The sequence below is a fragment of the Drosophila novamexicana genome, unplaced genomic scaffold, assembly GCF_003285875.2.
Source record: "Drosophila novamexicana strain 15010-1031.04,08,12 unplaced genomic scaffold, DnovRS2.1 tig00000960-arrow-arrow-pilon, whole genome shotgun sequence".
Taxonomy (NCBI): domain Eukaryota; kingdom Metazoa; phylum Arthropoda; class Insecta; order Diptera; family Drosophilidae; genus Drosophila; species Drosophila novamexicana.
The window spans coordinates 321,649-393,737 of NW_020824833.1; the positions used below are offsets into that span (position 1 = coordinate 321,649).

A 72,089-nucleotide genomic window follows, 5' to 3' on the forward strand; every position below is an offset into this window, starting at 1 on the left:
TTACTTATTCCCAATTATGTCTAGCGGATATTGGGGTTTGCAGACCTTTATATTTTGCGTACAGTCCCAAAGCCGTGTACTACTCCAAAGCTTTAATGACGTGGCAATCTGCCCCAGGTAGCTCATGGAATTAGAGACGAATGTCCGGTCGGCGACGGCCTAACGCGCCCACTCTCGTCAGAATACAGTAAGCGGACCGCAGGGCCAGTGGGGCCAGAGGTAGGCGCATAATGCTTGGTGATTTGCATTGTTTTTTTTTTTTTTTGCATATTGTCCCTGGAGCTTGTGTGGCGGAGCGCTATTAAAGCATTCAACTGAAAATTTCACAACGCACAGCGCGCGACCTACGGTCAACCGGAAGGTTGCCTGGCAAATTTGCGTGATGGTTTTGGTGAGTTGAATTTTATATACTTTTGAGTTTTGAAGCCGCTTATGTCTTACTCAGTACGAGGTTTTGGTCTTACATATATAACCTTGCATAGGGTATTATAATGTTGTCGCGAAGTGGGTAACACACTTTATACTTAAAATACGAGTCGATAAAACAATTCCCGTCTGTCTGTATATATGTATGCAAATTAAACATTAGGCGACTTAAGGTTGCATTTTCTCAAACGTATCGTTCATTAAAATCGTTTAAGATTATCCCTAATTAACCACTATATTTACTCCAATCTTGACTAATTCATTTTGCAATTTACTTCCTTGCAAGAAACTGTTATTTTAAGCCTACATCAATGGGTTGCACAGTCCTTGTTGTTTAGGACGGAAAGCGCTATTATATGAACAGCATTGTGGTGAGAACCTCTAGCTTAACTAACTACTTGGAGCCGATACGCAAGGTTGTGCCTGCCACCCCTCTTATGTCAAGTGAAAGCTTCACATCATATGCTGACGAAGTTGATGTCGGCTTTTCGATTGAGCGAAGGCTTGAAATGCCAATCACGTACTATCAATAGAGGAAGCAGGGCAAAGCAGGTGAAATTCATATCCTAGTTAGAGCAATGGTTAAGCTCCTTGCACTGTATGTTCCATAGCACAGCGATTTAGAGGACACCTGCCAAACGGACAAATTAGATGGTAGGCACTCATGCAGCACAACTCTAGCTCCCTCTATAGAAGCTGCCGCGATAAGGAATAGGAAAATATAGTGTGGCATCTTTATTGTATTTATCTAGTTCCATGCAACAAAAGATTCTGTCACCTTAGATCCGTCCAATCCTTTTAAGGGGTTATTATATTCTAGAATTTTATATTTCTAGATTCCCTAAATCGTTCCACAGGTTCTCCGAAATAGCCGGGAAGAGTTTCTGAATTGTTTAACTTTCGTGAACCTTCGCGCCTTAAACGCAATTATACCAAAATTACATCTTTCAAGTTGGCCTCACTATTAACTACTATAATTTACAATCAATTAGGTTACATTTTTTACAAGCATCTTAAAAATGCATTGTTTAGGAAATCACTAGGGGCCATATGCACAACAGAGGAGTCGAAAACAAACGACAAACGGCGTTAAATACATTATTTTTGTTACAATTTCATCTTCCATTATAATTTCATTCAACAGTACATATTTTTTGGCCTTCAGAGTGTCATAAGATCCTAAGTAAAGACCCAACATTACATATTTCAAATGTTATCTATGCCATGGAGTGGAACTTAACTCTCAGTTCTCAAATAGTTAGGGCTCAGGGGATAACGAAAGGTGGACCAGCTTACTGTGACACCGCAGCCACTAATAGCCAATGTTTGGCTATCACTTTAACCAAGTTTAAAATGCATACAATGTATTACGCAGTCGGTTTCAGTCGACTGCAATGATTTTACTCTTTTTTACTGTTCAAATGTAAATTGTATGTATTAAATCTCAATATAGCGTAAATACTATCATTCGATAGTTAAATAATTTCAGAAATATAACCAACCTACACGGTCAGGTGCTAATTTGTGATTTTTAAGCAAGGTAATTTATATTATTTGCTGCTATTTAAATACAGTGCGAAACAGCTCTGTACGCATTGGCTTAAATATATTCAAATAAATTTAATGCTAATGCCTGAAAAATTCTCACAATCACACCGGTTAGCATCTGCAAAGTGTGGTTATGCGTGCATGTGTGTGTTTGTTTTCACTTGTGTGTTTACGTGAGTGTGCGTATAATTAATGTGGTTGTTTTTGCTAGACGCTTACCCACCATGGAGGGCTCTCTATGCGGCTGGCCGTTTGCCTTTGGTTACACTTTATTTCAAATTATTTGCAGCTTTAACGCGCTTCCTCGATAACCACAACAACAAAGATAACAACGAAAACAGGGAAAAACGAGTTTGTCGACTGTAGCCAACTACGCAATACTCTTTTCATGGCTCAATAATAAGCTTAATACAATGGGAAAAATCTTTGTATTTGTACTTCTGACTTGAAAAAAACTTTGTGTTACATTTTTATACTTTCCTTTCGTTTAACTATCTGAAATATTTATTTATGGGATATGTAGACTTTACTGGATTGCCTGCCTCCTAATAGGCGTTGCCACATAATTTTAATATTTTGTCGACGTTGACGACTTGCTTCAAAAGTAAAAAATTTAATTTTCATGAACAGATGGTCGGACATTGCGAAAAACCAATATACGCTTTTTCACTTTGTGAGCAGAGAAACATAAAAACACCAACATTATTTTCACATCATTTAATTTAATGTGTAGCTAGAGGCTGGCTAAAGGCCAACCTGTTTGTTTTCTTTGTTTTATATATATTATTTCACTTGAGCTGCGACAGCGGCTACGACACCAAACATAAATTCCAAAGCAACGCAACGGTCGCTCTAAAAATTTGTATGCAGGAAAAATAGGGTCTTCGCACGGCAGGCGCGAACTAAGTTTAAAAACCGTAATTATTTTAAGGGATTTTTATACTAAATAGTATGGCTGACATACGATTATATAGGCACACACACATACCCACGAGTACATACTTACCTTGCTAATTCACTGGCCCAGCAAAAAACTCAAAATGAAACGACTTCACATTGTGCTAAGGTGCAAGAGGATTGTGGGTGTTTTGGCTGCGGGAAGCCCGCTAGTCATGTGCGAAGTGGAAACGGCCTAGCATAAATAATTACATTTTAATAGAGTGTCCGCTAAAATAAGCTTAAAAAATTTTATAGCACAGTTGTCCACATTAAAGCAAGAGAGAACTGCTACCCACTGACTGGTGACTGTTCCTAATGGAGCCCTATGGTATAGTAGTCGGATATGGTGTACATATTTTAGGGAATAGCGAAATTGGTTAGTTTTGTCAAGATATAAAATAAGTCGATAACTTTCCCAACGATCAGTATGAAGCCGTATACGGAGATATATTTCTTTCCGCGCGCAGAGTGTCCCTCGCTCTCTCTCTCTCACTTGTGTGCATCTCATTCTCCCTTCATAGCTATTCAAAAAACCTCGAGATCTGCGCACCTATAGATCACGGCGTTTGTCGCGACCCAGAAATTTTTCTTCGATGGGTTGCTGCTTTCGGTTTTTTTGTAGACCCTTTTGTGTCTGCGGAAGCAAAACGTACACACATTCAAATGCTCTATTATGTGTTTTTTCGTCTAGTTAGGCATTTGATAAGCATCACAAGCCGAGTCGATCTAGCCATGTCCGCCAGTCTATCCGTCCATTCGTATGTATGAACGCAAAGATCTCTGAACCTATAAGAGCTAGACACTAGAAATTTTGAAGGTAGGTTGGCCTGTTGCCCGCGCAGTACGAGTACAGAATATAACACGTAAGTACGGGAAGTCGGGATTGCTTTACAACAAAATGCTCCGTACCCCTCTGTCAAGTTTACGAGCATGCTTTGTTTTTTTAAAATCATAAAATATAGCTCAAGTTGAATCTCAGAGTGCTTATGCAGGTACTAGAGATAAATATATACGCAGTTGTAAAGTTTTTTCTTCCGATTGGGCCCCAGATTAATGTTGAATAACTTCCATGTTTGTTAAATGTGAAGGGATTAAATATGTCACTTAAATGTGTACATATGCCGGAGCTCTGGGCTCTGGCTCTTGGCAAAACATCACCTGAGCCAACTGTGTTGTTATAAAAATGTATGCTATTTTCGATCCAATACAATAAACATTTATAAAAAAAAATAATAATTAATTCCTCATCTTTGTGTGCATGCCAATTTTAGTGTATAAGCCAAGTTGTTCTTTTTAATATTTAAGAAATGTAATTTAGAAATAGAAATTTAATTAAATTTCATATATATACATATATGTAAAATAAATGTATATATGTATATATATATATATATATATATATATATATATATAATTAAATTTCAAGCATCCAGCTCTTGTGGTTTCCCAAATCGACGCGTTAATTTAGACTGACACAGACAGATAGATCGACCCTGCTCGGAGATGTTTTCTTCTATTACCCACATTTCAACAGAAATTTCATTTCAATGAATACAGTGCATAAAAGTGGCAAGTGGGTTATTATTATAGAACGTTTTACATTAATACAAATAGATGGTGTTGGCAGCTTTGCACATGTATAATATCGCCGCGATTTGCATAAAAAATAATTAATTTGGCCAAGGCAAAGCCGAGTTTCTTATAGTCAGATATATGTTACCAAGATAATGAATACTTCGATACACCGAGATGGCTAAACAGAAAGAAATTTCTTGTTAAGCTTGTCGTAGCGTCTTATGAGTTTGTATGGGTGTTTTTATTGGCCATAAAGTTGTTGGCCGAAAAGAGTTGCTGTAACTACCGTTAGTTAGACATAAAGTTGTGTTGTGTTCGTTATCGTCAAGAAAATACTTTTGTTAAAGCCGGTGGCTAAGTCGGGCAAGATGTGCGGTGTGTACGAGTATAATAATAAATTTCATCAAGTCACCAAGTTTCGCAATATGCCACACGTACGTCATTAATCTTCAGTTTTGAGCTAAATTTGATGAATTAGTGGCCAATGCGTGGCCGAGCGAACCAACAAACAAACAAAAAGACAGACGGATGGATGGACGGACGTATAGTTGGACTGCCGGAGGCATTAAGTTTGCTGAGGGCTGCTTGGCCGGTAAATGACGAACTTGGCAGCTACCGACAGCAATTCTCTGGCAGGATATCAATAAAGCCAAGCAGACAGGCTAAAGGCCTCACACCCATGCACCCAAACATATATACACAGGGCAGATTTACTGTGCATGCCAACGTTTGATTTGGGCTTAGATGTGCGAGCCGTGAGATTGAGGGGAACCGAAAGAAGTTTAACTAAAATAATAAAAGTCAAATAGTGTACAAACAGCTTTGGACTTGTGTAAGTCCCACGGAGCGATGGCAAACATTTATTTAGAAGTACAGAAAATTTGGGACCGTTTACTTGTTTACTTTAATTGATATTGTCCAACAAAAATCTTTGATGGTTTGGATTGGCCGTGACTTTGGATTTCCACTTTTATAAAATAGGGTTTCGATTCGGACAAGCAAGAAAAGCTTTCAGTGGCACACAGTAGATTAAATACATAAGGCTTCAAAAGGTTTATATAGAATAAGTTTTAAAAAAAAGTTCCCTTGGCAGTGTTCGAGCGCGTAACTGACCGCATTACTTGCTGCCGACTCTACTCAATAGCCACACCAGCCAAAAAAAAAATAAAAATATAGTTTCCCCGGTACTCGCGACATAACGCACCACTTGCCACTGCCTCTACTTAACCACACCAATAATTGAGTCTTATTAAGAAAAAAAAACCAATTACAATAGCAGCACAGAAAACAAGCGCAATTGCAATGCTGTTGATAGAATTCGGAGCAGACGCGCATGAATGTATGTGTGTACATGTATACAGAAATTCTTGGAATTTGCGCCAGCTGCCGCAAACACGTGGGCAGTCAAACAACATAATTTCTGTCTGTTTCTTAACCGCTCTTATGAAATTTTCTGCAGTATATCTTATTGTACCATAGAATATTTGTGTATTCTCAAAAAGTCAATTGGTAGCGGGGAGGTGGCGATAGGTATAAAATGAAAGATACTTGACTAGATTGACTCGGCTATTGATGCTGATCAAGAATATATATACTTTATGGGGTCAGAGATGCTTTGTTCTGCCTGTTTCATACATTTACACCAATACATTATACCCTTTTTATACATTTTCTATGGGTTCAAGGTATAAAAAATTATATTACAGCTTAAGCAAACAAGCTATTAGCGCAAGCTGCATTGGGTGTTGGTAAAAGAGAGTTTAGGGTATCCCCTAGTCCGGAATTTCCGACTAGAGCATCTAACATGTTTAAGTTATTTCTGCTTATGCTGAACCAAAGGAGCGCGAGCTCCTGTCGTTGGTAGAAGACGATTAAGGATATCCCCTAGTTGAAAACGCCCGGTTGCCCTTTTGTTGTCCTTGTTGTGGTTGCTGTAGAGCGCTGGCGAGAAAGTTAGTGAGCTTTCGTTGTTCAGGCGTCTGATAGACTATGAACCAACCAGTTTTCGCTCACGCCTCTTGGCGCAGTTTTGAGGTTTCTGTGGAGGGTGGTGTTACGGGCAAGCCAGGGAAATCCAGTAATATAGCGGCTATGAAACTTTTCTTCTGCTGGACCTTTAAGCAGTTCCACAGACTTGCATACCGTAGCGCTAGATTGGTGATTGTGGTAATTACGGTACGTCTGCTCTCAAGGGGAACTTGAGTCTACTATACAGAGCCGGTAAATCTTTCGGTCCGTCAGCATCTTGGCTTGGATGTGGGTCTTGACAAGGAGACTCGTTTCCGCAATGAGGCCGACGTACAGTGTTCCAGGAAGATGCAGTAAATTTTCTAAATAGGTGTTGCTGCAGACGGACGATGAAACACGCGCTGCAGCTTTTCCTGGCGTTGAGCTTGATGTTCCCACTGTAAGGCGCCTCAGCGAGAACATTTATGTAATGTAATACGAGATATTCGCCGCCACCAGGCATTATTTTGCAGCGTTCATCATGCATATGTCGTCCGCTCATGACGTCAAGAATAGGGATATTGTTGTAGCTCCAAACGGTACATCATCAAAACGGAGTATCTCTGCTGGGAATAAGCTGAAAAGGACGTTTGTGGCACTCGCCCAGAAATTGATTTTGAAAGAACGGCCTTCCAAGTATCAGCGCAAAGTAGGGTGAGGGCAGTCCCTAATTGACCATTTGCAGAAGGCCGAGGTGCCAAGCTCGGTCAAATGCCTGTTCGATGTTCACAAAGTTTTCGGTGCTGTACTCTCGTTGCACGAAATCCTGCAATATTTAGTCACCGACCATGGTCAAAGCGGACGCCAAACTGATAGTACGGGGTCAGGCTCTGGGACTCCGCAATGACTGCAAACCTAGCAGTAACCAGTGTCTCCTAAAAGCTTTGAAATCGATGGCAGGCGACTGATCGGCCAGTTAGACCCAGTGTCCTTCTCCGATTTGTTTGCGAATCATTGCGACGACTGGCAGCTCCCAAGATGTCGGGACTTTATCGGACTTCAGTTGTTTGTCTGCAGTTTCGGGCTAAAATTCATTTACATTTGAGGCGTGTTTCACACGTATCGCTGATTTAAAGCTTCCTAGGTGGAAAATGCGATTCTTACATTTTTTGAGCGAAGTCTAGGTTTTGTAAGGGCGAAGCTTAGAGTTCTGTCTGATCGGTCCCAAGCTTTTTTTAAAATCACTACAATAAGACGTAAGAAGCGAAAATTTTACAACTGTTTTGCCATCCGATTAGCTGAAAAATCCATTTTCAAAGATTTTTGTGAAAATTTATTTGATACATTGTTTTTCATCGCTCTTGGACGGAAGTGTGGGTCAAAGTCCTAATGAACGAAAGTCTTTTTTTTTTCTTCAAGATTTTCACCACCATATAAATACAGGGGGAAATGTTGATATCAATTATTTTCAATTAGATTTAAATTGAAGCACAAAACTTGCCATAAGCAATGCCGGGAAATGGCCGTTAGTATAATGTAAAATAAACAGCGAACACAGCTGTTGTTTGTGTTTTATTATTTCTTTGTGAAATGAAAAATTGATAGGGTTATTCGGGAGGGGTAGAGCGAAGCTCGTGAAAAGGCACGCGGACAAAGTCGCGACGCGATATGCTAGAATGTAATAATTACGAATGAATGTTTCGGAGCTGGGTATCTCCTAGTCGCGTACTCTCGGCAGGCCCACTTTTAGTTGCTATGCTCTGCACCCATCAAAAGTGGGTAATGAAAGGTATATTTGTTTTTGCAAATGTATGTAACAGGCAGAGCAAGACATGTCCGACCGCATTCAGTGTATATATATTCTTGATGAGGATGCTAATCTTAGTCGATTTAGCCTCGATCTTCACAACTACAAAACAAACACTTTAACTTCGAAATATATACTCCTATACCATAATCAAAACTTGTTTATAAAATCGATCAAATTATGTTTTAAGCATAACTTCAAAAACTGGAAGAGCTTGCCACAAAATTTGGAATGTAACCTCTCGGATAGTATACACAGTTACGAATACTTCACTTATTGGATACCTCCGCCATTCTCCGCGATAATGAAAAACGTATATATTATTATATAAACAGCGCTTAAGCCTACTGATTTGGTATATACACACATAAATGCTTTATTTATTCAGTTAAAATTGCATGAAGGCCACTAACAATGAAATTAAAATACATATACAGAAAATGTACAAAAGTTTCGCACAGGCTTAAGAAGCAGCCCTGACAATTCGCAAGTTTCGTAGTTGGCGCCGCACGAGCTTGTTGTTGCGCATAAAATTATCCTTAAATTACGGCACGGGAATTTTGGAGTCTATAATGGGCTATTGTTTTTATTTTTAAGAATTCATATATAAGCTAAGACAATATATTGGCTGAGGAGTACAGGGGATTTTGTAGTCGACAACAGCCGACGACAGCCTTTCTTACTTGTTTTTAATTAATTTTTATGCACGTAATTAAAAATGCCAGCGGCTCGCATTGTAGTGGCTAGTTTTTGTTTTGAATCTTTTTGTTATGCAGTGGTAAAAGCAAGAAGCGGGAAATTAATTACGTGCCCTCGTTGCGAATGCATAATTCCTATATTTATACAGATAATCATGGTAATACCCTGTAGCCAATTTATTACTTATTAATTTAAAAATCTCGGGTGAATATAAAAACAAGTAAGAGGGTCTAGTCGGGACCTCCCGACTTGGGGATACCCTGAACGCTCTTTTTTAACATCAAATGCATATATATATTCTATTTTAGAAGCTATATGTCAAGTTTGGTGACTCTAGCTCTTGTTATTGACTAAAATTGCCCAAAAAACAGGATATCGATATCGATTGCTTGGAAACGGAGTAAGTTATCGATTATACCAAAAGCAACTATATATATAAAAAGTACAAATATATATTTTATACTATATATAATTTGCGCGTAGTGTTCTACTTAGTGTAATACTTATATTAGGGTTTTCACTTCTTGGATATCTTCCCTCTTCAAACCAAAAATTAAAATAAATTAAATTTGTACTTGCTATATAAAAACATTTGGGTATTATAGTTAAAACCGAAACAAATTCATAAAAGTTGAGCTATAAGCACAAAAGTGATTCAGATGGAATGCACCAATCAAAAAACACTAGGTCTAATTCGCCATTTTTCAGATCTTCCAGACTAAAATGTATTAGTGCCATTTATTGGATTTTGTGTTCATTATATTCAATTTTTGGTGGTTATCGACAATGATTATCAGCAAAAATGCTCCCCTAGGCCAATTATGATTTTCTGTTGATTACATAAGTGTCAACCTTATTTTCATTTGCTTAGAACTGTTGCTTCTTTTGCTGGATCAAGTGAATTTTATCAGTCGTGTGTACATTCTGATCTGAATTGCTTAACTGAGTTTTTTACATTCAGACCTGTCGAAATCACAGCTGAAAGCTTAATCCCTGTAAATATAGTTATAGTCTAGAGCTTGGAAAGAAGGAGCACAGCTGCTTAAAAAGTTCAACGAAATGTTTTTTAATTCCAATTTTGGCTTAAGGTTAATGTGTACAGGAATAGTTAATATAAGCACCAAAGAGCACAATAATTGGTTCTACTTTGAGTCTTTTTTTTTTCATGTGCGAATGAGAGGAACAAAGGATCTATTTCCTTTTCACACTCAGTATGAGAAGATATTGGAGTCTTAATCTGCCATTTGCCAAGGGATAATATATATATATTCATCCTTGTAGTGGCTGCTTTGCACTCCCCAAACGAATCTGCTTGTTGATCAGCTGCTCTAGTTTAGTTACTGCTTTACCGACCGCGCTGGAAGCCAATTCTTCGTTTATTGCACAGCTGAGGGCATGCGCAACCGAATAGGGCGAATAGAGAGGAAAAAGGTGATAAGATCAGGCCATAGTACCGTTTTAAAATATAATCGCGTGATGTAGAGCTTTTGAAAGCTTCCTTATTTTTTTTGTCGTTGGGAAGTAGTAAAGGTTAAAAGTACAGCTCAGCATGTCAGATATATTTGAAGCGCGTGCGAGTTAAGTTCATAACATTTTTTCTTTCTTTGCAAATAATTTTTTTGCAAAGACATCAACGACCAAGGCTGCAATTGTAGTACAGTTTGGAAGTGTTCTTTTGGTACGCTAATAGAAACCAAAAACCTTCATAACAACTCGACCCACTAACCTAATTGTGATTCGGGGTGACCCTTAAAGAAAAGGTATTTATATGTGCTAGTGTTGAGACTTGGAACTAATTAAGGCTTCCACAGTTTCCGTGCCTGCTCAGTTGACTAGATTTAGACGTACTAGTCGGCACTACCAGAGGGGGAGATCGGACCAGACAAGGGCAACACCAAGAGCACGTGTCGCACTTAGCAACCCAGCAGAACCAATTTTGTTGCTATTTTACTTATCAGCCGCTGTCTTGCGAAGAACAACATCTGGCATAGCCTCGGAAAACGGCGTCAAGCGGGTGAAACGCTTACTATTTATGCAGCACCATCGGGACCGCATGCACTAAGCATATAGTGTAACCTGCAGAGAGTAACAAAGGAGCCGAGTCTGTATTACTTTTGGTGTACCCCTTTCGCTTGCTTAGCAGCATTGCCATATAATTCCATTAATTGTTTAACGTTGCCAAGATGGACGGCTAATAGATCCTTAGTTTTAATTTTTATTTCCTTTAATTTTTTTTTCTTTTACTAATTTCTTTAAAACAAAATGTGCAATGAATATGCCTAAATAAGTTAAAGCGAGAGGAAATTCCTACACCTCCGACCTTGACCGTTGCTCCTATATATATATATATATATATATATATATACATGTGTTTATATACTTATAAATTTCTTTTGTAATATTTAGCAACAGCGATCATAATCGTCGTATACATTGGGCCCAACGTCTGCTTCGAAGGATATCGAGTGAGTAAGAGTTTAAACCAATGCCTATAGATATATGTAATTATATACACACATGAACATTTAAATGCAGTTAATTTAGCAAGACGGTAAATTAATTACTATCCGTCAAGTCTCAAGATAATGTTGGTGAATTTCTCCTTCCCCTTAATTTCTTTATGGGATTTAAACTAGTTATTGCACATTCATCATATTAACTTTAGATTCAAATTTTGTTTGGAAACTGTATATTTTTTTTGTAAATAGAGTTATACTCACCTTGCTATTAATTGGCAACAAAATTGAACAATGCGTGAATAAACGAATTATATTAGCTTATATGATATGATATCCTAATTCCATAATTAATTGTTTTATCTGTCAAGTACCCATGTTAGCCGCTTGCAATTTATAGTGATGGTTTAAGAACCTGAAATAGGGACAAGCATCCACATTCCATTTTTTTTTTGCTTGTCAAGGTAGGGAGGGTAAAGAGAAAGAGAGACGATCAACACCTTAGTTCTCTCACTTACGCGAAATTGAATAGTTTGAATTTGGGTGTTCGGTCGGGACACATTAATGGTACCCATACTAGAATCCGGTTTTTTTTTGTTTCAATGGATTTACTTAAATCAATAAGTTTTTTTTTTTTTATTTTTTTTTGATCGCACTTAAACTATGTGTTTATGGTAAGTGCAAAAGGGAAAGGAAAAAACCCCGACCAGTCCGACGAGCTATTGTCCGAGTATTAGCAAGAAGTGCGAACCTCCAATCCCTATGCACCCGGTTAGGCAACAGCCACGGCCGTTTGTTTTTATTTTTGGTAGATGGCCAAACGAAAGGCAAAAACTGAACCCGAACCATCCCCACCATCACATATATGGCGCCCAACACGTGGGACCCTAGCAAGAACGTAAAACTTTTACTTCTTGCGTAAGCACGACTAACACCTAGTGCACAACAATCCCCAATCGAAACTCGAAGTTATACCATATCAATTACTACCTATTATTTTTTAATTACCTGTTAGGCCCCTTTCTCGGGAAAATACGTTGTGTTCAGACAGTAGTTAGTTGTAGGAATTTGCGATTGTAATTCAGGCATTGCTGGATTAGTCGACCACAATTAATTACTAGTACTTTAAGCAGCGGGTAAGATCGGAAAAGAGGGAATAATAATCAAATTTGGGTTAATTGTTTCAAGGACTATTTGGAATTACAACAAACTGGAAATATTTCGGATGTTGTCTAGTAGTCCATGAGCAGTAAAAATCCAAATCAGAAATAGACTCCAGTAAAATAAATAGCACAAATTCAACTACTCAGGTTTGCTTAAGGATTGTAAGCAATAACGTGTGGGAAAAAGACAGATAGAATAAATAACCAAGACTTAATAATACAAGTCCTATTTAGTTTTCCTTTTGTTGTTTGGAAACAAGCGAAAGTTTGCATTCATTATGGCAGTGAGACGAAGCACAGAGAGCATAGTTGCAGCGATTAACGCGCAAGATCCATTTTGTGGCATTTGCCATGAGCAATTGCAAGCAGAACAGCTATCTGCGACTACTCCTTGTCAACACCGTTTTCACGACGTTTGCATAAGCAATACACTAAAGACAACCCCAAAATGTCCAGTATGTGAGGCAGATTGCAACCCAGGGCAACTAATATTTATGAACAATACACTGGCAGCGGAGTTACACTCAGCTGGTAATGCTGAAACAGACGAAACTCTATCGCGAAATACTCTACCTTGCCAAGATGGTTCGACTACTACAGGTATCAGGAGAGGTCAGCGATTCGGAAAAGGGCGAGGAGCCACGCCCAAGCGAAGTATGCAAACTAGGTCTATGAATCGAAATCATAGAGAATATTTAGGTAGTTGCATGTCTTTAGGCAGCAACGGAAATAAGTCAGTGGACAATGGTCCAAATGTAGAGACAATTACCTATATCAACGAAGCTCTACAATCTCAGCAAAGGACTTTAATAGCAGAACTCAAAAACGTTATTAAAGCTTCTGTTGAACAATCACTGCAAGAGAAGTTAGCAACATTAAATGTACGAAGTGAGCAAGCTGAATCAACACGCTCTAGATTAGTTCAGTCTCCAAGGGGATTAGGTGCTGATACTCTCCCTAATAGTGCCCAGAACTCTGACATACCCCTTGACTGCGGACCATACAGCCCCAGAGGTAGCAATCGATCAAACTCAAGTTTGAGTTCAGAAAAAGCAGCTAGCATTATGCAAACCTGGCGACTTAAATTTGACGGTTCGAAAGACTCTATGCAGATAGATGAATTCTTGTATCGAATTCGTTCATTAACGGCTCAAAATTTGAACGGCGACTATAGGCTGCTTTGTGACAATCTTCATTTACTTTTCTTCGGGAAAGCCAATGATTGGTTTTGGAGCTTCCACAAGAAAAACCCACAGTATACCTGGTTGGCTTTCTGTACGGATTTCCGACTTAGATTCGAGGACGTTAAAGACGACTTTGACTTGTGGGAACTAATTAGGAAAAGACGCCAGAAAGATCAGGAGACATTTGATGATTTTCAATCAGCGATTGAAGGCCTGGTTAGCCAATTATCTAACGAAATAAGCGAAGACAAGCTTGTTGACCTATTAAAACGCAATGCGAGAACAGCGCTCAGGTACGAACTATTGCATTTGAAGATTAGAACTCGAGCAGAATTAAGAGAGGAAGTTAAGAAACATGAAAGTTTCTGTAGAGAAACTGGCTCGTTTCCCAATCGAACCAAATACGGTAGAGGTAATGTCTCTGAGTTACTGGAAAATAATGATATAGAAGATAATATTTCAGAAATACAGAACAAGAAAATAGTGTGCTGGAATTGCGATAAAGTGGGACACCGATTCGATGACTGCATGGGAGAAAGGCGTATATTCTGCTACGGTTGCGGTGCTAAAAATACTTTTAAACCCAATTGTAGCAAATGCAATCTTTTGGGAAACCGGAAGCGGGATGCGCAGACCAACACCAGTTTGACGCATCCCACAAAAGAATAAAGTCCTTGCCAGAAATACAGTCATATGGTAGTTTGGAGCAATCAACTCCAAATACTATATTTACAACTTATATGGCAAATACATGTTCAGTCGCCGAGACTGCAACTCAAACTGATATTGAAAATAAGTACGTACCGTACCATATTAGAGTAAAACACTATCTTGACACACGAAGACGAATTTTTAGCAGCATAGAACCCATCGAATTTCTCAGTCGGCCAAAACGCTCTACTGTTCGACTTAGGAAATTCTGGAAAAATATTAAAAGTCTTCGTAAGAAGCTCGTTCAATCAGTGTTTATGAGCTCAGATAACCGCTTGTACACTGAGTTAAGCCTAGAGGGAGAAAAATATGTAGCATTATTAGATTCCGGAGCGACGATTAGTTGCCTCGGTAATGTTGCAGCTAAGTCACTGTTGTCACATCCCAAAGCGCGCAAATGCTCTGGATCAATCCGAACAGCTAACAACGCTATTTGCCCAGTGGTAGGCAAACTGACACTTAAAGTTGAATTTCGAAAACAAGTGCATAATGTTGATTTTTATGTTATACCCGATTTGAAACAAGATGTTTACTTAGGCATAAATTTTTGGCAGGACTTTGGACTGTTAACGAATTTAATTCGTCCTGATGAGTCCGTAAATGAATTAGACAACAGTAACGAACAGGATATCCAGGAAACAGCGAAAATGCATCAGCTAACCGCTGAAGAAAAGTCACGATTAAATTCGATCATTTCTAATTTCTATTCTTATGAAAAGGAAGGATTAGGACGCACTGAGTTAATCGAACATCGCATTGAAATAGATAATGTGACCCCCGTCAAACAAAGACATTGGCCTATTTCGCCAGCCGTTGAAAAGCTAATGTTTGACGAGATCGAGAAAATGCTAGCTTTAGATATAATAGAGGTATCGCATAGCCCCTGGAGCAGCAACTGCGTCCTTGTGCAAAGAAAGGATAAAAACAGGCTGTGTCTAGATTCTCGAGTCATAAATAAGTACACTCGTAAAGATGCGTACCCTCTACCCCATATCGACGGAATTCTTAGTCGTCTGCCGCCGGCTAAATATATAACGGGCCTCGATATGAAGCACGCATTCTGGCAGATACCCCTAGAAGAAAAATCACGTCAGTATACCGCTTTTACAGTCCCTAATCGTCCATTATTTCAATACAAAGTAATGCCGTTTGGATTGTGTAACGCTCCTCAAACGCTTTGTAGACTAATGGAACGCGTGATACCAGCCCATTTGCGGACCCGCGTATTTGTCTACTTAGATGATTTACTTCTGCTATCAGAGGACTTCGATTCGCATATGTTGCTTTTGCAGGAAGTAGCGCTGCACTTGCGTAAAGCGAACTTGACAATCAACATCGCAAAATCAAAATTTTGTATGCGGGAAATTAAATATTTGGGCTTTATAATTGGGTATGGTCAACTAAAGACGGACCCTAGCAAAATACAAGCTATTAACGAATTCCCTGTACCAAAAAGTGTAAAACAACTGAGACGTTTTCTTGGACTCGCTGGATGGTACAGACGTTTCGTTAATCATTATGCAACAGTTAGCTTTCCGCTTACAGAGTTGCTAAAGAAATCGAAAGTATTGAAATGGAACACTGATGCTGATTCCGCTTTCAACACCTTAAAAACACTTTTAACTTCTGCACCTGTATTGGCTACACCCGACTTCTCAAAACCTTTTAGATTAGTTTGCGATGCTAGCACAACTGGTTTAGGATGCGTTCTAGCTCAACTAAATGAACAGGAAGAGGAGGCTCCAATAGCATACATGTCAGAGAAACTGTCAAAGGCCCAACGGAATTATAGTGTGACCGATCTGGAATGCTTAGCCGTAATAAGAGGTATTTTTAAATTTAGAGCGTATATAGAAGGACAGGACTTCGAAGTAATAACTGATCATGCTTCCTTACAATGGCTCATGAGACAGAAGGATCTCAGAGGACGTCAAGGTAGATGGGTGATCAAATTACAGGGCTTCAAGTTTAAAGTCTCGCATCGTAGCGGTACACAAAATGTTGTCGCTGATGCGCTATCGCGTCAAAATGAGACAGAGCTTGCGGAATTCGAGGAGCAAGGTCCCATAGTTGACCTGTCTTCACCCGAATTCAAATCGCCAAACTATCTGGATCTGATAGACAGTATTTCTTCTAACCAATCCAGATTACCGGATTTACAGATAATCGACGGTTTTATATATAAACGTACTGAGCCAGCGACGGGATATAGCATTCAGGAGAAACAATCCTGGAAACTCTGGATACCTTCGTCTCTCACCCTACAAGTGATAGAGAGAGCCCACAATCCCCCTAACGCTGCACACAGTGGCATCGGAAAAACAATAGAGAAACTCAAGAGATACTTGTTTTGGCCAAAAATGTCGGCCCAAATTCATGAATATATAGTCAATTGTAAAGTTTGTCGGCAAACGAAAAGCCCCAATGTAGTGTTGAGACCTCCAATGGGCAAGCCTATGACGTCAGAACGGCCATTTCAGAAGCTCTACATGGATCTTCTAGGGCCATATCCTCGGTCCAAGAACGGCAATATAGGTCTCCTGATGGTTGTAGACCATAATACTAAATTTCATTTTATGTGGCCTCTTCGCGCGTTTACTACCAACAAAATTATCGACTATCTAGAAAACACACTGTTTTGCACTTTCGGCGTGCCAGAAACTATTCTGACCGACAATGGCTCTCAGTTCATTTCTAGTGTCTTTAAAGCTTTTCTTACCCGGTATGGAATCATCCACATTCGAACGGCAATATACTCGCCACAAAGTAATGCGAGTGAGCGAGTAAATAGATCAGTATTAGCGGCTATTAGAGCCTATATCGGAAAAGATCATTCAAATTGGGATAAAAAGCTGTACGCCATTTGTGCTGCCTTGAGAGCCAGCGTTCACCAAAGTACAGGGTACTCTCCATATTTTTTAGCGTTTGGACAGAATATGATGTTAAACGGTAAAGACTATGACTTGCTAAAGCGACTTAACCTCTTGTCCGAAGACACTGCTATTGAGAGGCCCACAGCCTTACAAGTAATCCGTCAGATAGCTAAAGACAATGTAGCTCAGTCACATAATAGAAATGCTAAGATATATAATTTGCGCAGCCGAAACATAAGTCTTACTGCCGGTACGAAAGTCTTCGCCCGCAATTTTTGTCAGAGTAACGCGCAAAAGAAGTTTAGTTCTAAGCTTGCACCAGTTTTCATTCCGGCGATTGTTGTACAAAAAGTCAGCCCAGCCTACTATCAACTAGCTAATGAAACAGGTAAATGCATCGGTACTTTTCATCTCAAAGATATACAAACTAGTAACAAGTTCTAACTCAACAGTTATTATAGTTATTTCAGTTTATGTCCCGCTAGCAAGTAGCGCTGCATAAACTGTGGTGTAGTGGCTGCTTTGCACTCCCCAAACGAATCTGCTTGTTGATCAGCTGCTCTAGTTTAGTTACTGCTTTACCGACCGCGCTGGAAGCCAATTCTTCGTTTATTGCACAGCTGAGGGCATGCGCAACCGAATAGGGCGAATAGAGAGGAAAAAGGTGATAAGATCAGGCCATAGTACCGTTTTAAAATATAATCGCGTGATGTAGAGCTTTTGAAAGCTTCCTTATTTTTTTTGTCGTTGGGAAGTAGTAAAGGTTAAAAGTACAGCTCAGCATGTCAGATATATTTGAAGCGCGTGCGAGTTAAGTTCATAACATTTTTTCTTTCTTTGCAAATAATTTTTTTGCAAAGACATCAACGACCAAGGCTGCAATTGTAGTACAGTTTGGAAGTGTTCTTTTGGTACGCTAATAGAAACCAAAAACCTTCATAACAACTCGACCCACTAACCTAATTGTGATTCGGGGTGACCCTTAAAGAAAAGGTATTTATATGTGCTAGTGTTGAGACTTGGAACTAATTAAGGCTTCCACAGTTTCCGTGCCTGCTCAGTTGACTAGATTTAGACGTACTAGTCGGCACTACCAGAGGGGGAGATCGGACCAGACAAGGGCAACACCAAGAGCACGTGTCGCACTTAGCAACCCAGCAGAACCAATTTTGTTGCTATTTTACTTATCAGCCGCTGTCTTGCGAAGAACAACATCTGGCATAGCCTCGGAAAACGGCGTCAAGCGGGTGAAACGCTTACTATTTATGCAGCACCATCGGGACCGCATGCACTAAGCATATAGTGTAACCTGCAGAGAGTAACAAAGGAGCCGAGTCTGTATTACTTTTGGTGTACCCCTTTCGCTTGCTTAGCAGCATTGCCATATAATTCCATTAATTGTTTAACGTTGCCAAGATGGACGGCTAATAGATCCTTAGTTTTAATTTTTATTTCCTTTAATTTTTTTTTCTTTTACTAATTTCTTTAAAACAAAATGTGCAATGAATATGCCTAAATAAGTTAAAGCGAGAGGAAATTCCTACACCTCCGACCTTGACCGTTGCTCCTATATATATATATATATATATATATATACATGTGTTTATATACTTATAAATTTCTTTTGTAATATTTAGCAACAGCGATCATAATCGTCGTATACATTGGGCCCAACGTCTGCTTCGAAGGATATCGCGTGAGTAAGAGTTTAAACCAATGCCTATAGATATATGTAATTATATACACACATGAACATTTAAATGCAGTTAATTTAGCAAGACGGTAAATTAATTACTATCCGTCAAGTCTCAAGATAATGTTGGTGAATTTCTCCTTCCCCTTAATTTCTTTATGGGATTTAAACTAGTTATTGCACATTCATCATATTAACTTTGGATTCAAATTTTGTTTGGAAACTGTATATTTTTTTTGTAAATAGAGTTATACTCACCTTGCTATTAATTGGCAACAAAATTGAACAATGCGTGAATAAACGAATTATATTAGCTTATATGATATGATATCCTAATTCCATAATTAATTGTTTTATCTGTCAAGTACCCATGTTAGCCGCTTGCAATTTATAGTGATGGTTTAAGAACCTGAAATAGGGACAAGCATCCACATTCCATTTTTTTTTTTGCTTGTCAAGGTAGGGAGGGTAAAGAGAAAGAGAGACGATCAACACCTTAGTTCTCTCACTTACGCGAAATTGAATAGTTTGAATTTGGGTGTTCGGTCGGGACACATTAATGGTACCCATACTAGAATCCGGTTTTTTTTTTGTTTCAATGGATTTACTTAAATCAATAAGTTTTTTTTTTTTATTTTTTTTTGATCGCACTTAAACTATGTGTTTATGGTAAGTGCAAAAGGGAAAGGAAAAAACCCCGACCAGTCCGACGAGCTATTGTCCGAGTATTAGCAAGAAGTGCGAACCTCCAATCCCTATGCACCCGGTTAGGCAACAGCCACGGCCGTTTGTTTTTATTTTTGGTAGATGGCCAAACGAAAGGCAAAAACTGAACCCGAACCATCCCCACCATCACATCCTTAGCACAGATGAAATGAGCGTCGTTTTTTTGGGATGGCATGGACAATATCAAGCGATGTGTCAAAAATTCTGTTTTTGGGGGCTAGTATCCACTTTCCACAAAGAAACCCGTGCATAAGGTAGCTACGGCTATCAAATCCTTAGTAAAACAAAGTCACCGATTGGACGCAATCCTGACTTTGAATAACCTTAGATCATGGGGCCGATCAATCGACATATAAGTCGATAAAATTATGAGAATCACGATCACATCAACCGATCGACCAGCTCCTTGAGGCCAACACTACGCACACGACCAACATATCTCGAGGTAACTTAATTGTTTCTTTGGAGATTTACTATAAGTATATTTATAAAAGCTATTTAATTGTGTTTTTGTAAGATAGAGAAAAATTTTGAGCACTTGAACAAGTAAATAATGGATTTCAAAAAGTATTGGAGACTGGCGTTATCTAACCTAACTCCTACCTACTTCTCAAATTCTCTCTTTTCTAGTTCTCAATTGAAATTAAAAGGCTTCAAAATGTTTTTTCAAAAGGGTTTCCTAGAGTAGTCATATCGGTCCGCTAATCTTTACGCCTTTCACTGACTTTTCTTTTTGATGTGCATGTAGTCCTCTCCTGAAAGCTATCATGAGCCGACCTTACAGTATATCAGTCTTGGTGTCAAGTAAACTTTTTAAATCTTAATGTTTTCAAATTCAAGGCAATAAGTCAAGAGGACCGTTAATAAAGTTGATCAGCCATATGTCACTCTTGATCATAAACGTAATCGACTTTCAAGGATAATGAAACTGTACATCTCTTGTACCACCTATTGTAGAGTATGCTTCAGGTTTCTGATCACCATAATATTAGATTCATCAATTCTTCTTATTTGGTCTGCGTGAATTAAACCAAGAAACCTTTTGGTTTGCTGCCTGATCTGTTTTCCTTACTTCTAGAACTCGGTGTCTTCAGCTGGATATTCTTCGAGATATGCTTATAAAAACTGCAGCTGAATAGCGATATTGAGTATGCAACCATTTAACTTAACCTTAAATATGGTATACAAGCGCATACACATGTATACATTTTAAAGTCCAAAGCTCATACAAACAAACCCACATTTGGTTCTTAACATTTTATTTTGTGTGCAAATGTTTTCGGCGTCGCAGCAAACATTTTAATTATGAGCTCAGATTGTTCTGTTTTCTTGTTCTGGTTATTGTTAAAAACAAAATGAAGAAAGTCATATGTACACATGTAAGTGCGCGGAAACAGGCGCGGGTGCAGGACTATGGACGTATGGCCATTGCTGGCGCTAAATGAAAAACAAAATGGACATGTGGCGGCGCATTTTGTGGTTGGTTGCCTGGCAGCAGCCGAGATGCTAAAAGTTAAATACCCCTACAGGCATATGGCTTAGAAGTGTTGTTTTAAAAATTCTTTTTATACAACAGATTGTTCCTGTGGGAGTCATATGATACATATATATATATGTTAGGAGAATAGTTGACTTTGGTAATATTTTGTGATTATATTTTATTATGATTATGATTATTGATTATTACCCAATGGGTGAAAAAATTATGATCCAAGTCATTTTTTGATCACTTCTTTGCGATTTGCGAAAGTGCATATGCCTAGGTCGGAAAGTACGAGGAAAAATTTTTTATGACACTGATGCTCCGCTTTAAGCGCATTTTTCAGGATATGCACTCGTCGGCATACGTTTTTTGCCAGGAATACCCATATTTCCCGATTCTATGCAGCAAACAAAATTTGAAATAAGTAAGAGTTTTCTAGTCGGGAATGCTCGACCACAATATACCTAATACCTTATTTGGCCAAAATGTTAAATATACATGATCCTTGTATTCTATACGAGAAGCCACCTGCGATCGGAATATAGATTCTCTGAATATAACACTTGGACTTTAATGCTTTTTTTTTAAGGTAATCAAATAACAACTTTTTTGTGGATGGGTGGACCATAATACAGTACACAAAACTAAAAGATGATCTTTGGCTTCTTCTTATTTTAAAGTAATAAATTGGGTTGACTTCTCTGAATATATATTCGTATTGGCTCCAATTCAATTGATATTTCGCATAGCATACGCAACGCGATCACTATTGTTCCACTGATCTTAATCTACATGTGGCTTGTCGCTCGTTGTTTTTGTAACAAATTGAGAACCAGTTTTATTTACTTTATTTATTAATTTAAAAATTAAAAGTTTAGCTTGGCATATTATGTCTTATAATGATATGTGTAACGGAAATGCTCCAGTAATATCCTGTATGCACAATAAAACAATCAACCCATCTGCTTAACAGAATGCTGCATAAACAGAATGAATGAGAAGTGTAAGAAAATAAATAACATGCTTATTGCTAGATCTAGTTTAAAAAAAAGAAAATGCAAAACCAGTTTCATTTTATGCAGTTTGTACTTAAACGATTACTGAAAAGCCTTCTGCGGAATATGTCAAAGTACGTCTGCAGACAAGTGTATATTTAACTTCATTGAAGACATATTGGGCACTTCGCTGGCATGGGCAAAATTTGAATGTGAGTCGATTGGGCTTTAACATATTTGTCAGCCTCCATCCAAGTTCAAAAGTGGTTGTTTAATATCCATGTAAAATGTAATTTAAGCTTTATTTAAAGTGTAGAATTGGTTTATTCTACATGTTTCAATGAGTCAAAAATATGTTATGGAAAAAGATTGGACCGAAAAGACAGGTTATATCAGTGTTTTTATAAAGTAAGGATCATAAGCCACTGTGAACAGAACGCAATTTGAGTAATTTGTTTGTTGCTTGTATGAATAAGGATAATCGCAGGGTATCTCATGGTTGGGTACTCTAAACTACATGTTATATGTGTTCTCGTGCAGTCTGTGTGTGTGAGTGTGTGTGCTTGTGGAAGTGACATGTTAACGACGGAGCTTAAATGACTTTTGTGCGGTTTTAAACCAAACCTCAGAGCACAGCATCCAACCATCGTACTATACGTACATGTTTCTTGTGCTGCTCGTTTGGAGAAGCATTTTTCAATTTTATGGTTTCCAGATGAATTGCGTTCGGCCGTAAGTAAATGCCACGCCAACGCGCCTCGTCCCTGATTTTAAAACGTGGCAACCGCGTCAGCTGCAGCAAACAAAGAACAAAGAGTCAAATGCGCCCTCGTCTATTCGTTGTATCGTTTTTACAACATATATTTTTTCTCAGCTGTTTGTTTTTGTGGCACTCGTTGAATTGACTCTCTGGCTTCTTCTAAAATGACTGTCCGACTTTCTTTTCTCAGCCACAGATAACACTTGGTAACAAAACTAAATTTTTTGTATCTCTTATCAAGCCTTCTTATTGTGATAAATAAGGGGTCACAACACAAATGTTCTATGGTAAGATTTTCATAAAAAATATTTTAATTTTATTTATTTGGATCAAACCTTGTCGGTTTCCGAAAGCTGGATTTAAAAATATTAAATTAATCAAATGATACCTGCACATTAGGAGATCACGAGAAAAACGACTTTCAGAGAAAAATTCAAATTTTTTGGTGCGGCACACGCACGGAACTTTTTACCGACGATGATATTTGCTATTCTGTCTTATTAGCTTGATGAAGGACGATATGTGCATTTATCATGATATTTTCAGTCTATGTTCAGAACGTTGCTAAACGTTGCAACCATGAACACTCACAGAGTATATGCTCCCACGTCTTTGCAGCCGAGCCACAAAGGCATTTTGGATTCTCACTAATGCTCCTCGAATGCAACAATGCATTGAGAGAACCGTGACCTGTCTACAGGAATCCAAGACATAGGCAAAATCCCAAACACTCCACGTCTGCAACAATGATAGCCACCTCTTAATCTTGTACATTCAGGCTCGACGGCTCCTAACAGTTCCTGCATAGCCTCCATGGAGGCAGTGGGGCACACAGCCAAACAGTTAAGACAGCACTTTTTTCTACCGACAACAGACGATCCCCATGTTGCACAAGGAACAAATAGACCATCATATATGGTGCGGACAGCACGTCTGCAGAGGCATAATCGCTTCTCGAAATTTGAACACGCACGTCTTCTATACAATCGTCCACTTCAGGTAATCGAACGCTCCTTTAAAATCTCCAGAAACACCTAGTTCAACAGAGTTACCCATATACCTCCACGCAGCCTTGAAACATCTGACCTATTTAAAACCTATCAAAAACCAAAACAGATTGTCAGAAATATTGTCACTCACTTTCTCCTGAAGCCGTTGTACTTTAATCCTCGCCAGAACTTTTTCAAGAACTGAAAGAAGATTGATGCCCTGAAAAGATCGAGGATTGCTCCTGATCTTGTCGAACGACCTTATGAGCACTATTACTCTCGTACAGCTCCATTCAGTGGGGAAATACCCCTGATGCACACACTTCCCATACATAACATTCAGATATTCTGGAATTGACTTGCAGCCACTCCAGCGAATTTTTCCATACCGGCAAACTCCTTCGACTTTAACATAACTTGTATTCACTGTATGAGTTGGTAAGCACAATCAGCATTGGTGGGTCTGGCTATTCTGGCTTCCTCAGAGACCGAGCCAGCTGCCACTTAGTGCTCAAAGCTTGCGCCCACCTCTTCATATGCTTGGGGTTGATCATACGGTACCTCTTAAACATGCGATCTTTCGCCTGTTCATCAACATTCAATGAATAAGATGCAATAAACCGCCTCATGCACAATAAGAGTGAGTGACAATAATCTCAATCGGATCGTGGTCACTCACACCTAACCCACCCAGTAAACACCAATGAAGGCATATACACTCATTGCTGCCGCATTCACAAGACTGACATCAATGTCACTTTGACTCATTCACAAGCCGAGCAAGGCAAAATCGACAAGCATCTCGTCCATTTTAACCACAGGCGTCTGATGCATTCGCGTCAAGGCCAAGAATGACTGGTACACTACTAATAATAGCAGCACCTCATCCAGATACATAATGTACGGTATAAGAGACCACCGAACTTACAATAAATGCTCACCTCAAACATCCTGCAGACACTGCCGGTAAGGCTCACACACACACGCCCCCGTCAGTTGAATTAACTACAGTGCATTCTATACTGACATCGTTCACAATTACAGCGGTGTAGGACCACCGGTCGCATAGGATTCCTGCAGCATGGCAACGATGCGCCCCTCGCGCTAATCATGGCCCTCACATCACATATAACTGCATACGATACGATACGTCTGACAATTCAAATGGAAAAATTGTCAAGACAGTTTAATATCTAGCATCCGCACGCGCAACAATTGAACTATATATGGGGCAAACAAGACAAATTATAAGATATTCCAACGGCTCCCCATAAAAGAGCCATTGCGACAGTTCAGTGAAAAAATTCACTGACCCATCCGCTGCAACGACGGGAAACGTCTTCATTAGTCCTGCATTCCGCTAACTTATGGTCGAAGCCAACGTAGAATCCCGCTTCCAGGTCAAAACTCCTGTAAATGAAAACTATCTAACGTAACAGCGTTAAAGGCCTCAAGCGACATTTTGTCCTTGAGGTTCACTTCAAACAGGCAGCCCATGAGCTCGTCTGGAGTAATCTGCGAGTGAACGCCCTGGACCACGACTGCCAGGCCCAACTTCTCATTCCCGCTCTTTTTCAGTGTCACCTAACTGAACTTTCGCTTGGCGCCACCATTTCACCTCATGCATAGGCGCACTACCAACACGAGCCATTTTTCCGGCGGTATTACCAGCAGGAGCCTGCTTTCTTAAAAAAAAAAAAAACAAGTAAGAGGCTCTAGTCGGGAGCTTCCGCCTAAGGGATACCCTGAACCCTCTTTTTCCAACACCAAATACAGCTCGCGCTACGCGCTCGTTTGCTTGATGATATTTTCTACAGAAGATCTTATAATGCTACAGAATATTTGTATATTCTCAAAAAGTCAATTGCATTTAAATTGTGGCTTTAATTGGTGGGCTTTATAAATTGGTTTATTTACTTGATTTATATCTATGAGATAGTAGCGGGGAGGTGGTGAGATAGCTATAAAATTAAAGATACTATATATATATATACTATTCTGAAAGCTACATGTCAAGTTTGCTAGCTCTTATTATTTACCAAAATTGCTCAAAAAAAGATTTCGATATCGATTTTTATCGAGGCACTTGGGGGACTACGTTAGTGTAAAGTCTGTAGCTCTTATAGGTTTTGAGATCGGATGTAGCTGATCAAGAATATATACACTTTATGGGGTCGGGGAAGCATCCTTCAGCCTGTTACATACATTTGCACCAATACATTATACCCTTTTATCCATTTTTAATGGATTCAGGGTATAAAAGTCTGTATTAAATATAAGTTCCCGATCGTGTGGATAGATTTAAATTTTCAACGGGCTATAATTTGTGAAAAGCTGATCTCTAAGATGGTATTGTGACGTCGAATGGTTAAAAGTTAGTGCGCATTGAAATTGTTGCTATTAAATATTTATATCTTTAAGGTCAGGCAAAAATAATTCCGTACCCTTGTTTGCAGACACACAAATGTCAAAAATGAAATGTTATGTGGACAATAAGATGACATAATTCTTGATGTAAATAAATCAGAGAATTTCATAAAGATTTTTCTGGAGTCAGCTCGGTTTTCGTCGCCTCGCAATGCCTCGCAATGGCTCGCAATGCATCCAAAATTGTTCTGCTGGGTTAACAGCAGCAAAAAACTTCACAAATCATCATGTATCAACATTATACTCTTTTGTCATGCTTCTATTGTTGTTAGCGTGCTCCAGCGAAGGGCGAAACGCACACTTAAATTCAACGACCCAAATGGCCAAAAGAAGATTCGCGCTTAAAATTACAATAAACGGTAAGCCCGGCACCAGGCTTGAGTGGGGTAGCCCGAAGAAGGCTTCTGGCGCCGCCTGCTGCCACACGTTGACATTTCACGGCTGCTCAGTCTGTGTCGGCAACGCAATTGTTTGGCTGTCAGCTTCCTTCCCGTTATTTGTTGCAATTTAAGTGACTTGGAATTGCAATTTATTGTTGCCTGTCGGATGCCCGAATCTGGCCAAACTCCCAATTTTCCCAAAGAAAAAACAAATAGGAGTTTTTGGTGCGATCCGCCCAACTAGAACATACCCTTTACCAAGTTTCGCAACGTATAATCCCTATACCTTATTTTAATACTACACGACTACACGCACTCACATTATATAAATTTTGGTAAATTTTGTCTGATGTTCATGAATTTAAGAGAATAAAAATGATTTTAAATTATGTATTGTACGTGTAAAAAGTAAGGACATATCTTTAAATATGTAACATTAATATAATGTAAATAATGATCTGTGTATAAATGTTTTATTTATATTATTTTCTTTAAGTTTTCGAGCTTAACACGCTCACATAGAAGTCCAAAAGTAACTCTTTAATCTGTTACTGTCTGTTACTGATATTGAAAAAAGCCCTCCCCGTGTTCATTGGGTAGAGGGTATAATAAGAATAACAGCTGCCTTTTCCAACTGCTGCGCTCTTTTCGACCACCGCGTCCACAAAATATAAGAATTTAGTGTAATGTAGTTTTTATTGCAATTTCATGAGTGGAATGCATAGCGTGGCATTAAATCTACATAGTCGCATGTGTTGACTTTTATTGTGGTGGATAAGCTCAGACTAAAAACTTTCGGTTCAGGTAGGCAATTTAAATCTCTGTCATCTAAAAAATAGTAATTTAATTTATTTTGTGTAAATTGTTATTTTTATACTCTGAACCCATTGAAAATGGTATAATAAGTTTGTGCATATGTGTGTATCTGGCAGAAGAAGGGATCTCCGACCCGATATATCCTTAGTCTGCATCAATAGCAATAAATAGATCCAGCCATGTCCGTCTGTAAGTCCGTATATATGATCGCGTCGATGTCGGAAAGCATAAAATTTAGAGACATAACATTTTGAACAATAACACCAAAGTAAAACAAGTAAGAGAAGTTATAGTCGGGAGCTCCCGACTAGGGGATACCCTGAACCCTCTTCTTCCGACATCAAATATATATATATATATATATATATATATGTATATATATATATATGTATATGTATACATATATATATATGTATACATATACATATATATATATATATATATATATGTATATATATATATATGTATATATATATATATGTATATATATATATATATATATATATATATTCTATTTTAGAAGCTATATGTCAAGTTTGGTGACTCTAGCTCTTATTATTTACCAAAATTGCCCATAAAACAGGATATCGATATAGATTTTTATCGATTGCTTGGAAACGGAGGAAGTTATCGATTATCGGAAACAAACTCGATCTGCGCGGGAACTAGGAGCATCTACATTTCGATTTCTCTAGCTCTTATAGGTTCTGAGATCCTTGCGTTCATACATACGGACGGACTGACGGACAGACGGACGGACATGGCTAGATCGACTCCGCTATTGATGCTGATCAAGAATATATTAACTTTATGCGGTCGGAGAAGCTTCCTTCTGCCTGTTACATACATTTGGTTTTTCACAAATACAATATACCCTTAAACCCATTTTTGATGGGTTCAGGGTATAATCATCGAAAAAGTTTCGATTTTCGCACCGACCTCGATTTTGAAAAAAAACGTGATGATTTGGAAGGTCATATCTCTGCGCGAAGTTATGTCGTTTTGAAACGTCATATCTCCGCGCAGAGCTATGTCGTTTTGGAACGTAATTTTTCCGCGCGGAGTTATGTCGTTTTGGAACGACATATCTCCACGCGGAGTAATGTCGTTTTGGAAAGTCATATCTCCGCTTAGAGTTATGTCGTTTTGGAACGACATATCTCCGCTCGACATATCTCCACGCGGATTGCGGGTCGGAGATGCTTCCTTCTGCCTGTTACATCAAGGAATCTCGCAGTTAGTTAGTTCCCAGTAGAGCACTCTTCCTTGTTATTTCAATATTTAATTACTTCGCGCAATTTACATTTGCGTCATTTTAATTTGTTCTTTCCTTCTTATTAGCCTGAACATTTGACTTAACATGTTATGAGAAAGAACTTATTTGCAATTGGTATCTTCATCGAAATTTAAGAAGAATGCTCCTCCTATGATTCACAAAAAAGGCCATATATTTGTTATTTTAAACAGAGTGCAAATGTATTATACAAAGCACACGAAGTACTGACAATGAATTGCTGCATCTAAATAGGTCGGTGTGCTTCTTTTTAAATTTTCATAAAACTTTTGCTCGTTTGCCGCTAATAAATTATTTTGCAAAAAGTTTGCGCCGAAGGCGACACACCGATGTGGCGGCCACTAAGCTGTCCACAGAAGGGACCCAGCCCCCACTTAAACTCTTACTATAACATCGATTCCAATTCCAACTACAGATGCGCCTGCGACTGCGGATTGTTCCAAGTATGGGCACATGGGTCGTATACTAACTGAACGCTCGTTTGCGCTCGTTCGCGCCTCTTTGTTGTCCTTAGTGTTTGTTATTCCTGTGTGTTCGCTTTGTTCATAAATAATTGCGCCACAACTCAATTTCATGAGCGTAAATCACGGTGTGGTCACTTGGTACTCTCTATTGGATTGAGCTCGGGCTTTTGCTGCTTCTGCTGCTTAGGCTGTTGGTCGGTACCCAACTCCGCTTTTTGACTGTCAATGCTGTTTATTGTTTCACTTCTTCTTTTCAAATAATTTTTCAACTTGTTTTATTTTTTGGTTCGTTGTTAGTGGCCATTTATCATACAATTCTTTATTTATGTCTGCCGACCAGGCAACAAGCTATAAGTTCCAAGCTCTGAGCTCGAAACTTCTTTGTGTGCAGCAAAAGTTTTTTGTCAAGCGCCTTGAGGGAGTCCAACCAAATCAAGTGAACAAAAGGGAGGCCCAATGATAGTCGGGGGTTCGCTTTGTGCCTCTGTTGTTTGGCATGCGAGTGTTAAATCAACAGAAAGTTCCGCCAACTTTTCAATTGGTTTGACAAATATAATGAAATTTACAACATCCCATCGAAAATGGGTCGGGAAAAGATAGCAGAAAAAGATGATAAGGACAACAGTGGCATAGAGCAAAGAACAAAAATTGAGGACAAAAACCAAATTAGCACCAATATATGGTTTGCATATATAGAAGTCATAAATCAAGTGAATAAAGTACAATAACTTTGCTTATTGCTATTCATTTTGGACTAAGTCAGTTCCATTAAGTTTACCCTGTGCCTAAAAAAAGCGGGTTAAAAAGGATTAGAGTTTTGGCAAATTTATACAAAATGTAGAAAAAAAACGAAAAGTAAATACCCACTGATTAGCGGCAATATATGGGTCGATATATCCAATCTCGGTTTGTATGCATGAACGTGCCAATTAAGAAAAGGCATTTAAAAACTTATAGACTTTTTCAGGAATGCATTTTCCATTGGGTCGCTGGGGGAAGAAAAAGCCTTTTCGCTGCTTGAAGTGCGCATTAGCTTCGTGCTTCCCCGAGCAGGGGAATTCAACGCAACCCATAAATAAAACTACGGGTTTCTTGATTTAATTCATTTTGAGATGGTACTATAATTCTGTCTTGATATGTATAATGCATTCTCAACACTAAATAACATTATCAACAGCAGAGTCGATATAGCCATGTCAGTATGTTTGCCAGTCTGTATATTTCTATACAAGCTAATCTCGTAACTTTAAATCTCAACAATGTATGCTAAGTCACACTATACTTTTTACACATAGCCCAAAAAACGATATTATGTATAAAAACTATTTATTTCTTAAGATGTCGTTACCACCTTCAGTATTTAAAAGATTTCGTATGCTTTTTATATGTAAGTAAATTCTTCATTAGATCGGAAAACAATAACCAAGGGTTCCCAAGGAAAATGGACCGAACCCTTCTATTTATTTATTGATTTTTCTGAACCCATTGAAAATGTGAAAAAAGGCTTTAATGGTTTTGTTTGTAACAGGCAAAAGGCATATTCGACTACATAAAGTATGTATTTTCTTATACAGCGTCAACAGCCGAGGCGTTTTAGCCATGTCCGTCTATCTGTCTTTATATATAAACCGCCGATCTGCGAGATTATGAGAGCTAAACTTTTTAAATTCTAAGCAAAACCTTCTAGTAGCCCACGCATATCAATTTTATCAAATCATCGATAACTTAAGTCGTTTTAAGAATATTTCGCAGCTTATAGAAGCTGGAGACAAAAAGTGGGACTGAATACAGAATATTTCAATTCTTGAGTACCTTCTTCTTTTCGAAAGTATCCCAACCCAAGTGGGCGTGCCCAATAAAATGGACCACAATGTCTGACGTACATAGATATACACGAGCATAAATTGCAAGTTATAAGTTCTTGCTTCAACAAACAAATGGAATCCCAACAAATTTAATATCCCACGAACCCTACAATTGAACAGCGTATTTTCCCAAAGATGCTGTCTATCTTTAGGTTTTTGTTCTTATACCCTGCACCCGATGAGATTAAGTAAATCGGGTATAACGCGTTCGTAAACATGTATGTAACAGGCAGAAGTCATCTCTGCCTCCATAAGGTATGCATATTCCTGCTCAGCGTCAATATTCAGCAGTCATATCCTATAAGAGATGAACACTTGAAGTGTTGATTTACTTTCTGCTCCTAGCTCCTCCGCAACGCGACTTTGTTTCAAATAATTGAGCTAGTTCGTCGTTTCTATGAAATCGATAAAAGTCGAACTTGAAATTTTGTTTTTTTGCTCATTTCTTAGGGTCTTAGAGTTAAAGTGGCCAAAATTGATATATAGCTCCCAAAAAGGATCAGATTAAGTATCTTTAATTTTATACCTACCTTATCACCTACAAGCCCTTCGATATATATCAGTGAATGTACAAATACACGTTAAAAAATTCAATTTCTAGCTATTATCTAGCTATTATACACTCTGAGACAGACGCATGGATAATGGAGTATAATACGTCAATCTATCTTCCTTAAATCATATATAGCTATTTCCAGCATGCCTGGTTGTGTTTTTGGTAGAAAAATGTTGAAGGTATCTGCTAGTCGAGCAATTCCGACCAAAGCGCCTTATTATTGTTACTCTAGTAGCTATTGTGATGGGAATATGTACCAATCTATTGAATATCATTTGAAGCAAAAAATTTAATTGCTAGAATTAAAACCCGTTTTAAACGCATTCACATTATTTAACCAAGCATTTTACTTTCTGCTGTAGTATGATGTCATGTTATTATATGGAATTCAGAAATAATGCAAGTATCGTCAAGCTCGATAGCATCTAAATGCAAATATTATTTCCAGTTAATCGAAATTTCGCAAAAGTAAATTAATATATATAAAATTATTGAATTTGTTCAGCACAATTGGTATTCGGTATCAAGTTTGTAATGAGCCAAATCGTAAGAAAAAAATATAGTAAAAGTTATGTCATGTGTGCCGAACCAGATGAAGATCGCGTTGCACGCACGTTTGCTCACAATTACAATTTTTAAATTCTTATCTTTTTATTTGGTAATTGGATATACAAACATCGTATATGAAAGCTATACTAAAAACTAAATACAAATAGTGCGAGGAAGTATGGCCATCCTCAGCACACCGAATATTGGATACAGTATTGTAGATGCTGAGATTGGTCGAATCGTATCGAATCGGTTCATATTTGTGAAAAAAAAAAATATACATACATATATATATATATATATATATATATATATATATATATATATATATATATATATATATAGGTATATATGCATATATGCATATATGTGATATATATATTTTTCTTTTTAATTTTTTTTTTCTATATATATTTATTAAGCCAGAATTTTTGATATGTGAGAATAGTGCAGATCGAAAACGCTGAGTTTGTTGAAAATATCTTTGAAAACTGAATATTTGGCCACATAAGATCCGATTTTTCATTCATACAGGGGTAAAGTTAAATTTTTATATGACGAATTTAAACCAAAATGAACAAAAATAACGAATGAACAAAAGGGTTTTCCATACAAGAACCTACACAAGCTCACTTGTAGAAAACACATTTCAACTGTATGCCATAGTTTACAACAAAAGCTAAAAAGTATGACATGGCTCTTAAAGGAAAACAGCAAGCTTTTTCTGAACAACAAGGTGCTGTTGTACAAAACCCTACTGGCCCAAGTTTGGCGCTGTGTAAGCAAAATCTTCGCCACCGCAGCAAAATCCCATTAGAGGGAAATTAGTGTCTTCCAATCCAAGGTATTGGTATATCCGCAACCGGGCCTTAGCAAGCGACCTAAAGGTTCCCTTTGTGGATGACCTCTTACGACAGCAGTCTACCTGCTTCTTGGCCCGTAGCTGAAGAGAAAAAACAAAAACACAAGAACCTACTATTGGACTGATCGTTCCTATGACAGCTATATAACAAAGTGGTCCGAACCGGCTGGTTTCGACATATATACTGCCTGCAACCGAAAGATGGACCTATTCAAAGTTTTAACACGATAGCCTCAAAGCTGAGACTCCAGATCCCAAAGACACAGACAGACGTACATGACTATATGAAACGGCTGTTTACGATGATCTAAAACATATATTCCTTATGGGGTCTGAGATGTTACACATTTCCCGAAAAAATACCCTCTACATGGTGCCGACGATTTCTTTAATATCTTCTGTGTTTATTTACGATGAAGTTCTGCTTTAAATCTAATTGTTTTATGGATTGTTCGTAAGTTAAAAAAAAAAGGTACCTCTAAACTGTAGTAAGCAATGCAATTTGCTCCAATTGAAATTTTCAAATATTCTCTTTTTTTGGATGGGGCGGGTTGCAAAAAATTAAATGTAAATGGTATGCTCAAAAAGCAGATATCGATATCGAATTTAGTCTCTATCTCTTATAGGTACTTAGATTGGCACGATCCTAATTACGGACAAACGCAGATGGCTAGATCGACTCGACTTTTGATAATGTTTATCAGCACAGCTTACCCCATTTTTTTCCATTTTCAACAGTTAAAAAAATGAAAACATATAAAAAAAAGTAAAAGTGACGTAGTTGTCAGTTCCCTTCTATCAGATACCATGAACCTTTATTATATATTATTATTTTTAACTTTTGTTTTTAAACAGTGTTTACTATATGAGAGCCCACACATCAATTTTGTGTGTACAAATATATATATATATATATAATATACCTAGCATTTTTAAGCTTTGGTCCAAAATCAATTCATATTGATTTGATGAAAGTGGGAGGAGAAACTAAATGAAAACTTTTTGGGCGTATAGTATAAGAGAATGAATGTAAATGTAAGTTGTTGAAATTTTCGATCTCTACCTATTGTAGTTTCTAGATCGACGCTTTCATACAAACAGACAGACTGCCAGTCAGATGAATATGAAGGACTAATACCGTCTTTCTTATTAAAAAGTATATACATATACCATGCAAAGTTTCTTGACTATAGCTTCAAGTCTACAATGTATACAAATGACAAATCGAAATATTTCGCTTAAGCAGTTACCGTACTGATAAAGAATATACATCTACTTCTTCTTGCCAGAGATATCAGTATAAAAAGCAATAATAACCTCTGCAAGAACATACATCAATTTCACCTATTTTCACATTAAATATGTTTGCATGTGTTATGTTTTCAAACTAATTGCATTTAAATTTAAATAATATTTCAATTACAGAATGGATACATATGTTTGTGTATACATTAAAAAAAATTAAAAAGTAACTGTGATATTTCATTCTTAGACTATTTAGGAATTCTGCGCGTTTAACTTTTAAGAAATCCAAGACTTTGGCTACGCCTGCCTGTAAGGTCGGATTAGCATGCGAACATATCGCAACGACCCTGTGGGACCCGGTACAAAGGTTTTCCAAAGAATGCCTTTAAAATAGCCAATCTCCTGGCCATACTTTTTTTGAAAAGTGCCAAATAGATTGCTGAAAAATAAATAAAAAAATGTATTTAATAGAAATAAATAATATCGATATTAAAATTATTTGAAACAAGAAAAATGCTCAGTTCGGGTGCAAGCGGCTGCGAAGTTATTGAATCACAGTGTAAATGCCGAATCAAACAAATGAAAAAAGTCTTTTCAATTATTGGGTTTGAGATTATAAAGCTGTAAGTCCAGCGCAGGGACTTTTAAGTTCTGACTACGAAAAATATCATTTTTAATTTGGCTGTTAGCGGGTTGTTGGCCTGTGAACGGTAAGCCGCTGTCGGTTGAAACGGAATGGGGCATTTTTATTGATTTGTATGGAAGATACAAAATTGAAGAATCTGATGTATTTCCACAGTAACTGTGTATTTACCTCTCAAAACATTCGCGTCCGTACCACCAGGCTCCCGCGTGAGTACGTGCGCAGTTTTGTCCGTTGTCGTCGTTATCCTGGTCATAAGTTGTGAACTTCTTGCCGGCGTGATATCGCATGGAGTCGCCTGCGTCGCCTTTGTAGGTGCCCAGCAAATAGAGAAAATACTTCTCCGCTTCGCTGGCAATGCTGAACTGATTATAGAGCGCGAAACGCTCCTCCCTATCTTTGTTACGCATTATAATAAGCAGCTCGTGAAGTTCGGTGTGGGTCAGCCTATACAATTTGTCCAGGCCAATAAAAAACTCAGAGTTAAGCTCACCAAAACCAGACTTGTATGCATGCCAATCGCGACTAAATTCCTCACTGCCATCGAATCGATAAGCGATCACTAGCCATCCACCGTCGCGCACCGTTTGATCACAGCTCACATAAAAGGGCTCGACATCAGGCCGGATACGGATGAGCACCTGACCGTGCTTTTGATCCAGACAATTGCGCGGTGTATCATCGACATCAGTGACTGAAGCCATTACAGTTGGCACGAAAGGATGAACTGGAAGGCTAAAATGAAAGGGCGAGAATTAATACAGATTTAAGGTATTCTGAACAACAACACCAACAAACCACTTGAGTTACCTACATATATACAGCGTGTCAGCATAAGCATTCCGAGCTCAATGACTAAATACGCATATATGTTGATTTATATACAAACTACATAGGTAAGTCATAGGCAGGCTTAAAAGGTGTTACTATTTTATAATCTAATCTAATCTAATCTAATCTATTAACTGGCGGATTCATATTAACAACTTACATGCGCGGTTCAATTTGTCCGCTATATGATTGGTTTTTATACTGGTCGATGAGATTTTGCAATTCGTTGAGATCCGCTCGGAGCGACCGCAGTTCATCGGTCATGTGTTGGACACTGTATCAAAGTAACTGTTACATAAGCACAGTTTGATACTTAATTTAATGCATCCTTGCATATTACTTACCGCGCCATCAGACCCCCCAGCGCAGAGACTGGACAGCCGCCTGTGTGCTGCAAAGAAGAGTTGGAGCCTTTAGAGTGGTGTTATTTCTAGCCCATCATAAAATTTACTCACATTATCCACGCGAAGCGGCTCTAGCGAATTTTTCATGATATTTGGTATGGGTTTTTCAAAAAGCGGCGTTGATGTCGTGCTCAGGCAGGCCAAAGCTGTGACTAGTGCTTCTAGAGCCATGCTGGCAGCGAAAAGCAGCTGCTTATAAGAAACTGAGCTTTTAACTTCGATTGCAGGCAGCACTCGTCCAAGATAAAGTTTGATGTGTACGCCAACAGCTCGGATAGTTAACTGCGACGCAATCGACCCGCAGGTGATATGCTATTCATAGACAAGTTACGAGCGGCATATACTCATGTTAGAGTATCTAACTATGAAACTAGTTGCCAGTCCGACGCATATAATAGAATACTCGTTTTCAATGCGCCCGTGTGCATTTAAATATAAAGCTGAATTGAAATCTATTTGTCGACCTTTGGTGCTGCCACTGGGGAAAACAACAATAAATTGATCCACAAAAGCGGAACGTAAAGCCAAGCTCAGTTTAGTTGTGTACCTGAACATGAGCGTAATGCTGCAACTGGACGCGTTGGTCACCATGCTGGCCTGCCTTACCACAACGCATAACGATCCAGGCGATCATGCCCTACCCCTCGACAATTTGGTGAGTCAAATGCACACGGTTAAAAGGACAGCACACTGACATATTTCTACGTAAAAAACCAAAGTCATGCACAACGTGCTCTCATACTTTGTCTCTAAGCCAGAGATATTCTTTGAAATCTTCACAGTTTTAAGAATTCAATTAGTTATTGCATAGACCTGACTTAATACTTAATAACTTAATAAAGTTAACGCAACAAGTTTGACCGGGCGTGCAGCCCGCAAGATAGTTTTTTATATGACAGAAATTATTTGGTATGTATGTATTATGCATATAGATTATTGTATCCATAGTCAGAAGCCAAAATTATTTTTAGGTAAATTTCCGTTCAATGACAGAAACGAAATGATTATCTATATGCAATATATACCTAAATGTATCTATATACATGCTTTTCACATAAGAATGCATATACAAATTATATCCTACACAGACATCCGGAAGCTTTCCCCTGTCAACGCTTAGTGGACTTACCACACGTATTCAGGCTCTATCAACAGACATTGCCAGCGCCAAGGAGCAAATAGGTAGCCTGCAAGAGCAGCTGGTAGATCTGCGTCGCTGGACTGCCCCTAGAGTTGCCACAGCAGTTGCGGCGGAAAGGACCATTGGCACGCGCATGTAGGTTATCCGTTTCAGCACAAAACTGAAGCATTTCTAACATGCAATTTTAGTACTGATTTGGAGCCACAAATACTGAAGGATGCTGCAGTGCCGGCTGTTGCGACCGTGGAAACGGGTGCTGGTCTTGGGGTATCGGCCAGCGAGCCGAGCACGCCACATAACTGCCTAAAACAGCAAAATGGTGTAGTGCTTATTCGCCCGCAGGCTAATATGGATGCTTTTTATGTGTTTTGCGATCAGAAGACCCGAGGCGGCGGCTGGACTGTGATGACAAATCGTTATGATGGTAGTGAGGACTTTAACCGCAAGTGGGAGGACTATAAGATTGGGTTTGGGCCAATAACAAATGAATTCTTTATTGGACTGGAGAAACTGCATCAAATCACAAGTAGTGAAGATAACGAACTACTTGTACAACTGGAAAATCGCAAGCAGGAGCAGCGTTATGCCCTCTATGATCATTTTAGCATTGGCAGCGAATCAGAGCAATACCGCCTGAATGTACTAGGGAATTACCAGGGAGATGCCTCCGATGCACTGCGTCAACACACCGATAGAAAGTTCAGTACGCATGACAGGGAAAACGATGAGAATGAGGTTAACTGCGCAGTTGCACAATCATCAGCCTTTTGGTATAGCAACACGTGTACTCTAAGGTAAGTCCAACGGATCTAAAGATACCCAATTCCAATATGTATCCTTTTCCTTAGCAATCCATTTGGCCTTTATCAACGCCTGCTAGAACGCGATGTGGATAGCTATAAGGGCATCCTATGGCGCGGCTTTCTCGATGGTCCTAAGGGTTCCCTGAAACGGATGCGCATGCTAGTACGTCCCCGCGCCAGCAGCAGCTAAACACATTATCCATCTGCATCATATGTTTACATACAATATATTGATAAATAAAGAGATTATTCGCGTTTTAACAACAAATCTCAAATAAATAAATAAAAAAGCCCAAGTATAAATGCGTGCGTCGGGTTAGCCCGACATCCAGATACCGTATACCCAAGCCTAATCTGTCTTATCTAGATAAATATATAGAGTTAATATACATTTTCGATAAAAAAAAACCTATCTCACATTTTTATACATAGTTTGGTGCTGGTGATTTTCGATTTAAAACACAAATTTTTAGGTTATCTGTTTTTCGTGCGTTTTAAAACCTTCAAAACATAACAAACATTATACAAAATGTGTGTAGTTCTTTAAACCTGTTTTGTAACTACAAAAGGTAAATGTATCCTGTGTGAATTATAAGGTAGACTGGCTAGAATAATATCATAAACCTATGATTTTTGCAGTCAAATGGATGGACAAAGAGGCAGACATGACCTTATCGAATTGGCTGTAAATACTGATCAAATAAGTATAATGATAGTTATTCCGGCTTTTACGTACAGAGTATAGAACCTAAAACTTAAACGTAGAGCACATAAATTTATAAGTGACTTATTTCCATTCTAGACCTCATTGAGATTGTCTGTTCCCTCAGTAACTGGCGTAGTTGTGCGGCTGGTTGTTGTGGTTGTGGGGTCCTCATAGCCCTTGACTACCAAAGCATCGCCAAAAACGGGCTTGAAAAATAGAACGAAGCGGGAATAACGACGTGCGGAATTCTAGAAAAGAAGAACATTAAGATAAATAAAATTCAAATTTCCCACATTGATACGTACAACAAGTAAGAGACTCTAGTTGGAATGACTAGGGGGTACCCTGAACCAAAGACAATATACACACTAAGATGGGTAACGCCCATACATTTGAATGCGACCCAACATTTTTGCCTGGCTTTTTGGCTATTCGCTATTTAAAGGACACGCCAGCCGTCTGGCCTTTCGCTCTCCATAAGCCAGACGTACGAATGCCGATGTCGTGTCTTGTTGATGCTGATACGAGCAACAAAGTCAGTCGCCAACCTGCCTTCAGCAGAGCTGGTCGATGGTGCTCTGCGTCGTTTCATTTTCGAAATACATTGACCGAAAAAGTATAAGACACATAGTACTTAATCCATGACATGCATGCTTTGTATGAATGATTTATTACCCCAGATACTATTGATATGTTTAAAATGAAAATTGAAAAGTAAAATAATTTGATCACAAAGCGCACCTTTTGCAATAACTATCTTCAGAAAATATCCCACGTAAAATGATTCTACATTAGTTTTGCACAGTGTATGCTGTTTGCTGCCAAAGAAATTAATATTGTTGTTTTTCTACCGCTGACCTCGACCTATCCCAAGTTTGTATTTTGTATGTACGTTGTATACAGAGGTTAGCTCTATAGAAAATCAGTATTTTTAAGTCGATGCAAATATTTATATAAGACCCCGTCTTAACGTACACATTAATCAGATACGAATTTTAGTAAGATATCCCAACCTTTTAACTCTTACGATTGTCTCTGCAATCATTCTTAAGAAGAATATACAAAATGTATAATGTTTTAAATCTGTATATACGATGCGTATTTGACACAGTAAGGGCTCCGGCAATTCCTTTTTTTCCATATTGGTCTTTCTGCGTATTGTATTGTGACAGGTACCTAGCTTTTTGTATGAAATCTCTTAGTCGGGCAGTCCTGATTAGAGCTTTACTTATTATTTATAGTCAAATTAATAATTATCGTTAAAAAAATGTGTTTATTCAAAACCGTTTAATAATTTACTATTAATAGTTTTATATTGCTTAAGAAAAAATAAATAAAGAATATACTTACCATAATAAGACGGGAAAGTGCTTGGGAGACTTGGGTGACCGTTCGGAATGATTTGGTGAACAGCTCGTCGGGAAGCTCAAATGAGACGTTGCTGCGGTCCAGTTCCGGCGCGTCACTTAGATCTTTACCCCCGGCGCGAGTCCGACGTTTGCTCTGCTTGAAAAAGCAGAGAATTAGACAAAATTTAAATAAGAGAGGATTGTGAGTAAGCTGTCTTATCAAATCATGCTACATATTAAACATAAAAGAGGCAAGGCCAAGGCTAACGCTAGACCCCATGGTCGCATTGAAAATTCCGGTTTTGGGTTTGTTTGCGTTTTTTTTTTTCTTTTTATATATTTTGTTGATATATATGTAAAAATTTTTTGCTTTATTTATCGTTATTAAGTCGAACATTACATACATATATGCGCCAATATTTACAAACATGAGTACAATGCGTTGCATAAAATTAAACTAATATATTGCCCTGACGACAAAGAAATTGACAGCGTTTAACAAAATTAAATCTTAAGTCTAAGCTACAACAACAACAAAAAATCATACAAAGTTTAAATGTCAATGAAGGAGTGCGAGCATCAGAGGAAAACTTAGGACTGTTCACTCCTGTAGAGTGTGTGATGTACATAAATTATAAAACCATATTGTAGAACGGACAATCGAGCGATCCAGGCCAGGTCATCCAATGTCAGCTAGGTAGCCAGTTAGCCAATTGATTTAATAGCCTGCCTCATCGGAGTCGGGTGCAGGTGTTGTGACGCCTGCAATGCCATTCACTCCGCCCGACGACCCCTGCAATATGGGCCCCGAAAAACTTAAAAACTTGGACACCACATTGCCCAAGCCTGCATTGGCATTTCCATTGCCCGATGAGGAGCCGCTAAAAGCAGTTATGGTAGTCAATACGCCAGTCGTCAGATCATTGGCAATATTGCCAATTGAGCGTATCTTTGGCGAAACGACGGCTGTGATTAAAGTCTGGAAGTCCTTAATTGGCACCGGCGCCTTAATGTCCCACTGCTTATTCTTCTCAATGTTCGATCGATCCAGCTGCTCAATCACGCGAGTCTTTGTGTCTAGAAAGTTGTCGATCTTCTGCAATGGAACGTAGTCAGAGCAATCATTAATCAAAGAATGCATTCCATTGTATTTAACTACTTACACCAAACACAAATCCGAGCACGGCATTTTTCGCCTCAAATGTCGCATCGGGTAGTTTTCTTTTGTTGCGTTCAAGGTCAGCGCCTAACACCTCCTAGAATAGAATGGTGAAAAGAGAACACAAAAGAGATTGGCAAGGTGACATTGGATTCGCGTGATTTGCCATGTTGAAGGCCACTTGTAGCCATAGTTGCGCATTTTCCTATACCGCGCATGTTTCGGCTTGAGAACCAATTGAGCTGGAATCTCGGCCAGGTGACTTTCAAGTTGCGACTTAAGAAAATATCGATTTTTCAAAATTGTGGACGCGGCTAAGATTGATCACAAGAGGTAGCTGATGCTTGTGCCGATAATTTGATTTGGTAATTTTGCTTAAAAACGCGGGAGATATTGATATTTGTTGATTGACCGTCCCCGACGTAAGCCAACAATTTTTAGCACTTTGTGCCTCCGATATGCACGAGTATATATTTGACAGACAGACATCAAGATGGACATTCTACAAAACCAATACACTCTGTTCTTTTCGCAAAGTGTAGCAAAAAAAAGAATTGGCCTTGGGTGCAACAGACTGCATAATACTCTTTCAAAGCCCTGACTTCCACAAAAATTTAGTAAGATATTACGTCTTAAAATTTTGACACTTCCCTAATGGGCATATACATATTTGTAAGAAACCATCTTTGAAGGAGCACATCAATAGTCATTCTTAACTTATATACCCTTGTACGAGTTATTATAATTATGTTTTACCATAGAAAAGACATATCTGATCCCGTACGATGTATTTATGTTTGATCAGCAATAACAGCCGAGTCGATATCGCAATGTCCGCTTATATGTACCTCTACTTTGCATCGCAAGCATTAATTTAGTCGGATCCGAACGGATCGAATCACTATATTATATAGCCGCCATATAAATGAACGGTTGAATCGAAGGTTTATTAATAAAAAACTTGTTGCTTATATAGATATCTTGACAAAACTCGGCATTTTTAGATGGTCCTTCCAAATGGGCCAAACCTTATCAACATTGAAATAATGTTCATTCCACGAGATTATTTAATTTTTGGTGTGCCAAAGATAAGGGTTCCTTCACGTCTTTTTCAATTTGGTCATTTTAACTCAAATGCTGCAGAAGATGTAGACTTTCGCGGTCTTGCACACCCCCAACGGGCGTAGCCGTACAATCTTACACGGTGTAGACGAGTATATATTACAAAGTTATAGAGTAGACAACAGCAGCGAATAACATTACGTTCATACGGAGACATTAAAATCGACAGCAAGACAGACATTGTGCAAAACCAACAAATTCTTTTCACATTTTAAACATGTATATAAATATAAACTTGAAATCGAACATCGAGTCAGGTTAGACCTAAGCCGATTAAAAGCGCAACACAACCGTTCAAAATTCAAGTGACTAAATATGAATTCATAGACTCAAATACGTACACACACACACAGAAAAACATGTTGACCACTTACGTTTATTCTAAGACCCTACAATATAGGTATCACGGGCTTTGACAGCAAGGCGATAATTCGGCATTCAATGCAATCATGTTTGTAGATGCTTAAAATTCATAACGTCATTGTCAATTTAAAAAACAAACACTTGTATGCGTTTCGAATGTTTCGAATGTACGTACATCAAAATTCACTCATTTCTAAACAAAACGCATGCGCAACGCGCACAGCCCAAGCCAGTTACCTTTTGTTATTGTACGGTCAGCTTGGAGTGCAGATGACTGTGCCAACGTACAAATAATTAAACTCACTGTAAATTTTGTTGGTTTTTGAATTTTTCAAATAGTTGATACCAGTGAAGCCAGTGGATACCTTCCTATGCAAAGCATATATTTATGGCAGATTTAACAATTCGCGAGTATGTAAAAAAAACTCTACTAAAAATCTAAATATCTCACAGATTTCAACTAATACACATTTAATCGCTACGCAGGCTAAAGGATGTTTAGATAATTTACTAAGATAACCATAAAAAGAATAATTAGGCTGTACCTCCATCAATGTTAGGTAGCCCGACGTGGTAGTCGCCTGTTGATGCTGATTGGGGCAAGAATATATATTGCATTATGAGCGGTGTCTTTTGCTGCTTATTGTGAATGTACGATCAGTTTGAGCACACTCTACGACTGCCAAATATGGCATTACTTTCCATTGAACCTTAACATTATCAATCAAAATATTGGCAGGCTCATCATGTTAATATCTGAATACTGACTTAAGCTTTGATTCGTATTCTATTTATGTTAAAACTGAAGATATTGCTGCAAGGGCTTATATGCGAACATTTTTTTGATAAAAATAAAAGTCTATCTGCCTTAGTATTTGGCACGAGCACTTATCGCATGTTAAAATGATACTTGATTTCTGTTAAGCAGACAAAATCTATTTTCTAATTTGTTGGGTGTTATAGTTGGGTGTAACCAACTGCGCAATACTCGATTCAAAGTTAAATTACCTATCAAATCAGTCGAAAAAAGACGCGTATATATACGTTAAATATTATTTATAATAATATAAATGTCTCTCATCATTCACTTATATGGATCGCTGAATGGACATTGCACAAAACAAATAGCATATTTTCACTTATAGCACCGAGTATTTACACGTTTTTAAGTAAAAAATATATTCAAAACAAAATCTTAAACGATATTTATGAGAAACTTTGAGATGAAATGCTTCTTTTAAGGCGGGGTCAACTCACTAACAATATTCCCACCAGTCACTTCCTTATCTAAGTTTCCTGCACCCGTTAAGATTAAAGCGTGGATGTGTGTTTGCTAATCGCCCGTTTTTATGCCCGTACCCATTAAAATGAGTATAAAAGTGTTTAATTAAATTTAAAAAAAAAGTAGATTCTATTAGATACATATACATATAGTCTTGATAAGGACAACGAGCAAAGTTGTTCTGGCCGTGTACATCTGTCTGTCCATCTATTCTCGTATACTGTTTGAGCTACTACTTAGTAACGTAGACCTATTACTTTTTGTATGACTTTCGCAGGTTTCATCAAAGTTAAGAAAATCGCATATTTAGAGTTAAGGAGTTGTGCTTTGATATATATATACAAAAATATTACAAGAGATCGGACTAAAACAGCAGAATGTATTTCCAGCACTGTGGGTCTGATGGAAGAGTGTTTGAAGTATTGGAAGAGAACTGGTAAAAGTGAATGTGTGTCTTAGTGTATGTAAGGAATTCCTTCTTAATTTTATCACAAGGTATCTCCTAGTCACGTACTCGCAACTTGTGCACCTTGCTATTTTTGGAAATGTTAACTTAGGTCGTGCAGGTTGAGCAAGCGATCTTTTCGCTTCAAGGTCACAATTTTGAAGCTCTGAAGGGCTTGTTAACTGGATAAGCATTTGTACGCAGCTGTGCGTACATCAGATCTATACTCTCCTAATGGCGGAAAAACAGTATCAGTAGCGACTTCAGTCGACCACAAAATTAGCAAGTGCTCAGCTGCAGCTTACACAACATAAACAACTAAAAAAGAAAAAAAAAAAAAGCAAAAGGCGCAACAAAGGGGCTAGCAGGCAGTTAGCAAGTGACTTTTACGCCTCAGTAGTAACTGCAGCAGCAACAGGAGATGGCGGGGCAAAGGAGCTCACAACAAGTTTGTACCCCTCATGACACAATGGGCGCTGGCAGCCGCAGTTTGCAGTCGTTGTGTTCATGAGTTGGATGATGTTTGCTTCCTAGTTACTGTTTGCTGGTTGTTTACTACTTTACCTCTGCATTAATGGGATTCAGCTCGGCAGGCTCGCTACTGTCCTGTAGCTCGAACAGCGGCTCCGCAGGTGCCGATATCGTCAGTTGGGTTGTGGCCAATAGCAGCAGTGCCATCATCATGCATCTCATTGCGAACTTCATTCTGTTAGCTTACGTCCTGATGCTCTTACAGATCTATGAAGTTGCAAAAAGAAAGAAACAAACAAAAAGAAGCGGTCAGTTTGTATTTCCAGGCGTGACACACGGCGCATGCGCAATGTCGTCGCATGTGACCTTTAGCTGTGGGGCTCCCCAAAATGCTCTGCCCATTTGACATAAATACATATGTATATACTATATACTCTATATGCACGCACCAACTAAATCGTAGTAAATGAGCTTCGTAAGCCACAATTGGTATGCAAACTGAACAGAAACACACAACAGCTACAACAGCCCGCAATTACTACAACACAAGCCAAACTTTTGGAGCAGCTGCCGCAGATATGCGATACTAGCACGTTCACTAACTTTAAGCAAATGACTGCAGACGAAAGTTACTTCAATGATTTAGCAGTGGCCAAAAATCGGTTACACAGCCAAAGCGCAGTCGTCGAGCTTTTGCAGTCGACGTCGGCGTCCGCATAGACCTCATTTGGCCAACAACCAAAAATACAAACAACAAATATACATTCGACCATAAATATATATATATATACATGTATATGTAGATATTATGCGATCATACCTACGAGTGGACATGCATGTATTGTACAATTGTGTGTATGTATGTATGTATGCATATACATCTACAGTGCATGTATACAAAATGTAAGACTGAGAAAACCGAATTGAATTTTATTACGCGCGCGCTCGCATAGGCGTCAATGGCTCGGCAACGGCAATATCAGTATTCAAGGCGGCGTCAGCGTTGACGCCGACGCTGCCGTCGGCGTAGACGCTGCAGTCGGCGTTAACGCTGCTGTTGGCGCTGGCGCAGCGTTGGTGTGATGGCAGCGCATTGAAGCGACAAACACGTTTTGAGCGCAAATTTCAACAAAACTGCTCAATAAAGTGCAAAAGCTGTAACGAAGCCACTAACAACAACTTTAAAGGCTCAAAAACCTCTTTAATTTGTTGCAGCTGTAAGTGTTCGTTGCTGGATTTTTTGCAATGCTCTTTTAATTTGAACTTTTGGTTTTTAATTAAAACACAAGTTGGTCGTACATACTTACATATACATAAATTCGCATGCGCAATCATTTTGATTTACTCCATTCTTATTTCAAGCACATTTAATGATTATTTTGGATTCTACTCTATTAACTTAAATGCATAATATTAACACATATGTATGTATGCACATGAAATAAATAAATAACATACATATGCTGTAATATAAAGAATGACTCTCCCCTTCACTACATCATTTTAAGAATTACCCTATTATTTTGAATACCCTTTACGCAATTTAAATAGTTATAGGCAGAATAATTATTAATACATCTTGACCGATATAATGATCTTAGTCGTTTCAGCCACTTTTGTCTGTCTATATAACAGACGGAGCGAGCTTAAAAATTATAAGAACACTAACCATACAAGATACAGATGGGACAGCTAAAAGAAAAATTTGTATCCATTCATTTTTAGAGTTCTGGTCCAAAGACGACTTCGTTTTTGTTCGGGTCCGAAACTCGTTCACTTGCTAGAGAGTAAGGAATCGATATGATTTCTGCGATAGAACGGCATTGCTGCTTTTTATCTTGCTCCCACTATTGGAAACTGATTTGGCTTATTCTCAGTGCTCTTTCATTATGTCTAGATACCGTTTCAATGTTCGTATGTGTATGTGTCTGCACTAGAAAAATGCCCAAAAAATCAATTTTTCTTAAATATTTCTTCCCTTTTGTAGAGACGATCAATATCAAATAATGAAAGGGTTTGCCACGTCAATGCGAAATTCGTGCATTTTAGTTCGTTATTGTTGTTAAGGGTACCTAAGCATTGCCATGTGTGCATTGAAATTATTTAGTCGTACCATGCACGCATACTTGAACAATTTCGTATATGGATGGCGCTAGTATGCCTGTTGGTTGGCCTGTTCGATGCAAATTTGACAAGATATGAAGTTTTTGGGATTTTTGAATTTTGAGCTCTACACACACACACAAATGTGTGTGAATGTGAAGATCATGGGCGCAACAAAAAGTATTGGTTTTGATTGCTGAATGAAAAAGCTAAATATTTTCAGTCCAAAATATTTATATTATAAATATATTATCGCTCCAATGTTGTTTTTGGTATATTTGAATATTTTGAAGATTTTATTTGATTGCAAAAATTTCCGCTGGTCATATAATCATTTAAGTCAGTCTACCCTTCGGCACAACAGGCTGCTGCGGGTAATAAGGGGTCAACGGTCATTTAGCAATCCGAGCCCAATATAATAAAAAAGAGTGGCAATGATGCAATTTTCTTTTGCGCCCATGATCTGCTCATTCACACACATTTGTTTGTGTTTGTGTTTGTGTGTGTGTGTAGAGCTCGAAATTCAGAAATCCCGAAACAAGTATCATTTCTTTGTAAAAGATTTTCGAAAATGCGTTTGAAGCCGATGGGATGGTAAACAAATAACTTTTACCGTTGCAGTCGCTGAAACATGAATTCTTTAAGGTCAGTGAATTTTGAGAAAAGTCGCCAAGTGAATTTTCATTAAAATCATTGGGCATGAGCTTAAACCGCCTTTTCCCCAAAGAGGGATAGATTTTTCAGAATGTGAGAAGCACTTCTCAAATGAATTTGAACAGAGATCTTTGAAAATGAGTTTGCGGTCGATCGGACGATAAATAAAGAAGTTTTATTCGTTTTTCGTGATTTTTCTTTACTTGCGGGTAAAATTTTGCAAGATATAACGTTCCAAAACGACATAACTCCGCGCGGAGATATGACGTTCCAAATCATCACGTTTTTTTTTCAAAATCGAGGCTTGTAAGGATTTTGACTTGTAAGGATCAGTTCTATCGATTGGCATCAAAAAAAGGAAATCCATAATTTTGACGCAAATCGACAAAATGGCACGCTCTTTTTCAAAATAGAGGTCGGTGCGAAAATCGAAACTTTTTCGATGATTATATCATGAAGAGAGGTTAAGAGCCTCTCCTAGTTGGGCAGGCCACTCTAAAGTGCTCTTGCTTGATTTAGTTTACGATATCTACATTCATTTCCTGAGCATTTATCATTATGTCTTTTAAAAGCTCCGATTCCTGTTTAACATATGTCAGGGATTATGAGAGGTAGAGACCGTAACTTTGACATTTTTGTTCTCTTGTTGAATACGCAGATCAAGAATAATTCATATCTTATAATTAAATGGAATAGTGGGTTAAATAATAATTATTTAGCCATTGAAAATTCAGTTAACGTAATTGTTGTTTTTTACAGCAAGCCCACTTGATTAAAATGGAATAAAATCCCGACGTTCTTTATACCCTTAAGCAAGGCCAAATGTCTGTCCCCTGGACGGATAGCCTTATTGAGCAGACAGTCACACGGATATTAAGACAGTCGGATACCAACATACTCTTGCCCACAATGACATAAACAAAGCGACAGATGAACAACGAGACATCCAAACACGATGCAACTGTCATCGTTTACAAGGTCGAACCAGTTGAGAGAGCAACTATCTACGGTCTCTATAAATATAAGCACTTCATTGTCGACGTCGAAGAATCTGAGCAACAGCTGCTATATCCTACAGCTTAAACTGGGTTTGGTGGAGCTGGCTTTTTCTTTTGCTCCGCTTCACAGTGTGTTAATTAACTTTCATTTGTCACACCCTGTGCCCATTCAAAATGGGTAAGACGGGTATGATGGTTTTGTGAAAATGTATGTAACATGCGAAGAAGGCATTTTCTATCCAAAAAGAAATATATATATATATATATATATATATATATATATATATATATTATATATATATATATATATATATATATATTGGTCAGCATGAATAGTGGAGACAATCTAGCCTTGTCCGCATTTATAAAATTGTCAAGTGTAGAGAAGCTTGAAATTTAATAGACGTAACTTGTCCTGGTGTCCGTGCACGTGTATACTTCATATGATCGATAGGTTACATCGTTTCAAAGCGATCAATACAAATCGGTATTCAAATCCAATTTTTTAAATATGTTTCACAGGTTTTAAGAGCTAGCGTTGCCATTGTATATACCAATTAGGTACTTTATACTGTAAATAGACTTGCAATTTCTATTGTATTGTATTTCATATAGCACAATATAAAATCTTTAGATGTACTATACTATATTAGCAGTTTGTTTTGTGCGTTGATCACCAATCAGTCAATCAGGATTAGCAGTCTGATACAAAATTATGTATATAGTGGTCTTTGGCTGTGTATACATGCTGTTATTTTATTTAGGTTTTTTCTATAAAAATCCGAATGTTGGTAAGACGTATGAAACGTTGGAGGTTCGTTTGGTAATTGGGGGCGCGAAAGAAAAAGCAGCGCTGCCGCTGCGTAAGTTTCGCAGTTGACCGCACATGAGTTTTTTTGCTATGCATGAATGCAGCTATAAGTACCTGTATACACACTCAGCAATTCATATTTGGCTATATCTTATGATTTGATCAATTCAAAGCGTGGTGGTATATGCCACAATAATACACTGACTGAGGTATACTGGATTCCACTTGATCTTATTTTTATACCATTCACATATTGAAAATGGTAAGAAAAAATATAATGACTTTGTGCAAATGTATGTAGCAAGCAAAAGGCTGCATCTACCACGTAAAATATATATATTCTTGGTCAGCATTTATATGCCCGTATCATCATCTAATCATCAATAAGTTGAATTGTTATGGAAATACTATTCTTCAACATATATCGTAGGCTTAAAGATATCGAACTATCAAATTTGAAATGTAGCTTTTCATGTGCTTAGTTGGCGAGTTGATCTGGTTGTGTCCGTCTATAAATCTAATCGTATGTATGAACTCGACAATCCCAGAGACTATAAGAGCTACAGACTTTTAAAGGTAGGGCACTTTTGCCTGAACTCACTTAAATCATTATTTGTTCACTGTGATGCCGATGTGGACCGATTTAAAGCTTGTTTTCTAGAGACCAAAAGACCAATAGATATACTCTTAGGCAAATCTCAAGTCTTTGTTAGGAGAGATATAATAGACCAAAAATAAATTCCTCCCATCTAACATATGAGCAGCCAAGTGCAGCAGCAAATATATGGAAAAATTGTAATATAAATGCATCTGCAGTAGTCGCGATTTAGATTCGGAATCAAATATACGAGCAAGCATTGTACTCCGCTTATCTAAGATAGTCCATGCTACGGTGTCACGGTCCTCGCCAAAGGGCAATACAATTACAAAGCGGTGACAAGAACCACAATATTGCACGCAATGTTGCAATATAAGGGATATGGCCTTCGAGTTGAAGGGTTTTGAAAGTGTTCCCGTATGTTATTTAAAACTTGTTTACGTTTTAAAACCAGAGACAACAAATTTTGCTGATGGCCTCCTCTGAGGATCGACCAAAATATATTATGCGAACGCCTTTTGGGGCCGACATCTCTCAATATATTTATTTGGCCACTCAAGGTATACTTTAAGCAGTTATTGAATTGCAAACTAAATTTAACAATCTTTATGAACTCATTGAAAATGGGTGAAATGGGTATAATGGTTTTGTGCAAATCTTTGTCACGGACAGATTTGCCTCTGTGTCTCTGGATGTGACCTTCGATCAAGAACCATGGACTTACATAGGACGATTTCTAGGTCTCCCCCAAAGCTCAAATCAGTTCCCATATGCACAAAAGTTCAACAACGGCGCTTAATATCAATCAACAACTAATTTCTTCAACTCTTACATCACTGAATGTATGGTGCAAATTTGGCAAAAATGGCCACACATTAGGAAATCAGAATGTGGCGCTAACATCTGCATTCCTGTCGGACGGCACCGACCAGATCCCTGTTAGAGAAGTACATAGTAGTCCACTGCAAGTATATACAAAAGCCCATCGACTAGGGGTGATTACAAGAAGTCAATTATAATTCACAGAAGCCTATCTGTTCAAAAAGATATATTCTTTGTATAGCCGGCGGTAAAAAACATATACAAGCTTTTTGTTCAAATATTTGATTTGAAAATAAGGGATTTTATGTAAACTCATTGATTATCATCTTTATAATCGCAATATTGTAAATCTTCTGAATCTTCGTCATCAGTTTGTATTTCATACAACATTGATAAATTTCTTTACTCTCTTAATAACTTCTTTCTTTCTTTTTTCCTATTAATTGTATTTTCTTAAAAAATTACAATATTAAGATTAAGATTATTTATAATTTTTACTTTGGAACAACTTCCTACTTAGCTGCAGGCTCAAATAACGTCATTGACAAAATCAGCTGTAACGAGAAAAAAAGGCTATCTTCGGCACGCCGAAGATCTAATACCCTTGCAGACCCAACCTTTTCATAATGCTTATAGTGCTTTGCCCGTATATAAGAAGCACAGGGAAAATAGTTAATGCCGAGATTGGTCAAGATATCTTGATAAACAAAAAAGCTTTTTAATCAAAAACCTAGTTTTCGACCGATCGTTCCTATGGCAGATATATGATATAGTTGTCCGATCTAAATAAGATTTTGCAAAAATGAAGGGAGTGAAATCTTTAAATGCCGTGCTTAACCAAAATATCTTGAATGACAAAAAATTGTTTCATACAACAACTTAATTTTCGACCGATCGTTCCTATGGCAGCTATATGATATAGTGTACCGATCTTAATAGTATTTTGCATTTATATGAAAAGCATAGTACAATTAATAAATGTCGAATTATATATAGCTTGTTTTCTCCAGTATATCTACACATAATTAATAGAGAGCTCACTTTTATCAGGAGTCTTTTGTTAACTTTGTACAATGATATTTACCTTATTTTTTTCTTCTAAAAATCAGTAACTTATACAAACATTTATTTACGACCAAGCTTTTCGAAATTTGATTTTGAAGATATAATTCTGCACATCGCTGCTGAGCTTGGCAACTGCCGGCGTGAGTGTTCTAGCTCTTATGAGCTCCGAGATGTGCTTTGTAGAAGGGGTAGTGCAATAGAAGGCAATACATTCCAAGTATCATGTCTTTACGCACAGATATTAAAAACATGGATGGATTAAATGGTCTATGGGTAGTGATCAAGAACATCCCAAGAATAACGCGCTCATACATACGAACTGACATTCAGATGGAGGATTTGCAACAACGGTACGAATTGAATATGAATATGAATATCGCTCAATTGCTTAGTTATGCATTATGTGAATAGCCCAACGCAAGTTAGTTGCATTGGCCATCTAGTTGACGTTATTAAGTGTTTCATGTTTGGGATTGGGTGTCTGGTCACCTCAAGTGGCTTTTAAGTTTGACGGCTTCGTCTTACATGCAATTGGGCTTTAGCACGGGCCTCATATCAAAACTAGTCAGTCGTAATATATATTTATACCCTAGACCCATTGAAAATGCTTTAAAAGGGTATAATGGTCTTGTGCATATGTATGTAACAGGCAGAAGGAAGCGTATCCGAACGCATGAAGTATATTTAATATAGTCTTGGTCAGCATGAAGAGTCTGTTCATGTGGATGATCACATCGAACTTAGAACTCATAAGAGCTAAAGATTTGAAATTTTGAACGCAGTTGATTGTCCTATTTATAAGCAATCGATAAAAATCGATATCGATATCATGCATTATGAGCATATCATTTAGATTTTGAGAGCTAGACTCACCAAACTCGCTCGCTGATACTATGCATGGGAATGATACGTAGGGATTTGGCAATACCTGTGCGTATTTTAATTCGCTCGGTATTTATTTTTGTCTTTCTAAAAATTCCCTTCATGGCTGTCAGGCGTGGGACGATGGCAAATCGTTCGCTGCGTTGAAGGTGATTGAGGGCTCGGCACCGGCAAAGAGAGTAAAAGCTAAAAGGTGTTAAGCTTTATCTGCATCTGGTTTTGGTAGAAGATGGTGCAGGGTATTTTCCTAGTCGGGCACTCTCCACTGGAGCACTCTTTCTTGTTTTATGTAGCCGTTGTAACGCATCAGCTCACTTGTCATACCTACTCGTTCAAGTATTTGACATGGTCAAGACCCCAACGCTGCTCAAATTTTTTACTGCTCCAACGGCGCGACGTTATTTTAGTGGTTACATCAACATTTCCCCTCTAGCCACTTAGTCTTACACATAAAACACAATTACGAGGTGGCTGATAAGACGTCCTTGCGCACTTCGTTGGCCTGGCTATAATAGATCTTTAAAAAGTTCATTGCGCAAATGTTAAACGGTCGACGGGTCACTAGTATGCTATGATACATATGTATGTACACACATATGTACTTTAAAATAAAAACGAATGCATATGCATGCTGCTAGTCATCTTTTATTCACATTTTTGGGACCTAGTAATAGCGCATTAAATGTGTAGTAGTTGCAACTTGTTCTCCAGTCACTCGTCTGTCAGTTGTTACAACTATAATTTAGCATTGCTCAATGTGCAGTCGCAGCTTGTTGTTTCGTTGTTGCTTCTGTCGACGCGTCGCGTCGTTCAAAATGATTGTCATTATACATTATTCATTTGTTTATTCATGTCACATGCTCTTAAGTTCTTATATGCGTTGCGATATACAAAATACTCATTTTGGACGGATCAGGGCTGCCGCAGTACACACAAATCTAAAACAGGTCCATTACCTACGAAAAATGACTTTCAGCCTCAAATCTTAAATAATTTAGTATACTATTATGTTGCATAGAATACTAATATTTCCCGACGCTACTTTGTCCGTGTGCGATTTGGTAACAGCAAATTTTCACCACGATTTATTCAGTTGTGCACACATATGTCGGGAAATGCAACCAAATTTTCTTTACACAAATAACAAAAAAAGACAAACAACGATCATTTTTGCTGTTTTCTATATAACCTTTATAGAAGAAACTCCCCGGAGTCGCACTGGTCAAATAAATAAAGTTAAATATTCAAGTGGCATTGAAACTGATTTCCCCCACTTCAGGCAGATACAAATGTCCAATACACGTCTATGTATTTTAACTTATTGCAAAACACACAATTTTGCTAAATTAAATTAAAGAAAGATTTCGGTCCTGTCAGGAATTTGAAACCAAATATTTGTGGTCTGTGCACGTTGTCCCATATGCTGCACATAATATCTACAATCTATAACTCAGAAATGTGCATTTAATTTATAGAACACATCGTAGCATCTATTGAATGTTGTCAACGTAATAGAACGTACATATATACTAGCACCTTAATTGGTGTTTGCCGCCACAATTAAAAATACATCTTAAAAGATGTTTCTACTATACGTTATTGTTGTTTTTGTATTGTATGACTATTTAAAGTAAATTACACAAGTCAGGCATATTGCACCCCTCGAAGACACAATTCGTTACACTTGGTGAGCTGGCCTATTTCAAATAAAATAAAAGACTTCTTAGCTGTATTTTTGCCAGGGACATTGATCTTATGAATGGAATTGACAATGACCATATGTAAAGGATGGGACGAATGTTTGGTCTTTAATTGGAAATTACTTGTAAAATATTACACACCTTGGAGCCGCAATATGTTCTTCTCCCAAAAGTCAGGCAAAGTAAACTACACCGTCCAAACAAAATTTCATTGCAAAGGCAAAGCTTTAGAATGTTATATATTCAATTTTTAATTGACTCTTAAGTTTTGAATCTGATATGTCGCTTGCTAGTCGAAATATCATTAACAGCGTCTTAACAGTACAAAATTATCAAATACTTAAAAAAATCAATTGCAAACGCCACAATTCAAAATTGGCCAATTTTGACAATTTTAATAATGATCCAAGCAAAACCTAAAGGACCTAAGATTCCAAATCGCTTGCTAAGTTTTTTTATTAGTAGGTGAATTAATTTCTATCTTTCTGGCAGAATAATTGAATGCCAAGAATCAAGAGAACTTTGTTAATTTGTTTTTGATTCCAAGTTATTATACCAATGAATTTGTCAGTGGCGGATACTACTTATTAATAAATTGGACGTCGTTTGGGTTGAGAGTTGTTCGTGTCTGACCCCAATATCCCTAAGAAAAAAAGCTGTTTTGTATGATTTAACCTTACCTCACAAGATCAATCTAAGAAGTCAACTAGTGCTTTATATGAAAATGTAGAGTTCTGTCATCGACCACTCTCCTTTCACAACCGTGTGACTCTTTTCATGGCCCAAAACAGAAAACAGCGGGGAAGGAGCTATTTGCGAAGACGTTCCAGCCGTAACAGATATGCTAAAGAACATCCCAAAAATCGCCCGCAATATGAAAGCGAGGATTCATTATTCCCATAATGTTTTGCAGTTCAAAACTAGTTAATAAAATATTGCAAAATTAACATTAGTGCCTACCCCTCGTTGACCCCGAATCGTGCTTTCGAATTCCATAGAATCGCTTATATTATCGCTCATTACTATTTTAGCTGCTCCGCCAGCGCTCATATTAGCGGAATGCTAATCTATGTATGCTAGATAGGAATCAGATATATATATATAAAAGACAACCATCTATTCATTAAACATCAACGAATCGATCACGGGCTTGTTTGTTGTTAATAATCTATCTAACATATAACTAGAATTATAAGCATTGGGTATTGCGTAGTCGAGTTAATTCGACTAAAGCGCTCTTACTTGATAACTGTGTAGTATTTGGGTGAATTCAAAGGTTAATTCGTTCCATGTGCGGCTAGTACAAATTACTCAATGTTGATAAATCGTATCTTGTGCATCAAGTTTACTTGTAGTTGAACAATTACACTGGTCATAAAGACAGATTATAAAATGTGGTTTTATATGTACATAAGTTATTTACCACGACGTAAGCTGTAGTTAAGCTGGCATGCTAGTTTAGCGATAACTGCTCGAAGGTTGTCTAAAGTAACCCAAGTTGAGATTGCTAAATTTATCCAAGAAAGAGTCTTAGAAGGTATATATGACTAGAAACACAATATTACACTAAATGAAAAGTATTTTATTCAAGTTTTCCGTTGCCTGTCATATGGCCACACATACCAGACTTTAGTATTCGTCGTGACCTTATTATATAAGTTTAAAAACGGTATTGAAGTCAGTTCATTAAACGATGGCTAATTCTCAGAATTTCTATCAAAGGATAAATAAAAACGTCAATCAGCCCGCCCCCCACAGGTAAAAATTAAAGACACGACTACTTAGCTGTGTGTTCCTTCAGGGGGAGGCTTATCTAAAATCTCTTCCAATATATGGATCACCACACCCGGCTTTACAATGCAACTCCATGCCAAGCATTTACTTGCAAGCCCACACACATAAATAGATCAATATACGCCATGTTAATGGACTTTTTTTACAGTGCGTACAGAGCGTATATATATACAATTTTGTATGGTATATTTATGTGATCTATTGATATATATATATATATATATATATATAAATATATAAATTCAACTCGTATTGGATGCCCAGTAAATATCCGGAGTGATGCAGCAAATTTTAATAGACTGACACAATTGGAATATCGTTGAGCAGTAGTTTACCCAATTCTAGTTAACTTATTATTTGCGAAATAATTACATTGCCAGCAATGTTGTATGGTATTAATATCAATTGCTATAAGAAGCTAACACTTGGCTCTGAACTCAGAGGGACGCCTTCTAACTTGACCCACGTTTGCTGAAATTTGGATTTGTTGATGTCAATTCTGTAGAGTTTGAGTTTATTAGTCCACTATAACGTCCCCTCAACAAGCAACCATACACAAACAAGATCTGCGCATTTCGAATAACTTCAGGCCTTGAATATCATACCCAAATGTTTGATTATGCCAAGCAAAAACCTTCATATTAAATACAGGACATATATGCATACAAAAAAAAAAAAAAACAAGAAAGATCGGCTATCTTCGGCACGCCAATGATGAAATACCGTTGTAAGCATTTGGCTCACGGCTTCGCAGATATGTGCGAGTAATGAAACACGTATATTCTGAGTTTGAGTGAAAATATCTTGAAAAACACATGGTTTGGCCATACAAAAACTAAGGAGCTACGTAATATGTAGTGCGATCTTATTCAAATATGTTAGTTATTTTTAATAGAACTTCATTTTCGCACGATCGTTCGCATAGCTGATATATGCTATAGTGGTGCTATCCTGCCGGTTTCGACATATGTACTGCCTGTAACAGAAAAACGGATATATCCGAAGTTTATAGAAGATAGCCTTAAGACGAATAGAGTAATTTTCGTAAAAAACCGACGGACATGGCTATATAAACTGGTCTGTAAATGCTAATCAAGAATATATACATACTATATGGTCATGAATCCTTTCTTGTGTTAAACACTTAATGATAAAATCATAATACCTTTTCCGAAGGTTTTAAAATTAACATGCAATAATATAATATAGTTTAAGCCTCTAGACGCACAGGCGGACAGTCAGAACAAACACAATAACCAACAGTGCATACATTTGCATGAGAGCGTTATACTCTTTTATGTGCATTTTAGGTGGTAGTAAGAAATAACAGGTATCTTGAGAGTGCCGAAGATGTTGAATTCCTGAGACATACAACTTATGTGCGATTTTTATATCCTGCTCAAAAAGTAAAACGAGTATGTCGGTTTTGTGCAATGTCTTTCTTGCCTTCTCCTGTCTGTCTGAAGGACAGTTTTCCGACGCTATAGAAGCGAATTGAATATTCACTCCATACACATGTACATATTTGCCCGCCTGATTTTATGTATATAAATCCTAATCTTAGCTTAAAAGTCTCTGCCTTGTGATTACAGTGTAAGAGTTACCACCAACAAAATTATATTCCAACCAACTGCTCCCAATACAACTACTTATTATCGATTAAGAGATACCTCCTTTAATGCATTACATATATCACATATCATGGCAAAGTAAGGTTAGCTCGGCAAGAGTTTAAGAAACGTCATTTATTAATTATATAAAAATCACACTTTAATAATTTACACAATGTTAAAGCAAAACAATCGTAATAATAAAAAGCAGACGAATGCGCATATATAATTTCAAAGCACAGCCGCTCAAAAGCATTGTTTTTTGCAAATTTGATAGTTTTTTAGTTGCTTAAACATTGATTTGCCTAACCAATTTCAGGGCATTGGAAAAAAACTTTAAACGAAATAGGAGTTTTCATTACGAAAATAAAGCCATCAAATCTGTTAAAACGGTCAATAAACTTATTGACCGACTTATGCAGATGCACATCCACACAGGCACACGCAGCCAAACAACAAATATGACAGATAACCTGGTATACCTGTATAGCAACGCCCCCTCGCTAGTTTACCTTGAACGCGGGCAGATTGTGCTCTACTTTCATGGCGTTTACTTTCGCTTTTTATATATGAACATATATGAATAGCTAAAGTGTGTGTGCCTGTGAATACTAATCGCCATAACATGAGGCTTTGTTATTGTTCAAACTGTGTCGACGCTTCTGCTGCTGGTGAGGTTTATCTTGATTTAAGGCATCGTAATCGAGCCAAGTCAACCCGATGAGCGAGCCAAACGCACAGTTTCTCAACGACCTTGAGACTGTTACCGGTTTCTTTGCGCCAACAAAAACCGTCTGGCTTTAACACTGATTATGGGCCTGCACAATTATGTATGCCAGTATATCTGACAGTATGTGTGTGCGTGTGTGTATGCGCGCAAGCTGTGACTATCTTTTGCGGCTTCGACTTTTTCGTGCTCATCTTCACCTGTACGCTATAACATTGGTTAACTATAGTAAGATCACGACATTCGCATCTGAAATGGTTTTGAATTTTTATTTAATTAGTTACTTATAACATATACACCATACATGAATATTTTGTGATCTATATATATTAAACCAGCGCGAATCACCCGGATTTACTCGCTCCAAATTTTGAACATCAGTTTTTCCGTACCACCTTGAGCCTCAATTTGAACACAGTGGTGTTTATTTTTGGCCACAGGGCCACATTAATCTGTTTGAAAAGAATTTTGAAGATGAGTTCAGGAAAATGCTAAAACGCTGCAGTTACTTTCCGAATTTTTCGAAAATAAAAGTCAGATAAATTGACAGTCAGTAATTTGAGATATTTCTTCTTGATTTCCTGTCATTTGTTAACCAAACAAATTTAAGCTACATTCAATATGTGTGTAATTTTGGATATACTTTTCCCAAAAAAAAAAAAAAAGGATAATGATCTCAACCAATGTCCCTATTGCTATTGTTGATTATGATTAGACTTGACCCTAAGAACATATATTTACTAAATTGTAGTGTTAAAGTGTTAAATAGCTTCGCCCGCAGTAGGCATGCACTTAAATTTGACGGTTGGATTCGGCTGCCATATTCTTACTTCTTGTATGACACTATATTATATTTACCCAGCATCACCTGGGTTAAAAGAGGCATCAACTTCAGGCTAACGTCCCCCCATGCGTCTAAAAATATTTTGAAATCACGAAGATAGGATACTATACTTACTACTTAATGTGCATACCTCTGCGCTTCTTAGGCGAATAGTTGGGGTCGTGCAATGAATTCATATGACGAATCGCTTTTGATCCTACAGTTTCAGTAAGAATTTCAACTTCGTACTTTCATATTTCTTTACCTTATATTCCTACCCATGGGAATTCTAAATCTACCTTAAGTCAATCCAATGAAGGACTAAACGTTGGAATCAAAGTTTTCGGTCCACAGTTGCCGGTTGAGTTTCCACAGCCACTAAAACACGAATTCAATAACTCTTAATTTGTGTCGTAAAAAGTTTAAAGTCCTATTGGGATTTTAAATTAGTTTTTCTCTTATTTTGAAACATAACATTTGTTCCGCCTTTTTTATCAAGTGAATTCTAACCGATCGAATGGTAATAAACAAATTTTTGGGATTTTTCCACACTTGCTCGCATCTTCATCACATTAAAAATGTAAACTATCTAGCTTTTACGGTTAGTGCTTGGTCAGTGCGTCAGTTTTATACATAGAGTTTATATAAATTTATATATATATAAATTTAAGGTTTTTATTAGAAATTTAAGACATTGACTAAAATCCCGTTGCACATTAGTTTATGTGCAAGAGCTAATACACTTTATTCAATATATGTTAAACGCACGTAAATGAAAGTATTGCCCGTTTGTTTGCATCGCTTGTTGGCATGGTTCAACTGGATTTTAATTTTGGTGTTTCAACAGGTGTCTGATTTATTAATAAATGTATGCTAATCAGAGCTGTCAGCCGCATTCACGCATATTCTCTAATATACATTTTGTTGTTTCTTTAATAAAGGTATATGTATGTATGTACTAAAATTAATTTGAATATTCGTTGCGTGTTGCAATGCGATGAAAGCGTTATTTGTTTTGTAAGGTGTTGTTTTTGTTAGTGATATTGCGCTTGCCACCAATCCAATCTTCGTTGAGCCTGATCCATTACCACAGCTCTGCTCGTTAGCAAGTTCGTTGCCTAAGTCTTTTGATTTGTCACATGTGCATACTGGAGACTTTTATGTTTCTTTTAAATTCACCTTAATTTTATACATTAAAGTGAGCAGAATATATATAAGTGTGTGCATTTTCCAATCTACTGTGCGTCAGCCTACTGTGCGTCAGCCCAAGAGCAAACTCAAAAATCGAAATCTTTCACAGTTTTTGGGCTAACGTCTCTAAATTTGACATATATATAAATGACTAGATTTTACAGACAGTTAACATAATAGTCTTTTCGAACAGCTCTTATCGGTTATTTAAAAGTGAATACAATTTTCGCAATCAAATGCACGTAAGTGTACCCTTTCTGCTTCAATCTTTGTTTGACAAAAGAACACGTATACACAAACATTATTGAACTCTCCCCGCTGTAGAGCTTAGTAAAGCAAACCACGTGAAAAAAGAAAACAAAAAATTATTTGGGAAGCTTACTGGGTATTAAATTTACTGAAAATATTGCACTTTAATTTTGTTTCTGATATTAAGGGTAAAATTAATTTTTCGCTTGCACTTTTGAAATTAACAAATAAACACACCCAGCCGTCCGAAATGACACTTGATCTTGTGAAAGATTCACGCGTAACTGAAACCGCTTCGATCGCAATGCGCAACTCGCAGACAATTCAAAGAGAAATATGTTTGAGGCATACAGTAGTGAGTAAAAAGTATGTTTATATATATAAAGTACCCCTCCAACATACTCCCTGCCCATGTGGCATGCAATGAGAAAGTGACAAAATATGCGCTTCGTTGGCTAGAGTAGTTGAGTAGTCAAAGAAATTGCGTATCGAATGGAAAACGAATGAAAGAAAACAAACGACAATTAAGCCAAAGCGTACAAAACGTTAACGATGATGTTTACAATCGAATATCGCTATAGACTGGCATTATTATTTAGCCAATGAAGTGGTGCAAAGCACTCGGTCTACCTCTAATTTGAAAAGTTTTAGCTGAAGCATTTGTCTTTTTTTCATTTTTTTATTTACTTATTAAATATTTAATAGCCAATCTTATACTGAGCCGACCATGTTCAAATTAAGAGTGCCCGTGGGGATTCGGATTCGGAAATAGCAAATCTGGTGTGATGGGTTCCTTAAATTGGTTTTGTTTTATTTTATTAGTAGCATTTGCCGTCGCCTCTGTGTTCGTAAGCGATTTGGTTGGGCTGGTAAAATGTGCATTGTGCATTTCTTTCCTATAAATTGTCTCTAAGAGGGAATATTTTATCCCGCGTCTTCTCGGGGCTTACACCCGTAGCCACGTGCTAAGCAAACCACGCTAGGAAAACAAATAATTGGGGCCTGCCAAATAATATATAACACAGCATTGCAGTTGACAAAGCAATCACAATATATTATTTTAATTATTATTTTTACCAACAAATAATTTTCCATTTTGTTTCATTCTTTTTTAATTGATTATGTTTGCCTATTTTTTGTTAGTAATAACAGATTAACTAAATTCTTGACAATTTCTCCTTTATATGCGTTAGTATGACAACTCAGGCACCTCAGCCAAAGAGGCTCATGACGCCATTATATGGCTACGCTGTTTTTCATGTTGCTTAAACAAACTTTGATCGGTTGTAGTCTGGATCCAAAAATAAAATTCGCAAAGAATTTCCTGTTACTTTGTATAGACATTGGCTGTGGACACAGGATTGAGGTGCACGGACATGGGAAATTCTGATTTTTATATTGACAATTCAAAGAATTGTATGCTTCTTAATGTGGCGCTGTGTGTTATATGTTAGCTTTGAATGAATATTGACTACGATACTAGTTTCAGATTTGAGTCTGGCATGAAGATATGATAATTAATTAGTTTTAAGGGCACTGACAAACTCGTAGCTCCTCACCTACCCCAAAGTGGAGTGGTGAGTCCGTACTTGCTTAAATATAAGCAAAGGTCAAACACACTTAGTTTTTGGTCACATACTTAATAATGTCGCGCTATATCTGCTTAATTAGGGTAATTTAATCTAGAATTCTTAACAATTAATTGGACAACATTCAAATTAAGAGCAAAAAAGTCATGGAATCACAAAACTTATCTCCTTATCTCATAAAGTTTATCTACAAGGGAACTTTGAATCTTATATCGCTGAACTATGAATTCAGTTTAACTTTGAACAGACCCTTCTGATTTTGGTTATGGCTTTAACTATTTTTATTAACTTAGAGCACTTTCATCAGTGACTTTATAAGTGAATTTCACTTGAGCGTAACACACTTTATACTTTTTATTAACGTTAGTGAGATAGTTAAAATATACCCAAGCTGGTATGTTCTTACGTCATCCACAACCCACTCAACTGGCCAACTGTCCAACTTCAAATCGTCTCGGCTTACGCACATCCCATACCAGGTACGACTCTGCCAAGCCAAGCCAGGCTAAAAATGTTTCTTTCTTCTGCTCAAAGCTGTGCTTTACGCTTTCTCAACCGCTCAAGAAGCGATGGAATTGTTTGCCTATTACCTTTTGTTAGGCTGGATCGCCGGCTTGCAATCTTATCAAAAATGTTACGAAAACTTGCATAAATACCCTCCGAACTAGCTGTTTATTTCTTATAAACTAATAAAAAAAAAGACATTTAAAGTGCGTAAAAGGAAGATACAATCACTTGTAGTGTCACTACATTTCCGTCCAGGATCTGCTTACGTCTTCGTGTGATGGCTGCTGCTTGAAAATACTCCAGTGGAAGCATGTGAAGCACCACCGGAGGCACCCAGCGATGCATTCAGCAACAGCCCTAGTACGCTGCTTACTAAATGCGAAGCGATTTGCTGAACAAATCCCTCGGAGTTAAATCCAGCGCTTAGAGATTCCTTTTTCTTTTGGCGCGGCAACTCGCCGCTTCCATGACGCTCCTCTGGCGCTTCCGCGGGTCGGAACTTCGATTCAAGAAAACTACTCAGAAAGTTTTTGGTAAAAGTAAATGGTTGTGGGGGGCCTTCATCCTCCGGATCCTGTAAAGATAACCGAAACGCAGTTGTAGCTAATGCTAGTCAGTAAATTGGCATTTGCACAAAGGTTAGTAGAACATTCATAAAACATAAAAAAATCGGCCAAAAAGAATTAATAATTAAAAAGCATAAGTACTGCGCTCAATGAGGCTAACACGGTTCCAACAAAATTGCCCAAAAACTGTCCATTGTTAATCTGAAAAAACAAAAAATAAGACACACTGAGTACTGCGCAGTCGATGGACTGGATGTCTCAGACCTACCGCTCCGCCACCGCCGGACAGTCCATCAAGAGCTGTACCTACATATTGACCCAACACAACACCAAAGTTCTTATTGCCCGAGAGCAGGCCTGACAAGAGCGATGTAGCTGTACTAATCAACGCCTCAATATCTAGGCCACCCGGCTGTCCAATGTAGAAAAAATTTCATAAAAATATGTATGTGCTTCGCTTTCATCACTATAGTTGCTCAAAGCTTACGCCAAACAACGTCGAAATAACGCCTGTGAGTGCGCCGATCAATGCGCCAACATCCGAGCCGCCCTCGCCCTGCAGTTGACAATAGTTAGTAATATTCGGCTATCTTTTTTTTTTTTACTCACACCACTTAAGCTTCCGATGATGCCAACCAGGCCCCCGCCGCCGCCGCCGGCATTAGTTCCGCCATCATCGCCTCCGAGCTCCGAAGAACTGTCATCTTCCTGATTCGCATTGCTTGTCGCTATGGGCTTTACTGTAATAGTTTGCGACTTCCGAGGCGCATTAATAAGGGATTATTCAATTCTTTAACACGAGTGGAAATTAAATAAGACAGGTAAATGGATTCCTACTATCCCATAAGCCTACCATTGTCAACCGCTAAAATATTCGAAGGAATATTTCTGAGCGCACTGATGGCCGTGGATCAGTTCGAGCGCGTTTAATACATCCACTTAGCTTCAGAAGTAAGCACGACAGTCTATCAGACGAATTCTACAAGCTTTTGAAAACAAAGTATACTGCCTTTCTAGAAGTCGAACAGGCACCGGACAGACTTGCAATTAGAATCTTTGAATCAAGAGCAGCGAGAACAATATCTAGCCACCCTTGGTATGCGAGAAGCTAGTTATACAAAATATCTTAAATAAAATGGGATAAAATATTCGGTACTCCAGTCGGTACAAGAATCGACTACTTTTACATTCAAATGCGTTTATAGCAGCGGCGCATCAGACTAAGAAGGATTCCCCAGCTGACTTGGCTACTTGATTATAAATTATATTATAATACATTTGTGTGCTTTCATATGTAACTCTAAGTGTTTTAGTGCCTAAAGCAGAATAGAATAAATTGAAGGCCATTAAAAAAAAACTTATGACGCTATGCTCGACTATAAGCTACACAGTTTCTAGATTTGAGATACTCAATCATATATTGCACTCAAGTGCGTTTGCATGTTTACAATACACATATACTGTAAGGGCAAGGCTTTAGAAGACGGATGTAAGAACAACTTTATGCTACTAAAAAATGTTGCATATGCGTAATACTCGTCAATATCACAGTGCAATATCAGCTTTTAATATGCTACCGTAAAATTTTTTAAGATACATCAGTTTTCGTGCTAAGCTCTCAGTCTTCATTCTAAATTTGGTACGTCTAGCTTTAAAATTGTTGAGATTTGGGGTTTCGTGATTATATTGTAGTATATAGTATATAATCTAAGTGCTTTATCTGATCTGGTTAAGCACAGGTCCGTTCATGCGGGCATTGCATGAAACAAAAATATTTTTTTCATTTTGCGAACAAATATAAAAACTTAAGCAGTTAGTCACAAAATAACAAAATTATTTACATTTAAAAACTCACAACATTATCCAGGTTATCGAATTCGTTTTTTGGATGAGTTTGGTTACTACTTTCACCGCTTTTCTCAGATTGATCAACCACCAAATTTTCCCGAAAATCATCCTGCGTTTCAATAGATTGGGATTGGATTAGGTTAACTTCAACATAGTCTACACAATTCTCATCAATTGCTGAAACTGTTTACTAACCTCTGGCAGATCAGACTTGATCACAGGTGTTTTCTCAGACTCCTGTTTCGGGGTTTCTGGAGTCTGTTTTTCATTGGCTGCCCTCTTGTGCAAAATCTTATGACTAGCCTTGGCAAGTGGCCCATCGACTGAGGCTTGCCTTACAAGATGGTCCAGGGTTCTCTCGATTTTGGCATCCAAATGAGTCTTCGTCTGCGAAAACTGCTGTAGTATGTGGCACCGCAGCTGTCCTAATCGCGTACCCACTTCTGGCTGCGCTTCAGACTGCTGCCCAAGAAAATGCTGCTGCTCCTTAAATACATTGTAAACTTCTTGCCGAAACTCTTGCTCATTCTTATCGTTGCACAACACATCCATGGCGCTGCTGAGAATATTGAGAGCATACTGATCGCGCTCCATTTGCTGCTCGATCGCATCAATTTTGGGGAGTACTTTATCGCTTTGCCACTTGTCAGTCTGTATCAGCTCCTTGACTGCTTGCACCAGATGCTGCTCCATTCGCTCATTTGTCTGTCGAGCGCCATTTAGCAGTCCCAAGCCAATCAAAGCACGCAGTTCCTGAGGAGGAAGGCTACGCTCTAGCCTTCTATAGGCAGTAATAGCACGCAGGTACTGAGATTGCAGCTTCACTTCACTGGGCCGAGCACTAGTGCTGCTGCAAGCGCAGGCGCAGATCATCAAAGCTAACAGCAACCGCTCCTGAGGCTGCCTTATGTTGTGCATGGTTTGGTCGCTGTACTAAAACAGCGCCCAGAAGAGCAGCTCACTTTATACAGAAATCAATTGTGGCGTCCAATATAATCACATATCATTCATATCGTTCCGATTCAATTCAATCAATTCATTGTCGTTACAACTCCAGTAAGTTTGTTTTCCGCTTAGTCGAGTGTGGGCGTATCACTGCCGCAGCCCATACTCCACCTGCCCTCGCTTCAATACACAATTCGTTACATTGTCGTTACAATCGTTTATAGCCTTTGCTTGATAAATATAAATATTACTTATACATTGAGTTGATCAGTGGCCCATGTCTTTATTTGATTGCTTAACTAGCCCATGATATGCTAATTTCCTCAAACATAATTATTGTTTTTACTTCTTTGAATTGTTATTTAGGCCATCTTCAAACGTTTAATATCAAGCATGTATTAAACTATTATAAATCTCTAAACATATTGAAAATTGGTAAAAATGCTATAATGCTTTTGTTCTAATGTATGTAACAGGCACAAGGAACTATTCGAACCACATAAAGTATATATACTCTTGGTCAGTATCAAAAGCCGAGTCGATTTAGCCTTGTCCGTCTGTTTGTCTATCCGTCTGTCCATATGTATGAACGCGTCGATGTCGGAGCCTATTACAGCTAAAGATGTGGGTAAGTGTGCTCCTCCCCCGTTCTCCAAAAAATGGAAAAGAGAGCTATTTTTGTGGAATAATCTTACATACACTTAGTCACCATATTGATGCCCCACCACCATATTCTGATCCCATCTGGAGCTACGGGAAGTGTGTGCATGTGTGCTATAATGCTTGCAAGCACAGCTCGGCGCGAGGTTCAGGGAATCTTCTAGTCGGGCACTCCTTTGATCTGTAAAATATTTAGTATGCACTAGAATCTGTGACCTAGTTTGTGAAAACAATTTAAATAACAAAGATCAGAATAATTGAATTTTTAAATGTCATAACATATGCCCCTTTATTCGGTATACTGCCTAATTTGCTATTTGGGTATATCTATTTAAGCAGCGGCTTACATAAGAAAAGCAAAATGGGCTCAAATGTCACAATTATTCGTTGTTGCTAAGTACCTTTATCCAGATGAGGCTACTGGTCCATATAATCTACATATAATCTGTTGGCCTGCAGGCAGAAAGGAATTAAAGCTACAAACAGAATTTTATCTAATATCTCCGCCTCTTCAGCGCCCATTAAGCCGATTCAACGGTCAGGCTCGAGCATGACACTCCCATTTAGAGATTCTGTGACTTGTTTAATTGGCAGCAAGTACAATGAATTTCTTTCTGCTTGTGAAGGCTAACAGGGTTAAACTTTTTGAAATGTGGAATTTAGAACAAGCTAATTATACCCTGAAGCCATTGTGTAAAAAGGGTATACAGTTTTTGTGGACATGTATATAACAAAAAGAACAAGTAAGAGGCTCAAGTCGGGAGCTCCCGACTAGGGGATACCCTGAACCCTCTTCTTCCAACATCAAATGCATATATATATTCTATTTTAGAAGCTATATGTCAAGTTTGGTGACTCTAGCTCTTATTATTTACCGAAATTGCCCAAAAAACATGATATCGATTTATATTGATTGCTTGGAAACGGAGTAAGTTATCAATTATCGGAAACAAACTCGATCTGCGCGGGAACTAGGAGCACCTACATCTAAAATTTCAAGTCTCTAGCTCTTATAGGTTCTGCGATCCTTGCGTTCATACATACGGACGGACGGACGGACGGACGGACGAACAGACAGACAGACGGACATGGCTAGATCGACTCCGCTATTGATGCTGATCAAGAATATATACACTTTATGGGGTCGGAGAAGCTTCCTTCTGCCTGTTACATACATTTGGATTTTGCACAAATACAATATATCCTTATACCCATTTTTGATGGGTTCAGGGTATAAAAAGTGTTTCTGATCACATAAAGTATATATGTATATATAGGAGATTGATAAGCATTAATAACCGAGTTGATCAAGGCATGTTCCTCTGATGGCCGTGTGGAAAAATCGCAGAAAACGGTTGCACGAAACAGTTTTGCTTACCATCCGATTGGGCCTAAACTCAGTTATAGAGATCCTTATGTGTTTAACAGGACCTGTTATCAGAACCAAACGAGTGGCATAAAAATCAATAACAAGGTAAAATCAATTGTTAAAGACCAAGCAATATCAGGAAGATTAATATCACCCAATCCAATGAAGGAGCCATCAACAAAAAGCAAGAGGGTGATTGATTTAAGAGCGGAAAGATAACTTGTATGAACACCACAAAAATTAACAAATGACACTTTTAGACCCAAAAAATCAATCTCCAAGATAGGAGGCTCAATGACAAAGCGATTATATCGAAATCAAACGTGAATTTTAATAAACAAGAGATGAAGCTGATTTTTTACTGCTGCAGCTAATTCTGGGGCGCCACATAATAATAATAGCATAATAAAATTTGAGCTCTATTTTTCTTTTTGGGCTTATCTTTTTTTACTACTAAGTGTCTCGGCCAGAACTCTTTACAACAAATACTTCTGATTATTTTGGTCAAACACTTATTTCGAAGGATATAATAAATCGAATAGGCAAATTTTAACTTTTGTTGTACTCGCGGCTTGATTTTTCGCCTGCATATGCATAACAGATATGAATTGTCCAGACGATAAATTGTCTAGTGGCAATTAATTTTAATGTAGATGCTCCACTGAAGGACCTATAATGACAGCGGACAGCGGTCACACAGCGGTCACGGCATCCGAATTCGTGTCCACTTCAGACTTTGTAGCTAAAAGAGTAGCAAAAAAATGTTACGAGATGTAGACTTCTTACGCCTTTGAAACTCACTTAACACGTTTTGGCTATTGAATTGAGTGTCAAGGGCTCTGAAGTGATTATTAGATTTGCAAAAATCAACGACCTTAAAACCAGTCTAAGTCTGTAGGAGAAACACCCGCAACTGGCTGTCTACTTCTCTATGCGATTCGCAACTATGGGGAAAATCAAGCAACGTTATCACAAAACCAACATAGTATAATAATATGCTTCTGTCAAGCTTTTTAATATCAGACAACTACTGCTGACTTGCCGATCGGCTTCAATCTCATGTTTAAGGATCTGACAGCATGCATTTCATTTGGTACCGAAAGGATTGTTGGCTGTTGACGTCGGCCCACTGTACATAATTGAATACGGTAGTAATAAGTCTGTAGGGAAATACGCCAAATTTAAAAATTCTATTCCTTCCGTAAAGGGTCTCCTGTTGCACATGCAGACAAATGTACAACTTTCGCGCTATCGTACTAACGTACAGACATTATTGTTGTTAACGGCAATTCAGAGCTAAAAGCTGGGTTTTTCCAGGTCGCCCCGACTAGAGTTCACTTACTTTTGCTGCGTTTATTTCGCGTTCAATCAACCTGAAACTTCATCCAGCAGTAATCACTTAGCCCTACAGACCTTTTAACACTTTGCTTGTACGTTTGCTCTGCTTCATTCCGACAGTTCTCAAAGAGTGTAAATAAATGTGCGTAGCCGAAAGAAATAAAGTTTTGAAATTTACTTGCGTTTCATGTTCGATAATTTTCTAAAATTTATACTCATCCACTTTTACACCGCATGGCTGATAAAAATGCTTTGCATCAGAAATATAAGCTGTTTTCGTGATCAGCAGCCCCAAATTGATTTAAAAAGCACTATTATCGAAGCTTACGGGAAACGAACAAACTTTTTAAGTTCCTGTTCCTAACCTTTTCGCTGTCCAATGCGGAAGTGGAAAAAGCAACGCCAAGTCGTTTTGAGCAATCAGCAACGACATCAACACTTGGCATTGCAGATGTACTTACATACAACGTAGTGTTTTTCCGCTTTTGAAGTTAAAGACTTGGAACTTGTACAAACAATGCTAAGTTATTGGGTAGAGCGAAAACTGCAAACGGTCTCTACCACAGTTTTTAGACTAAAGTAGACAAATTTGGCTTGTAGATTACTCACGACCTCCTTTAAAGATTGAGATCCAATTGACCACACCTGTGCCTTACCTTTAAGAAGCAATACTTTTTAGTCAAAGTTTAAAAGTCGATCCTTTGTGGCTATAGTCTTAAGTCGTACGAGTAATTTTGTCGAGAGTGCCTGACTGCAAAATACCCTGGAACATTGGAACATTCTTCAACCAACCATACACAACCACAACAACTTCGGCTGTCCTCTTCCTTTACCCCACTCTTCGGAAATACATTCCTGATCATATCGGTATTTCCAGTCGCATCTTTGTGAATTAGCTAGGACATGATTATGGCATCTAAAATTGGCATCATTTTGTGAGGAATGAAGGAAGGTACACACATAAAGGCAAATATTCTGTAACACACGAAATATATGGTTAACTTATTTAGTATGAGCTTATGAGCTCAGATATATAGTCGAAACCCTAACCTTATAATGGATTGGTGATTATTGGTGAATCTTTGAGTGTAACCAGACAAAAAATTGATTTACAAACTGTAACTTTCGGGTGTCGGCGTGGCCGCAATATCTTTGGCTCAAAAATTAAAGAATCTGTCAAAATAGGTAACTTTGAATTGTTGCACGAATTAATCACTGCAGCTTTAAAATGCATCGCAAAAAAAAAATATCTATACGGAGAGAAGAACAGACGGACATTACACAAAACCAATATACTCTTTTCACTTCGCGTACCCAGTATAAGCATTTGGTTTACTAGTTGTGCAGGCGATTCGGGTCTGTTTACGAGTATTGCGATAGCTAAGCGAGCTCAAACGTAAACAAACGACAATCAAAAATCGACAGACATCAAATGGGAAAATAAGTTCATCAAAATCAATTTACGAGCAGGCCAACATGAAGGCCACTAATGGCTGTCTGTCTTGGCTAGTGTGTGTGTACGTTTGTATGTGTTAACACATATCTTTGTGCAAGAAATAATAACCTTGCCAAATCGTTTGACTTTGTTTTTATTAGTCGCCGAGCTTGGCAACGCAATTTTGTTTACACGCTGTATTGCAGTTTGACAAAAAGAAATAACAAGAATATGTTATATGGGGGAAAAAAAAAAAAAAACAAACACAAAAACTTGTAATTTTATTGGCAAAATAGTTATAAGCTTTGCACCGTTTTAAGCAATTTATGATTTCATTGATAAGCGCACTTTGAGCTCTAACCAGATTTAGAGCGGGGCTACACACACACTAAACATATTGTCGCTGCGCGTTATTGACATCAATTATAGAAAACCTATGAAATCTATACTAAGTAGATAATTGTTTCGTAAATGGCTGACATTTTAAAGTTTGCAGCAAGCGACGTTGCTATACCATATTCTTTGTAATCACAGACCCTTACAAATTTCGGATGGCTGCAAACTTAACTCTTTTGCTTTTGTATTTAACTTCAAATTTATGTGTTAATAAATATAAGTATCATTTGCACCTGTATATGTAGATACTCATGTACG

General features: G+C 37.9%; 4 protein-coding genes across 5 annotated transcripts; 1 reads left to right on the forward strand and 3 right to left on the reverse strand.

Moving 5' to 3' along the window:
* Window positions 1-34,592: 34,592 nt before the first annotated feature.
* On the reverse strand, window positions 34,593-36,594 carry LOC115765303 (ryncolin-2). The gene is made up of 5 exons (XM_030708799.1): window positions 36,362-36,594; window positions 36,251-36,297; window positions 36,067-36,180; window positions 35,247-35,810; window positions 34,593-34,871 (listed from the first exon to the last, which is right to left on the reverse strand). The coding sequence occupies exons 1-5, from the start codon at window positions 36,479-36,481 to the stop codon at window positions 34,730-34,732; spliced, it is 987 nt and encodes a 328-aa protein (XP_030564659.1). The 5' UTR covers window positions 36,482-36,594; the 3' UTR covers window positions 34,593-34,729.
* A 236-nt stretch (window positions 36,595-36,830) lies between these two features.
* LOC115765392 (fibroleukin) lies at window positions 36,831-38,633 on the forward strand. Its single transcript, XM_030708921.1, has 4 exons — window positions 36,831-36,965; window positions 37,399-37,586; window positions 37,640-38,245; window positions 38,300-38,633. Exons 1-4 carry the CDS (start codon window positions 36,864-36,866, stop codon window positions 38,442-38,444), a joined length of 1,041 nt encoding a protein of 346 aa, XP_030564781.1. The 5' UTR covers window positions 36,831-36,863; the 3' UTR covers window positions 38,445-38,633.
* Window positions 38,634-39,004: 371 nt separating this feature from the next.
* On the reverse strand, window positions 39,005-45,729 carry LOC115765393. Of its 2 annotated transcripts, none has more exons than XM_030708923.1 (4): window positions 45,601-45,729; window positions 45,245-45,418; window positions 40,311-40,463; window positions 39,005-39,208 (listed from the first exon to the last, which is right to left on the reverse strand). In XM_030708923.1, exons 2-4 carry the CDS (start codon window positions 45,383-45,385, stop codon window positions 39,053-39,055), a joined length of 450 nt encoding a protein of 149 aa, XP_030564783.1. In that variant the 5' UTR covers window positions 45,386-45,418; window positions 45,601-45,729; the 3' UTR covers window positions 39,005-39,052. The 2 variants fall into 2 exon arrangements, with proteins under 2 accessions (XP_030564783.1, XP_030564782.1); XM_030708922.1 differs by lacking the exons at window positions 39,005-39,208; window positions 40,311-40,463 and adding exons at window positions 40,702-41,405; window positions 41,473-41,565.
* A 17,807-nt stretch (window positions 45,730-63,536) lies between these two features.
* Window positions 63,537-66,606, reverse strand: LOC115765419. Its single transcript, XM_030708964.1, has 7 exons — window positions 65,884-66,606; window positions 65,696-65,797; window positions 64,450-64,596; window positions 64,328-64,396; window positions 64,109-64,252; window positions 63,982-64,041; window positions 63,537-63,848 (listed from the first exon to the last, which is right to left on the reverse strand). Exons 1-7 carry the CDS (start codon window positions 66,604-66,606, stop codon window positions 63,537-63,539), a joined length of 1,557 nt encoding a protein of 518 aa, XP_030564824.1.
* Window positions 66,607-72,089: the final 5,483 nt, after the last annotated feature.

What these genes read in the sequence shown, in the direction of transcription:
- LOC115765419 (XM_030708964.1), bottom strand. Translation starts at nt 66,606, where the DNA reads ATGCACAACATAAGGCAGCCTCAGGAGCGGTTGCTGTTAGCTTTGATG. An exon ending in TTATTTCGACGTTGTTTGGC is followed by an intron (nt 64,253 to 64,327) that starts GTAAGCTTTGAG and finishes TACATTGGACAG; the next exon opens with CCGGGTGGCCTAGATATTGA. An exon ending in TGTCCGGCGGTGGCGGAGCG is followed by an intron (nt 64,042 to 64,108) that starts GTAGGTCTGAGA and finishes TTGTTTTTTCAG; the next exon opens with ATTAACAATGGACAGTTTTT.
- LOC115765303 (XM_030708799.1), bottom strand. Translation starts at nt 36,481, where the DNA reads ATGGCTCTAGAAGCACTAGTCACAGCTTTGGCCTGCCTGAGCACGACA. An exon ending in CTGGGGGGTCTGATGGCGCG is followed by an intron (nt 36,181 to 36,250) that starts GTAAGTAATATG and finishes ACTTTGATACAG; the next exon opens with TGTCCAACACATGACCGATG. An exon ending in GGACGCGAATGTTTTGAGAG is followed by an intron (nt 34,872 to 35,246) that starts GTAAATACACAG and finishes TTTATTTTTCAG; the next exon opens with CAATCTATTTGGCACTTTTC.
- LOC115765393 (XM_030708922.1), bottom strand. Translation starts at nt 45,385, where the DNA reads ATGAAGTTCGCAATGAGATGCATGATGATGGCACTGCTGCTATTGGCC. An exon ending in TGAATCCCATTAATGCAGAG is followed by an intron (nt 41,566 to 45,244) that starts GTAAAGTAGTAA and finishes ATTCTATTCTAG; the next exon opens with GAGGTGTTAGGCGCTGACCT. An exon ending in TGCTCGGATTTGTGTTTGGT is followed by an intron (nt 41,406 to 41,472) that starts GTAAGTAGTTAA and finishes GTTCCATTGCAG; the next exon opens with AAGATCGACAACTTTCTAGA.
- LOC115765392 (XM_030708921.1), top strand. Translation starts at nt 36,864, where the DNA reads ATGAGCGTAATGCTGCAACTGGACGCGTTGGTCACCATGCTGGCCTGC. An exon ending in CCCTACCCCTCGACAATTTG is followed by an intron (nt 36,966 to 37,398) that starts GTGAGTCAAATG and finishes TATCCTACACAG; the next exon opens with ACATCCGGAAGCTTTCCCCT. An exon ending in AGCAACACGTGTACTCTAAG is followed by an intron (nt 38,246 to 38,299) that starts GTAAGTCCAACG and finishes CCTTTTCCTTAG; the next exon opens with CAATCCATTTGGCCTTTATC.